This window comes from Lathyrus oleraceus, chromosome 5, assembly GCF_024323335.1.
Source record: "Lathyrus oleraceus cultivar Zhongwan6 chromosome 5, CAAS_Psat_ZW6_1.0, whole genome shotgun sequence".
Classification (NCBI taxonomy): domain Eukaryota; kingdom Viridiplantae; phylum Streptophyta; class Magnoliopsida; order Fabales; family Fabaceae; genus Lathyrus; species Lathyrus oleraceus.
In genome coordinates, this window is record NC_066583.1 from 204,397,355 (window position 1) to 204,469,443 (window position 72,089).

Here is a 72,089-nt window from a genome sequence, read left to right on the forward strand (position 1 = left end):
GCCCTGATCCTCATACCAGATGAGGTACGTAGGCAGGAGATGAGCAGATCTCTCTGGGCGCCCGTCTTGTTTTGTGTTGTATGTGTCAGGAGATGGATGTAAGACCAGCGATTGGCATTCCGTATCCTCTTGTTGTGTGCTTGGAGTCCGGTATAAGTCCATCAAGTGGCATCTGGTTTCCAGTGTGGGTGTGTTTTGGTTTGGAAGCCGATGTAAGTCCAGCGATTGGCATTCGGGTTCCATGTTTGCCCGTGTTTGTGTGGTTTTGTGTGCGTGTTAGCCGAGCTACGGATGCTCTGATTCTTCTTCGTCCAAGAAGATACGTATGCATAGGATGCGACATCCTAGCGAGCATGTGTCTTTCCCCAGTTCGAACTACTTTGACTCTGATGTCTATGCCTGATAGACTAAGTAGGCCCAGGATGAGATATCCTGCCGAGTCAGTCTTGTTTGTTTTCTTGCGTCTCTTTCAGCCAGTGTGTGTGTGTGTGTGTGTGTTTGAGCAGTGTTTTTAGCAACCATTTTCCTTCCTATTGTGCGTGGATCCCGTCGAGTACGACGGATGCGTAGGGGTGCTCATACCTTCCCTTCGCATAACCGACTCCCGATCCCATTCTCTTTGGTCGCGAGGCCATGTTCTTTCCAGGTTTACTTCGAGCGTTTCCTTTCCCTCTTTTGGGATAAATAACGCACGGTGGCGGCTCTGTTGTTCTTGTTTCCCGCCGGTTTTTCGCGTAATGCGACACACTTCAACAAGTTACAGTCTTTCTCACCTAATCTCTTCCCGTGCAATTTCTACCTAAGCACTCTTAGATATGAGAACCCACTCACTTCCCTACAATCACACCTGTGATCTTAAACAACAATCCCTTGAGAAAAGAAAACACTTTTCAATAACACACTCTTTATTTTACTTCACAGTGTCAATCAAGAAGACACACTCTTGATCTTGCTTCACAACTTTGATCAAGAAGACACACTCTTGATCTTGCTTCACAACTTTGATCAAGTAGACACACACTCTTGCTTAACAGCTTTAGAGTGACAAATTACAACCACAAATCAGTCCAATTCAATCATCAAAAGATGACTTGAATGGCTTACAAGTCTCACGACTAAACAGACACAAACCCTAGCTCTCTCTCTATATTTCGCTCAGTATTGGTTGTGTTGTAAAACAGGTTTTCTAAGTCCCTTTTTATAGAAGCTTTCAGCTGGGCTTGGACATCTTGAAAACCCTAAATCTATTTTCCAATTAAATCTTTTTATAACAGTTGGTTAAATCTCCTTGGAAAATAAGTAAATCAGGTTGTAATCCATGATTGAATGCTCCAGCTAATCAGATCTTCAATCATACATAGATTGCCATTAATTGTGCAATCACAAAACACCACACATTCACACTGAATGTTCTGTGTACAGGATGTCATGACATCGGGTCTGACATCCTGGAAAAATCCTGCATAATTCAATAATTCCTTTTATAACTTCCAGTAGGTACAACCATATCAGATGCCATGACCTTGTGTATGACATCTTGAAACAATCCTGCATGAACATGTCTTTCATTTAAGCTCTAGCAGACACATCATATCAGATGCCATGACCTTGTGTATGACATTCTGAAACAATCCTGCATGAACATGTTCTTGAACTCCAACGGGTACATAGGATATCTCATGTTAAGACATCACACATAACATCTTGTGAACACTCTTTGTTTTACCAAAATTACTGCCAATATTAAGAATTAACAGAAATGAGGAGTCCCACGAGTGTGAAGTATGTACAACAAGTTATCAGACACCTTGTCGCCCTATCTCGTCTCATCTCCTGCGCATGCGACAAAGGACTCAAGAAGAAAATTGACGGCACCAAAGGCCTGTGTGAGGAACTACCCCATGAGATACTATGCTCATGCCACACCATGTCACAGTCCAATACCAAGAAAACCGCATGTTCCATGGTCTATGGGGAAGACTAAATACTACCATTTGAGATCGAGACACCGTCATGGAGACGAACCCATTTCAATGAAGATGCAAATGAGAAAGATCTAAAATATGGTGCAAATTTTATCCACGAATTATGAGAAGCCACCCATGTCTGATAATTTGATTCCAGACACATGGCCATAAGGATATATAACAACAAGTGAAAATCGAGGGAGATGCAGGTGGGCGACATGGTACTAAAGGAAGTAGTCATACCTGCACAACAAGGGAAGTTGTAACCTAACTGGGAAGGACCATATCACATATATCAAACACTCCCTCATGGGGCATACATGTTGCAGGAGCTTAAAGGACCACTTCTACCCAGGAGTTGGAACGATTTTCATCTTCGATATTATTATAGTTATAATTATTTGAAACTATATAATAAAAATTATGCTCATGTAAATCTCATCAATTATTCAAGTATTTTTATTTCCATCTAGGACATCCCCTCTTCAAAATTCTTTTCACGCTAGACTTCCACCAGTACGGTCCTTGCCACCCCTTGAGGAGATTACATTTGTTAGACTTCCACCGAAAGATTCTTGCCGCCCCTCGAGGAAATTACATTTGCGATACTTCTATAGGAAGATCCTTTCTGCCTCTCGAAGAAATTGCATTTGTTGGACTTCCACGTGAAGTTCCTTGTTGCCCCTTGAGGTGATTCCATAGTTTTACTTCTACTAGGAAGATCCTTGTCGCACCTCGAGATGATTACATAGTTGGACTTCCACCGGGAAGGTCCTTTTTGCCCCTCAAGGAGATTACATTTGTTGTACTTCCTCAAGAAGATCCTCGCCTCACCTCGAGGCGATTACATAGCTGGACTTCCACCATGAAGATCCTTGCCACCCCCGAAGTGATTACATAGCTAGATTTTCACATGAAGCTCCATTTCAATCCCTCAAGGAGATTACATAGTTGGACTTCCACAAGAAGCTCCTTGTCGCCCCTCGAGGAGTTTACATAACTATACTTCCATAGGAAGACCCTCCCCCTTCGGTTATACGAATAAGATGACCAAAACATCCATTAATTCAAATCTAAGAGGCATGACCCCTATCAAGCCCCAGACACTTGATTTCTAGTCTTGCTTGAGGGCTTGGTAGAAGTCCTTTCTAAAAGTTTAAACGTCTCGCCCGAGGGACTTAGTGTCTTACAAACTAGGATATGTATTACGATGTAGGAGAAACTTAGATCCTCAAGATAATTAGACTCTCAACTGAGGGACTTAGTGTCTCCACGAGCGGTATTATTTCCAATAATTCACTCCTAAGAGGAACGATCTATATCAAGCCCTATAGACTTAATTTCGAGTCTTTCTTGATGTAGCAATAGAAGTCTCGACTGAAAGCTTAAATGCCTCACATAAGGGACTTAGAGTCACACCAATTAGGCTATGTATTACGATGACTGAGGAACTTAGATTCCTCGGGCTTATTAGACACTTACCTGAGGGGCTAAGTGTCTCCACGAGCAGAATTATTTCCAATGACTCAAGCCTAAGAGGAGCGACTTATAGCAAGCCCCATAGACTTGATTTCCAGTCTTGCTTGAGGGATTGATAAAAGTCCCGCCAGACTATGTTTTATGATGTTTGAGGAACTTATATTCCCCATGCTAATTAGACTGTCTCTTGAGGGATTTCATCTTTTCTCAATCATCATGCTCCTTATGGCATTTTCATTGTGGTCTTCGCTAGTAATTGTTATTAACATAATTCTTATACAAACTTTGTAAAGGAGTTGTGTTGTATTATTATTTATTATTATTATTTATTTCTACTTCACTAATCTAAAATGTGAAATTTCTCATATATCTATGTTATTAGTCATCATAATACAAGCCTTAATTTCTTCATTTATTTTATTTCATTTTTACTTTTTTAAGTTAACTTGTTTGAAGGGGGCTAATAAGTGAGGGTTAATAGCTCTACTATAGCCTTCTCATTAAGCATAGTTTTTATTATCGTTCTAGCTTTCTTTGTTCTTCCCTTACATTATGCAAAACAAAATAAGCTTAAATTATTTTTGACAATGCCTTTTTAATATTGATAGCATATATAATTTTAAAAATTTCCACGTGTTTTTACAGAGAGTCAGAGATTTTGTGCTTAAAAATTTATCATGTTCTCTTTTTTTTGAGTTTTTTCTTAATCTTATTTGTTGTTGCTTATCGACCATGTCGTTTTTTATGCAGAAGCGCTTTAGATGGGGAAGGAAAGAGAGATAGAGAGAGAGATAGAGATAGAGACAGAGAGAGAGAGAGAGAGATAAAGATAGAGAGATTGAGAGAGAATTAAAAGTAGTTGTTATAGTTGTTATTGAATTACACTATATACACGTATATATACAAGTAAGTAACTTCCAATCTAAGTAACTAACTTGGCCTCATGCTTGGGCTTGGATTATATTACAACACCCCCCTTATAATCCAAGTATCTAAACACAAACTAATAATGATCATTTTCAACTATTCTTAATTTATTTCTCAAAGTCAGGAATTTGTCGATCTTCAATCCTTTGGTGAAAAAGTCGGCCAACTGTGCTTCACTCGAGAAATGTCTAACTTTAAGTTCACCTTGATTTACCTTCCCCCTTAGGAAGTGAAATGTAGCCTCAATGTGCTTACTCCTTCCACGAACAACTGGATTCTTTACAAGATTGGTTGACTTGTTGTCGATCTGTAGCACTAGAGGCTTCTTCACTTTGACCTCCATCTCATCCAGCACAGATCTGATCCAGATTGATTGACAAACATCATAAGATCTTATTATATATTTAGTCTCACATGATGATAATGCCACCACATATTGGTTTCTCAAGCACCGTGAGATTGGGGTACCAAATACTTGAAATAAATAACTTGTTGTGCTTCTTTGACTTCCTTATCTACACACCAATCAACATCTGAATAACAATTAATCATAGATTCTTTGCTTTCATAATATCGAGGAAACAAAATAACATAATTTATTGATCCTTTTAGGTATTTCAGGATTCTTCTTGCAACCTTCATGTGTGACACATTTGATTCATTCATGCATCTGCTTACCAATTTGACTGATAAACCTATATCAGGTCTGCTAATGCACACAGACCTCAGAGATCCTACAATTTTTTTGAACAAATTAGCATTGACCTTGTCCTCCTCTCCATGTTTCTCTAGTTTCAGATTTGGTTCGACAGGTAACATGCAGGATTCGAGTCTCCCATCCTGAACATCTTGACTATTTCTTTGAAATACTTCCTTTGATGAAGCACCATACATTGCTTAGTAATTTAAAATTTTATTCCTAAGAAATAAGACAATTTTCCCAGATCCGACATTTTAAATTCTTTCTTCATCAGCTATTTGAACTTCGACAAGTTCTTCATGTTGTTTCCTATTACTATCAAGTTATTGACATATAAGAAGATGATGGTTATATCTTGTGCCATGACCTGTACATAGACATCATACTCATACATTCATTTGATAAATCCTAATTCGACTAAGTATGAGTCGATATTCTTGTTCCATGCCCTGAGTGCCCGTTTGAGACCATAAAGGGCTTTGTGCAACATGTACACTTTCCTCGCTTCCTCATGTATCAAAAACCCAAGAGGTTGTATGATATACACAACTTCATCTAGGGGACCATTAAAAAATGATGATTTCTCATCTAAGTGAAATATCGACTGGCCTTGCTTGCATGCCAAGGCAACCTCCAAGACGAAAGTCTTCAATCTTGCTACTGATGCATATACTTAAAAGTAGTCGAGTCCTGCCCTCTAAAGAAAACCTCAAGCTATTAGTATTACATCATGTCTTGCAATCGACCCATCAATATTGTGCTTCAGCTTAAACACTCACTTCACCTCGATGGCTTTTGTGTGTGTTGGCAGTTCGACTAGCTCCAATGTATTATTTCTTTCGATTGCTTGTAAGTCTTCGACCATAGCTGCCTTCCATTGTTTATCCTTTAAGTCCTCACTATAGATGATTGGTTCAACACCTACAAGTAAATAAAAATGAACCAAATCTTTATTTGGTGTGCCTTCATCATCACCAACCATTTCACAGTCTTGAAGCCTCACTGGGAGAACTCTGGTCTTCTGAGTTCTTTGGCTTATTCTAGCCACACCCTCTCTATTGTATGCTTCGACTTCGACTGTGATTGAATGTCAAAAACTGGAATTTCTTTTTCCTCACTACTTTCTTCATCAATACCATAGCTCATTAATGGCTTGTTAGTTGCATCATCCGAATTCCAATCACAGGAAGAGTTCTCATCAATCACAATGTCTCGACTCGTCACGATTTTATCATTCATTAGATTGAATAGCCTGTATGCCCCAATATTATGATATCCTTCCAGAATCATAGATTCACTCTTATCATCAATCTTCCTTCTCCTAGCATCAGGAACATGCTTATAGCAAATAAATCTAAACAACTTCAGATGACTCATCGATGGTGGATTAGAATGCACGAAAGGTCTTGGATCCCTGGAGTTTTGAATCTCAAAATAGTGAGAATTCAACTCATTTTCCAAAGGAAATTCTCAGGTTTATCCTCTCAAATGGAAGGGTTAGGGGTTTAGGATCAAAGCTGGCGCGAATGTGTGTTGAATTCTGAGCATATGGAGCTCTATTTAGAGCTGGATCATGTGATATTTGCACCTTCCAAATGACTTTCCAAAATTGGCAATGAGTGATGCATGGGTGCATGGGCGTGTACAATCCCATGAAATCATTCCATTTGATCCATAATTGAGTATGAGTAAGTCTAAAACCAACTTGGAATGCAAGGCAAATGTATATGGCTGTTTGAACTTTGATTCTGGCCAATTGATGATGCAATGTTCAAGCCATGCGCAGCCTTAGCAATTCTTGTCCAAAATGGATGAATTTTAACTTTTTGGAAAGGTTAGATCAAGGGGAACAACTTTCATGTTCAACACTTTTCCATTTGAATCTTGCATCATGATGAATTTTGAGGTGGAATTTTGGAAATTTCAACATATTGAAAAGTTTTCTAAGTGTCAAGCCATATATCTCAATATTCCACCTTGCTTAGCTTTTTATGTGAGCTTCAAATGAGAAAAGTGTATTCATCAAAGTTGTAGATATTTCAAAGACCTTCAAAATGGTCAAAAGTTTCATGTCATTTGGATTTGAAATGATGAGTTATGAATTTTTGAAGTTTGGAAAAACCACTTGTTCAATGGTATAGGTCAAAAGTGACCTATAATGTAACGTCATATCAGATGCTCATAAAAGTTGAATCAGCTATCACTCCAAACATAAACGTTGAAGTAGACATCTTTAATTTGATTGTGCAACTTGGAAATCTTTCATCTCATAAAAAATTGAGCAAGTTATGGCCTTGGGAAGTTGCCTTTGAAATTAGGGTTTAGACAAAATGACATATAATGTTTCAATATAGAAAATGATTTTCCAAGCAAAACTAGATCTAGGTCTCAACATGAAAGTTGTTTGGAATGTCATTTATAGTAATGTTGATCTTGGAATAATTTTTATATGGTAAAAATTGTAGGAGATAGGGTCTAGGGAGACCCAGTTTTGATCAGATGAATTCATTTGGCCAACCACGATCAACCAACTTGCTAACCTTCAATTACTTTGACTTTCTTGGCTCATGGTAGCTCATATATGCATAATATGATGAATTTTGAAGTTTCCCTTGAGAAATTTGATCAATTGGTGAGATGTCTTGTTGGAGAAGTTACTCAAGATACCCAGTCAAACTAGGGTTTCCAAGGAAAATCACCCTCAAACTCTTGAAGAAAACTTGATTAAAATAACATGTAGGAATCAATGGAACTCATATATGATGCTCATAACCATTCTTGGATCAATTCATGATTGTGCTCTTGGTCATGAGGGTCTCAAACCCTAGATATGATCTTGGTAAATCAATGGAGATCATGCCCTACCTACAAAAGAGTTAGGCAAATGCAAAGATATGTTTTTGGTATTTTGGTTAGTAAAATGATAAAATAAAAGTATGATACAATCACATAGTGCTTGGTGATCTCTCCCAAAATAAACCCAATGAAAGAGGGGCAAGGAGGATGCCAAGGTATGATCCCAATGCTAATACTTATGATGGAATTGCGTGAGGGATCTTAGGTTTAAAATTGGGGTCTTACACTTCCTCTAAAAAATTTGTGGTTGTTGGTGATTGTTGATATTGTTGTTGTAGGTGTTTGTTCATTGTGGTGACGGTTGTTGACGTTGTTGTTGAATTGGTGTTGATTGATTGTTAGAAAATACCGAGATTACAGATGATACTTGATGATGGTGTTGACGGGTTAGTTGACTTCTTACATGAGGCCTCCTCTGCCTCCCAATAGATACTGCATTGGTCTCGTTCTATTTCTTCTTGGAAAACCCGCTGCCGTACCTCTTGCTGGATGAAACTTCCTCCCTAGATAATCGTCCCTCTCGGAAACCTTCTTCTAGTCTCATCCCCATGTTTACCATCTTGGTAAAACCACTGGGGCCATTGGCAATCATCCGATCATAGTAAAATAAGCTTAGGGTCTTGAGGAAAATCTTGGTCATCTCCTTTTCTTCCAAAGGAGGGGTAATCTGAGCGGCAAGCTCTCTCTATCGTTGAGCATATTCTTTGAACGTCTCTTTATCCTTCTGAGACAATGACCTCAACTGATCCCTACCCGACGCCATATCCACATTATATTTGTACTTCTTCACAAATGCTTCTCCCAAATCATTAAATGTGCGACATCCAAACCCATGTACCACCTCAGATCGACACCAATCAAGCTGTCTTGGAAATAGTGAATTAATAACTGATCTGTATCAGTTTGCATAGACATCTTTCTAGCATACATGATGAGATGACTGAGTGGACAAGTATTCCCCTTATACTTTTCAAAGACATGAACTTTAAATTTTATCGGGATTTTCTCATTAGGAACCAAGCAAAGTTCTGCAGCACTCTTACCGAACAGATCCTTTCCCCTCAAGGTATTCAACTCCTTTCGCAACTCAAGGAATTGGTCTTTCATTTCATCCATCTTCTCATAAACATCCGGACCCTCAGACAACTCGGAATGATAGATGGTGTCCTCAATGCGGGGTAAAGTGTGAACAACCGGTGGTGGCACAAACATGACCGAGCTAGATGCCGGCATGGAAGCGAAAGTAGGCACAAAACCTTTGGGCACAAAGTTGGGCGGCATTCCCCATGGGAATCCGGAAGGCATGACAGGCGCAAAGTGAGCAGCAGTGGTAGGAATGGTAGAGGTAGCAACTTCTGAAATGACAGTCCTCTAAGGAGGAGGAGGAGTTGCAGGCGTTGGAGAAGATTGGCTCTGAGCGGCTAACACTGACTCCATCAAGGCAGTCATACGGCAAATCTCGTCCTTCAAGTCTCTGTTTTCAAGCTCTAGTTGTTCCATGATTCTTGAGTGATTGGCGAAGGTATTGTATCGATGAGTCAGCTTGGCTGAAGCACGGAAGAAATACCAATAAGACATCTGGCGAAAGAGAAACCTGCTATGAAAATGATCCATGAAATGAAATGCTTGATTGTTTTTTTTATTTTCAAGGAACTTACTATTTGGTTTGTAAATATATAAATAATAACAATTACACAATTGGATTGACCATAAAATCTCTCTTATTTATATAATTGGAAGGATTACACTGAGTACAATTTTAGAAACCAAAAGTACAAAAATACAAGAGGAAAGGAGACTAGTCATCCTAAGGATCCCTAACAACAACATTAGAAGATCTGTCTGCAGGCGCGTACTTCCTTCGGATGCGTCGAATCTCTGACTCAAAGGAAGTCTTCATCTGAGTCTTCTCAAGGACAAGCTGATCAACAATCTTCTTCCAAGCGACAGAAGGTTGAGGCATACTAGAGGAAGATGAAACCTCTAGTTCTCTCTGTCTCTTTGTTACTCGGTCTTCAAGAAGCTCGATAAGTGCATCTTTGTCCTTAGACTCAAGCTGCGACTCCCCATGCTTTCTGCTCAAAGCATGGAATCGCTCTTCCCACATATCCTTCTCTTGCTTCATCTTGGAGAGTCCGTCTTCCAACTCCTTTACATCTTGGTTAGGGAGAGTTAACGGATCAACCACAACCATAGACATAGGTCTCTCACAAGCATAAGGCATCTTCAATTCCAAAGCTCTCTTCTTCACCCAAAGAGTGTAAGTTTCCATAACTACACAATTGCACGGACCAAGCTCGAATCTTCCTTTCCTATGCACACAATGCCAAGCATGTATCATCTTCTGCTTCAAATGTTGGGGATCTTTACCCTCTTGATAGAAATGACCTTCTAACAAAATGTTATTAGGTTTTTCTCTCAAGGAGAACCCAAGTTGACGACGAGCCAAAGCAGGATTGTAGTTGATTCCTCCTTGTATACCAATGAGAGGCACATTAGAGAATTCACCACAATAATCTCGAAGCTACTTAATGAAGAATCATACTAAACTGTATCATCATTAGTGAGAGACATAAGTCTCTGAGACCACCTTAGACATTATTTGGTCTCCACAAAAGCGGGCGTCTGAGGCAAGTGTGAAATAAACCACTTGTACAGAAATGGAATGCAACATACAATAGTACCACCACCTTTAGAATTCCTTAGATGCAAAGAGAAATATGTATCACCCAACAAAGTGGGAACATGATTACCAATCAAGAAAATTCTAATGGCGCTAACATCAACAAAATCGTCAATGTTAGGGAACAAAGTTAATACATAGGTGAGCAACACAAAGATGGTTTCAAAAGCATCCATACTACTGGCTTGAGCAAAGGTAGTAGCTTCCTTGATGAGGAACCCAAAAGTCAATCCAAACAATCCTCCTTTCTTCACCCAATGAGCCTCTATCTCAGACTTCTTCAAGTGAAGAGCTTCAACTATAATATGAGATATGGGAATCTCTTCCAATCCACTAAAAGGCACTTTGCTATAAACAGGTATTCCCATGATATGGGCATACTCCTCTAACATAGGCACAAGCTGATAATTAGGAAAAGTGAAGCAACGGTAGAGAGGGTCATAGAACTGAACCAACACACTCAATAGTCCTTCAACCATATTAGTAGATAAGATGGACAAAAGCTTCCCATGACATTGCTTGAAGTCCAAGGGATCTATTATAAAGTATGATAGCTTCCTTAACTCTTTCAAATCCAGACATCTGAAACTGTACTTGTTAGTGTTCCTTTGTCCACAATCCATGGTCTGAAAATATTTGCAAATAAGACCTCAGTTCCTTGAAATTTTCATGTGATGAATGTTATGATGCGCATGAATGCATGAATGCAACAACCACAAATAAGGGATCACATATAAGGCAAACAAACAAAGGTCAAGGGATGAACCAAGTCATTGTCAAGACCAATCATCCATTTTGGTGGATTATGGTTTTCACCTTATCAACACCCAAGTTCCATTGATATTGACAAGACTTAATTGGATCAACCAAGAATCGAGGGTTTGTTATGAGTCACGAGCATGGAGTTTGGGTAAGAACCATCCCAGAGGAGTGAACTAAGGATAAAAACTTGTAGATCATGTCCTAAAAAGTTCCTAGAGTCTTGATTCCATATATCAGATATTACAGGTTAGGATGACTGACTCATCAACCCATAATATTCTCAAGAGAAACTTGTCTGAGTGTAGTATTGCTTAACAACTATTATCAAGTCAACACTTGAACAGTCTCCGCACTACGTCCTAAATAGGACAAGAGGGGTTAAATGTTCTACAGTCCTCAGCTTCTCAGACCCCGAATCAGAGATAGTAATGCGTAACCACAAATGACTTGTGTGACATTCCTAACTTCAAAAGGGTCTCCACTGAGTAGATAGGTCTCAAGCCAACTTGTTAAGGGCTACTCCACACAAGTCGAACATGACTATACCATTATCCTATCTTAATTGCACTCAAGTTTGGATTAGAACTTATCTCATACTCAGAGATCACCAAGCACAACAAGCAGATTATATCACACAAACAAATATACATACATCAAATATACAATTATATACACACAACAAAGTATGCTAAACCCACTAGAGACTACTCCCCAGCAGAGTCGCCACTTAATTTCTGTAGCGGTAAATTCATGACCATCAAGCTATGGATAAGCTATACGTCGATTAAACCAGAATCGCCACCGTACTTTTATTGTTTCAAACGGAAAAGGGAAAAGTACGAACAAAACCCAAAAATAAGAATTTTTCAAATCAAAACTAATAAAATGCCAGAGATTACAGGTAAGGGGGTTGGTTACACATAGGGAATGTGTTAGCACCCAAAGTTTCCTAGGTACTCCTAGGGAGCCCTTTCTTGTGTGCATATGTGTTTTGGTATAAAATTATGTTTGCAATAAGTGGAGTGGATGGATGAGAAAAGAATTCGTTAATTGTAATTTTGTGTTTGACAAGACCTTCAGACTGTGCCTACGTACCAACATAAAAATGAGGGATAAAAACCTCGTAGTTCGTGGTATCAATTTCAAAGTGAGTTTGTTGCTTTAAACAAAATTTTAAGTTTAACAAAGGCACGAGATGCCTAAAAAAGGTTTGGATGAGTGTTAATTCTTTTTTGCTTTTGAAATTTTAAGTCAAGTATAGTTAAGTTCTTTTACAAGTTTGATTAAGAAAAGAGTTTAAAAAATGCAATGGCATAAAGCCAAAGTTTCTAATTTGCAATATAGTCTAAGTTTTAGAAATCACAAACAAAGAAGATTTTAAAAGGAGGGAGAGATTTGAAATTAAAGAAGTGGGGAGGAGATGAAGAGACTAATCCTAAGCATAAAAGTTGGCATTGGCCAAGTTCTTTGCATAGGGAGTGTTGCCTAATTCTAAGTCCAATGTTTCAGATCAAATCCAACAGTCCACACAAAATGTCTTTTAACGTTTTTGTTCTTATTATGTACATTAAGGTCAAAAGACTACAAAAACAAAACAAGTATATACAAACACAATATATTCACAAAGTATGGCTCAAGTGAGCAAAGTGAAAAAGGCATTAAAGTAAACAAATTGAATGGTATGAATAATGGAAAATGAATAAAGACTTAAAATTAAATTGCATAAAAGTAAATGGCCTGAAATTAAATGTTAGTTATTAGTTGATTAGAAGTTAGTATTGCTTTTGCTTTGGTTTTGTTTAAGTCATTCTTTGGAAAACACTCAACCCACTTATCACAAGCATGGATCCTTGAACCAAGACATCTTCCAAGGAAAGGAAAAAAGGCCAAGTTTCCATACAATGCCATGAAAGAGGGGAGACTTACAATCTCACTTACTAGAATGCTATGCCTTTTTGTGTCACAAATTTAGCACTATGTTAAAAAATCGTAATTTGAATTATGTAGAAGTCACAACTATTTGAGGTCGGGCAATAGAAATTTTAGTGTTAATGCATGTTAGAGACATGGTGTTAACACAAGTCAAACTCAACAAGTCAAATTTAGAAGCTCAACACAACTTATTTTGCAATAAAACAATTAAAATCAATTAAATAATGCATTAAATTAAATTATGGTTTGTCAAATTCCTAAAACCTCATCAAAACAAGGTCAAAGGACCTTGGAGAAAAATTTTCACAATTTTTGGAAACTTAAAACTATTTTTAAACCATTATAAATATTCACAAAATCAATTAAATCATGAAAAATATTAATAATGATCCAAAAATTAATTTTAATTCAGAAAATGAAAGAGGAATTTATTTAATTTTTTTTGGTGAAACTCATATTTTTTGGATCAATATTAAAATTAATATGAATTAATGAAAATAGAACAAATAAAATGAAAATCAAATAATCATAAAAAACGTGGACCACTTGATCTCCCTCATTAATTGAGGTGGCAGATCAAGTGGTCACAAGCGTGCAATCCACAATGGTATTTAGTCAGCGCGCCACAACTATGGTAATTCAAACCAGCGCGTGAGATTATTTCATTTCAAAAGGATCACATGGTTATGAGCCTGCCAACTCACCCCCGGAGCTACAGGTCCGGTCTCCTTCTCCGATGAGCTTCACCGGAGTGGTTCAGTCACAACCATCACCAATATTAAAAAGAAGGACATGATTCTAAAGTAAAAATGGCATTGAGTTCGAATCTGGCCTCAATTCATCCTAACTCCAAGTATATTGTGAGATACGAAGAGTTAAAATTCGAGGTGCACGATCTGAGTTGCTTCGATTTGATATTAAAGCAACTCAATCTTGTTTCCTACATTGGTAGGACTTCAGACAACCAAAGATCCAAGAGAATTATGGAGAATTGAGTGAGAATCGAAGAGATGAAATTTTCTGGAAAATACCTTCAAGTAGGTCTGGATTCAACTGTTCTTTCTCTTGCTTGTGCTTGATCATGTTCTGAATGCTTGAAGGAGTAGATTAGAATGATCAAAAGGCTTTGGATCCCTGGATATTTGAATCTCAAAACAGAGATTCAAACTCAATTTCCAATGGAAGTTCTCAGGTTTATCCTCTCAAATGGAAGGGTTTGAAGGTGTGGATTCAAAGCTGGCGTGCATGGTCCTCATTTCTAATGCATAGAGCCTCTATTTATAGCCAATTCAATTGATATTTGCACACTTGAATATGGAATCCAAAAATAGCAATGTGTAATGCATGGATGCATGGGCATGTACAGGCCCATGAAATCATGTCATTTGGTCCATGATTGAATACACACAAGTGTCAGATCATGTTGGAATGCTAGGCAAAGGTGTATGGAAGTTTCAAGTTCAATCTTGCCAAATGATGATCCAATGTTCAAGGCATGTGCATCCCATTCAAATCTTGTCCAAAATGGATGAAATTAGAGTTTTTGGAAAGGTTAGATCAAGCGGAAAAACTTTCATGTTGGACACTTTTTCATTTGAAGCATGTATCATGATGAATTTTAAGGTGGAAGTTGGGAAAATCAAACATGTCAAAACACTTTCTAAGTGTCAAGCCATATTTTCACTTATTCCACCTTGGCTAACTTTTTATGTGAGCTTTAAATGAGAAAGGTTCCTTCATCAAAGTTATATCTCTCTCAAAGTAATTCAAAATAGTAACAAATTTGACCTCATTTGGATTTAATATGAAGTAGTTATGCATTTTTGAAGTTGAGGAAAATCACTTGTTCAATGGCATTGGTCTAAAATGACCTATAATCTATCCTCATATCACATGCTCATAAAAGTTGAATTAGCTCTTCCTCCAAACATAACGATTTAAGTAGGAATACTGAATTTGATTGTGAAACTTGTAAATATTTCATCTCATAAAAATTGAGAAAGTTATGGCCTTGGGAAGTTGACCTCCAAATTAGGGTTTAGACAAAATGACCTATAATCTTTCATCATAAAAAATGACTTTACAAGCAAAACTAGCTCTAGACCTCAACATTAAAGTTGTTTAGAATGTCATTTAGAGTAACGTTTCTCTTGTAATAATTTTCATATGACAAAAGTTGTAGGAGATAGGGTCTAGGGGACCCAAGATTTGATCAGATGAACTCCTTTGGTCAACCACCATGAACCAACTTGCTAGCTTGCAATTATCTTGAATTTTGGGACTCATGGAGGATCATATATTTATAAGATATCGAAATTTGAAGTATACCTTTAAGTATTTGATCAAATGTTGAAGAAGCTTGTTGAAGAAGTTACACAAGATACCCAGATGGACTAGTGTTTCCAAGGCAAACCAACTCCAAACTCTTGATGATTTCCTGATCAAAATAACATGTGAAGATCATGAGGATTCATATATGATGTTTAGATCCATAGTAAACCAATCTTGACTGAGCTCCTTGCACTGAGGGTCTTAAACCCTATATGTGAGCTTGATAGATCAAAAGTGAGCACATGCCCTACCTACAAAAGAGTTAGTTTATACAAAGACATATTTTTGGTTTTTTGGTTAATAAATAATGATAAAGTAAAAAGTATGATACAATCACATGATGCTTGGTGATCTCTCCCAATGCAAACCCAATGGATGAGGGGTAAGGAGGATGCCAAGGTGTGATCCCAATGCTAATGCATATGATGAGATAGCATGAGGGATCTTAGGGTCAAAATTGGGGTCTTACAGCCACCAGTCTTGCCTTATGTTTTTGTTCGCATATTAGTTTTCTTTAAATTTTAAGGCTCACTTGTAACCTATGGTCTTTCTATGTGGTGGTAATGATGTATGAACCAAAGTTCCATTCTTGATAAGTGAATCATATTCAACTTTCATGGCTTTAAACCACTCATGTTGAGCAAGAGCTTATTTTTACAGTGGTAGGCTTAGAGTGAACTAGAAAGGATTTTAGTTTATACTTCTATGTCTTGGTCTTGGTGAGCATAAGATGTTTATTAATCAAAGGTGGGCCTTTAGTAGTTTGGGTATGAAATGATGGTGAAATTTACTTAATGGAGTTGGTCATGTTGGTTAGAGTACAAGGAAGTTACTCAATGTATTATGGTGCCTTGGAATGTAAGTTATCTATAGGCTCATATGACTTAGAGTTTGATGTAGGTATGATAGTGTCACCCTAATTTTTAACCCTAAGATCCCACATACAATTTTCATCCTTGCATATAAACAAGATCACATCTTGGTCATCTCCCTCCCATCTTTGGGGCTTGCGTCTTTCATGGATCATCAAGCACCTATTTATTATTGTTTTACCTTTTGTGTTTATATGTTCATTTATTATCTAACCATTAACCAAAATAGCAAAAATATGTTTTGTTTTCTTTAAGTTTATTGTGTATGCTAGGGCTTTTCAGTCAAGAGCATCAAGCATGGCTCCTCAGCTAGGGTTTGTTTTGATTCCTTAGTAAAGTGTGGTCAACCATTGGTTCTAAAGGGGTTTATCTCTAAAAAAATGATCTCTAAGGTTCTCAAGCACCTTTCAATCTCATTTGGATCAAGAGCATCTCAAAGTCGTGTGGCTTACTTCTCAAGAAAAGTCAAAGGTTCATGTGTTTATTTCCATGCCTTCTTCAACAAGTTACCTCAAACTTTGAGAAATTTAATCAAGATACATTCAAGTACACCTTATTTTGAGTTTATATGATCATCCATGTACCTTGAAATGCAATAAAGTTCCAAGTACCAAGTTTATTCCAAGAGGTTTAACCAAAAAGTTAACATTTGAAGTCTAAGTTCCAAGGATCATAACTCCTTCAATTCTCAACATTTTTGAATGTTTATTTTTGAATATGACTCTTCTCAATATCCTATCTAACTTCTTTTTACATGAAAAGAGCCAATTGCGCTTGGAGGATCATCCAAAGTTTGAGACATTATAGGTCCTTTGTGGCCTTAGTGAAATTTGACTTATTTTCAAGTGAATTTTTCTCAAATTTCAAGGTTTCTAACTTCTCCAATTTTTAAAATTTGAGGCTTATTATTTTTGAACAATATCATTTATGATGCACTCTACAAGTTTCTTCAAAAACCAAAGTCAAAAAATGCTTGGAAGGCCATGGAATTCATTGAGACATTACATGTAATTTTCAACCATTTGGGACTTAGAATTTTCTAAGTTACATGATCAGCTTTTTTGTGCCAACTTCAACATGTCATAACTTTGTGCTCAAGCATCCAAATGAAACCTTTATTGGAATATTGTAATCTTTGTTATGATGTCAAGATATTACAAAAAGAATGGGATTAAAAAGCCTCCTAAGCAAGATTCCACGTTAAGTTGAACATGGTGACTTGAAACTGAAGAAATCACCAAGGTTCGAATTTGAACTTCACTAATTCTCAATTACAAGCCAAATTAGCACGTGTTTTGGACATAAACATCTTTAATCAAGTCTCCAGAAGTTAATTGACCCTTGAAATGAATGATTTGGTTGAGTTTTGATGGATTACAGGTCACAATTTCCACACATTCTGATCAAATTTGTTTTGCACGAATTAAGCTTGATTCCACACGTATTTGGATCCAAACATATTCCTTATAAATATGGGAAGCTATTGCATTCATTTCTAAGCTTTTGAGATCCAAGAAGTCTCTGCTTCACTCTGAATTTTTTTTAGAAAATTAAACTATCGTGTTTTGAATTCCATTTTGTTTCAATCCAATTTATTGATTCCATTAGCATTTTCGGTCTTCTCTGAATATTTTACAAAAATTCCCAAGCTCCTAGACCTTCTAAAGTGCTCTAACCAGATCGAGCTTCATCATCTTCTGATCACCATTTGGACAAGGTAGTTCTGAGCATCATTTGAACTCAAACAAGTTACCACAATGTAGTCTTTCACTCTTTGATGTTTTCCCCTAACTTATCTGGTGTTGATTAATCGTGTTCATCATTTAATTTTATTTTTCGTGGCTTTCTTTCTTCTGAAACTTCTCTGAAATTCCCCATGCTCACTTAAGATAAATGAATTTAGAGCATAAGGTTGAATTCGCGATGAGGAGGCGATCACGTTGGTGGTGGTCTCGTGTTTTGAATTTACCAAACGATGAAACTCCGATGAGGGACCACCAGGGAAGACTACCGGAGTTTATCTCAGGTCATCTAAGTTTGGAGACACGCTGGACATTTGAAATATTTTTATTGGTCCAATTTGAATTAGATCTCGTGTTTTATTTTGGCTAATTTCCATTGTGCATCCCTGCCTTGTGATAGTTGGATCTACCACATCAATTAATGAAGTCATATCCAACGCTCCGTGTTTTTTATGATTTTATTTCTTTTTCTTTTTTCATTTTTAATTACATTTTCTTTTAAAATTCATAAAAAAATCATTTTACATCCAAAAAATACCAAAATAATTTTAAAATTCTCTTTTATTTGCCTTCATCTGATTTTTATTTTTCAACATTTTATTTCCTTGATTTTCTATTTTCCTTGAATTTTCTATTTTCTCGTTTGTTTTAATTTTTTTTAAAATACTTTTTTGCACTTTAAAATTCTGAGAAATTTATTATATGCTTCTTATTTTATTTCCAACCTTCCATAATTTTCTTGGCCATTTATTTGGTGTTTTGAAGGACTTTATGGATGTTCTCTTTTATTTTCCTTTTAAAATTTATTTAAAAAAATGTTTTTTATGCATTTTATTTTATTTTATTGCATTTTATATTAGTTTGACCTTTGTTGACTTCTGTAGGCCTTAGGTCCTGGTTGTTTTGATCATAAGTCTCATCAAACTCAATGGATCTTGGGTGTTGATTTGGTGAAAACCCTAATCCATCAAAATGGATGATTGACTTTGATGATGACTTGATCAAACCTTTGATCCAATTTGGGTTTGATCTCTCTTGTCCTCTTCTTCTTCATCTCTTTCTTTTCCTCTTGATCAATTGGATATTTTGTGTTCATATTGTTCATAATGTGTGGATTGGTGCTTGATGAACTTTCATCATTTCAAATCTACCTCTTAATTGATCATGGATCATTTAAGGTACTTTGCGTTGATGCATAAGTTTGTCCTAAGTGTGAAGTAAAGACTCTTCATCCAATTTATTTTCATGAAGACAAAGTGCAATTAAAATGATCATATCAAAAGTATGCAAAAAATTTCAAGTGCTTTTAATCAAATCGAGTACTCAATATTGAATATGTGTGAAAACTAGCATCAAAGCATTCAAGACTTATTTTGAAGACTAGCATTGGTCTTAAGTTTTTAAGGTACAAGCATGTAATATATATTGATAACTTAGTGCTCAAAATTACTCCAAATATTCATTGCATGCATGATCCATTATGTCTCACATGTCTTTGTGGCTATACTATTTTTCTAAACATTTTTTCAAAAATCAATTCAAGAAATCGATTACCCCTTTTCCAGTAATCAATTTCCACTTCGTGTCCTGCCATTCTGTGTTTTCCGAAACTTAATTTTTAGGCCAAGAAATTGATTACCCCCTTTTGGGAAATCGATTTCCCTCACGAAATTTTGAATATTTCAGTAGCAACACTTCAGTGAAATCGATTACCCTATTTTAAGAAATCGATTTCTGCTAAAGCAGTACCTGTTTCAAATCTGTTTTGTGAACTGAACATTTTCCAAATATCATCCTTTAACTATTGCATCTCTTCATTCAATCACATTCATTCATAGAGGTGTCAAGGTGATATATATATATTCCTATTTTTAGAAATCAAAAGTCACCTCTTCCGCTGCAATTTGAAGTCTTATACACAATCATTTTCAAACAAGTGTTTTGATCATTGAACTTTCATTAAGAATTTTTATAAATTGGTCACATATATCAGTCCAAAAATTCATCTCATATTCATTAAACACTTGAGAACTAATACATCCTTATAAATTGCTTGTTTGAAAGAGAAGATCAGTCATAGTGATTGATATATTGTGATATACTTTCTTTACTTAATATTTTCCAGAATTGGTTGTAAACACCTTGTTGTCCAAGATTGTTCGAAGAAAGAGATTTGAGTTTGAGAGGATTGTTCTCATATCAACTTGGTGAATCACAAGAGGTTGTTCTTGGTTATTGGATATGTCTTGTACAAGTCATAACGAATACTAAAATCTCTTTCATGTTGAAAGGGGACTAGATGTACCTTTGGATTGTGAAGGGAACTAAGATACATCCTTGTGTTCTTTATTTTTCTTCATTTTATTACTTTCTAAAGTCATCACCAAACCAGAAAAATAAGAACAAAACTTGTCTCTAAAACCGGAATTTTTAATTAGTCCTAATTCACCCCCCCATCTTAGGCGCACTCCGAACTTACAATTGGTATCATAGTAGGTTATAACTAACCTACTCCTAAAAGATCCATGACTTCTGCAAACTCAAATCCTGTTTTTAGAGACGATGGCAGCAATAACAAGCCCCCACTATTTTGTGGAGAATATTTCAATTTTTAGAAAACACGAATGAAGGTAAAGTCTCAAGGAAACGATGTTTGGAAAGTTGTCCTAGAAGGTCCTTTCGTTCCTTCTTCGGTTGTTAATGGCATTGGCATTCATAAGCCCGAAGCATCATGGAATGAAGATGATGAGAAAAGGGTTCTTTATGACAAGAAATAAATAAATCTTATTCAAGGTGATCTTGGAATGGACGAGTTCTTCCATATTTCAAAATGTACAACGACAAAAGAAATTTGGGATACTTTGGTCGAGACACATGAAGGAACCACAGAAGTTAAAAGCGTTATGTCAAGAATATGAATTATTCTAAATGTAGCTCGGAGAATCAACTCTCAACTTGCAGAAAAGATTTGTGCATTTGATGAATCAATTGAAAACGCTCGGTAATACTTTAACTAATGATGAACTTAATCTTAAAGTACTCAGATCTTTAACTAGGGAATGGCAACCGAAAGTGACGGTGATATCCGAAAAGATAAATCTATCAACGATGACATTCACAACATTGTTTAGTAAACTCCAAGAATATGATACAAAATTTGGTAGACTTGAAAAGCATGAGAATATATACAAGAAATCAAAAATCATTGCCTTAAAAGTTGATTTCAAAGAAGTTGAAAAAGAAGACAATCCGGAGGAGGAAGAGAACTTCATGCTTCTTGTAAAAAGGTTAGGTAAATATTTTGGTACTAACGAAAGTTCTAACTTTGCAAGAAATAAGAAATGTTTTAACAAGAAGGAAGCATCTATGTCTACTTAAAACATCACTTGCTATCAATGTGGAAAGCAAGGACATATAAAGACGGATTGTCCAAAACTCTCATAGAAAAGTAGTTTCAACAAAAGAAAGGATTCAAAATCTAAAAGAGCCTACATTGCATTGGAAGATAATGAAGTGAGTTCATCTTCCGATTCCAAAAGCGAAGGATGTGTTAATCTTGCATTGATGGCTTCACACTATTCTGATGATGAAGAAGAAAAGGTTAGTAATGGAACATCCTCTCATAATGATTCTCAAGGTGCTATTGATGAACTTCTAAATGAATGTAAGATTTTTTATAAAATGGTGTAAACTCAAAATAAAAAAATCTTATCTCTTGAAGAAAATATTGACACTGTGAAAAAGAATTTTGAAATAGAAAAACAACTTTCTTGAAAAGGAAAAACAAAATCTTACATGCAAAAATTGTGATTCACTTACTTTCCAAATTGTTAAATTAAAAAGAGTTCTTGAAAGATATGAAAAAGGATAAGTTGGATTGAAAAATGTTCTTTGCCAACAAAGATATTTAAATCATAAAAGTGTTCTTGGTTATTCTAAGTTCAATAAACCAAGTAATAATAAAACTATCTTTGTTAAGGAAATTGACCAATCCAATAAGTAAAAAGAGAATAAAGCACAAAAAGTTCATCAACATCCTAAGAAGAGATTTCCTAAAAAGAAATCATATGTTCCTAGGTATAAAAGTACTTTTGTGCCTACGGTAAGACCCCAATTTTGACCCTAAGATCCCTCATGTTATTCTCATCATATGCATTAACATTGGGATCACACCTTGGCATCCTCCTTACCCCTCATTCATTGGGTTTGCATTGGGAGAGATCACCAATCATGTTTGATTGTATCATACTTCATTTTTCTTTATTTACTAACCAAAATACCAAAAATATGTCAATGAGGAGTTTATTGTTTTTGTAGGTAGTATACATGCTCACATATGCTCTATCAAGCTCATATCTAGGGCTTGAGACCCTCATGCAAGGATCTCAATCAAGAAATGTTTCACTATGGCTCTAAGTGTCATATATGAATCCCCATGATCTTCACATGTTGTTTTGATCAAGAAATCATCAAGAGTTTGAAGCTTGTTTGCCTTGGAAGCCCTAATTCATCTAGGTATCTTATGTGACTTCTTCAACAAGTTTCTTCACCAATTGATCAAATATTTCAAGGGATACTTTACATTACATCATCTTATGCATATATGATCCTCCATGAGTCCCAAAAGTCAAGATAATATCAAGCTAGCAAGTTGGTTCATGGTGGTTGACCAGAGGAATTCAACTGGTCAAAACTAGGGTTCCCTAGACCCTATCTCCTACAATTGTTATCATATGAAAATTATTCCAAGATAAAAGTTACTCTAAATGACATTCCAAACAACTTTAATGTTAAGGTCAAGAGATAGTTTTTCTTGGAAAGTCATTTTTTATGGTGAAAGATTATAGGTCATTTTGTCTAAACCATAATTTGGAGGTCAACTTCCCAAGACCATAACTTGCTCAATTTTTATGATATGAAAGCCATTCAACTTTCATGATCAAATTATAGATGTCTACTTCAACTTTAATGTTTGGAGGAAGTGCAAATTCAACTTTCAAGTACAAGTGATAAGAGGAAACATTATAGGTCATTTTGGGCCAATACCATTGAACAAGTGATTTTCCTCAACTTCTAAAATGCATAACTCCTTTATTACAAATCCAAATAAGGTCAAATGTGTGACCAGATTGAAGGTATTTGAAATAGCTACAACTTTGATGAAGGAACTGTTCTCATTTGAAACACATAGAAAAAGTTATTCAAGGTGGAAGAAGTGAACATATGGCTTGGTACTTAGAATTTTTTTTGATATGTTTGATTTTCCAACCTTCCACCTCAAAATTAATCATGATCCGCGATTCAAATGAAAAAGTGTTCAACATGAAAGTTGTTCCTCTTGATCTAACCGTTCCAAAAAGTACAAAATCATCTCATTTGGACAAAGTATGAATGACTTGCGCATGGCTTAAAGTTGAAGGACCATTTGGATAATTTGAAGTTCCACTTTTCATACACGAGTGCATGGCTTGTCAACATGATTTCAGCATTGCTTACATACAATTTTGGACCTAAGTGCATTATTTGATGGGCCTATCACACGGCCATGCAAGCATGCAAGTGAGATTTTCAACTTTGGCCAAAAATGGAAGTGTGCAATTATCAATCTCCTTGGCTATAAATACAAGCTCTCTTGCTCAGAATTAAGGACCCTGGCGCGCAAGCTTTGATTCAGCAACCCTAAACCTTCACCATTAAAGGATAAGCTTGAAGATTTTATTTGAAAATCGAGTTTGAATCTCCTACTATTTTTGAGATTGAAACTCCAAGAGTCCATTCATTTCCTTGATTCATTTCCATTCTATCAAGCATCTGAAGCAAGGCCAAGCATAATTGAGAGCAAGATCGTGCCAATCTGAAGCTGCATGGAATGTGATTTTCAGAATTTTTGATCTCTTCGATTCTCACTCAATTCTCCACTATTCTTGTCGATTTTTGGTTGTCTGAAGTCCTACCAATGTAGGCAAGAAGATTTAGTCGCTTTGAGGTCAAATCGAAGCAACTCAGATCATGATCCTCAAAATTGAACTCCATGTATCTTTCTATATACTTGGAGTTAGACAAAATTGAGGCCAAATTCGAGCTCCTGAGCATTTTTTTCTTTAAATTCTTGTTCTCCTTTTTCATTTTGGTGATGGTTGAAGGTGGACCAGTCCGGTGAGGTCCACTGGAAAAGAAGATCGGAGCTCTGGCTCTGGAAATGTGTTGGCGTGTCTCTGAACCACATGATCCATTCATTTTGTTTTAATCTTAGGTGTTGGTTTTGATTACTACATGTGCAGCGCTGTTGACTCAAGACCACATGGAACGCACGCTAGAGACCATCTGATCTGCCACTTCAATTAATGAGGGAGATCAGATGGTCCACGTATTTTTGTAATTTTTTATTTTCTTTTTAATGGCTTTATTTTTATTAATTCATATTAATTTTAATATTGATCCAAAAAATATGGGATTTTCACTAAAAAATTTCAAATATTTTTCTCTTTCATTTTTTGAATTAAAATTATTTTTTGGATCAATATTAATATTTTTTATGATTTAATTGTTTTCGTGCATATTGTAGCAGTAAATTCATGATCATCAAACAATGGATAAGCTAGTCGTCAACAAAACCAGAGTCTCCATCGCGCTTTTATTATTTGCAAGGGAAAAGGGAAAAGTACAAACAAAACCCAAAAAGATAAGAAGTTTTCAAATCAAAACTAATAAAATGTCAGAGATTACAGGTAAGGGGGTTAGTTACATGGAGGGAAGGTGTTAGCACCCAAAGTGTCCTAGGTACTCCTAGGGAGCCCTTTTTTGTGTGCATATGTGTTTTGGTATAAAATGATGTTTTCAATAAATAGGCTGTGGGGATGAGAAAAGAATTCATTAATTATGTTTTTGTGTTTGACAAGACCTTCGGACTTGTGCCTACGTACCAACATAAAATGAGGGATCAAAACCTCGTAGTTCGTGGTAACAATTTCAAAGTGAGTGCATTACTTTTAACAAAAGTTTAAGTTTAACAAAGGCACAAAAAGCCTAAAAAGGTTTGAATGAATGTTAGTTCTTTTTGTCTTTTGAAGATCTTAAGTCAAGTATAATTCAGTTTATTTACAAGTTTATTTAAGAAAAGAAGTTTGAAAATGCAATGGCATAAGGCCAAAGTTACTAATTTGCAATATGGTCTAGGTTTAGAAAACAAACACAAATAAAGAAGGTTTTAAAAAAAAGGGAGAGAGATTTTGAAATTAAAGAAGTGGGGAGGAGATGAAGAGACTAATCCTAAGCACAAAATTAAAAGTTGAGAGTTGAAAAGATCTGACCGATGGGCTGCAATCCAATAGAAAAGAATGTCATGTAGAAACCCATATTCCCCTTGGACTTTAGAATCAAGCAACAAACAATACACGGATAGCAAGTTGAAGAGAAAGGCCTCCAATAAAGATAGCCACATCCAAGCTTAGCAACTCCATGACTTTCTTCAAAATTCCCCATGTATCAGATGACTTCAAAGCTGGCATTAGACACAGGTTAAAAATAACAACTTCACTATGATCATGTAGTAGATAAACTCAAATGGGTTTTCAATATTGTATCAGATGAATGTTCACTTCACGAGAACTTGTTTTCATAAAATTTGGCATTGGCCAAGTCCTTTGCATACGGAGTGTTGCCTAAATTCTAAGTCCAATAGTCTCAGATCAAACCAACAGTCCACACAAGATGTTTTTTTAGGGTTTTTGTTCTTATTATGTCCATTAAGGTCAAAAGACAAAACAAACAAACAAATATATTCAAACACAAAATATCACAAAATATGGTCCAAATGGACAAAGTGAAAATGACATTAAAGTAAACAACTTGAATGGTATGAATAATGGCAAATGAATAAAGCTTAAAAATTAAAGTGCATTAAAAGTAAATGACTTGAAATTAAATGTTAGTTGTTAGTGAATTAGAAGTTAGTATTGCTTTTGCTTTTCTTTTGTTTAAGTCATTCTTTGGAGAACACTCAACCCACTTATCACAAGCATGGATCCTTGAACCAAGACATCTTCCAAAGGAAGGAAAAAAGGCCAAGTTTCCACATAATACCATGAAAAATGGGAGACTTACAATCTCACTAACTAGAATGCTATGCCTTTTTGTGTCAAAACATTTAGCGCTATGTTAAGCAATCGTAATTGGACTTATGTAGAAGTCACAACTATTTGAGGTCGGGCAACATAATTTAGGTGTTAATGCATGTTAGAGACATAGTATAATGGATTATGCTCATGAAACATACCACACACAAAAAGAATATACAAAGTGGGGGCCTAATCTCATCCATACTTATGTTGATTTTGCAATCAACTAGCCTTAGGATATAGAGATATTATGGGTCCATGACATGAATGGATAAAGAAGAGGAATGAGATGAAGAGGGATGGGGGAATGGATCAAACACAAATTGGTCAAAGGAGAACTTTTACCATGTTAAGATCATTCATTCATTTTGGGAGATGGAATGTGCATTCCATCAATCCCCTAAACCTAATGATCTTAACCTAGCAAAGTCAAATCAACCTTGACCAAGGCCCAACAACACAAGTCAAACTCACAAAGTCAAATAAAATGGCTCCACACAAATAATTTTGCATTTAAACAATTAAAAATAATAAAAATATGCATTAAATTAAATTATGGTTGGTTAATATCATAGGTCAAACAAGGTCAAAGGACCTTGGAGAAAAAATTCATAATTTTTGGAAACTTAAAAGTATTTTTAAATAATTAAAAATATTCACAAAATCAATTGAATCATGAAAAATATTAATAATGATCCGAAAAATAATTTTAATTCAGAAAATGAAAGAGGATTTTATTTAATTTTTTTTGGAGAAACTCTCATAATTTTTGGATCAATATTAAACTTAATATGAATTAATGAAAATAAAAGAAATAAAATGAAAATCAATTAAATCAGAAAAACGTGGACCACTTGATCTCCCTCGTTAATTGAGGTGGCAAATCAAGTGGTCTGAAACGCGCGTTCCACCAAACACACGAGTCAGCGCGCTATACCAATGGTAATCACAAAGAGCGCTCAGGATTAAAACATTTTGAAATGATCAAACGGCTCAGAACGTGTCCAGCACATCGCCGGAGCAAACCACCGGTCATCTTCTCCGATGACCCTGGTCGGACTGGTTCTCTTATCACCATCACATAAATGAAAAAAGAGGACATGATCTTAAAGAAAAAATGGCGTAGATCACAAATGTGACCTCAATTCAACCTAAATCCAAGTATATTGAGAGATACATGGAGTTGAATTTTGAGGTAAATGAACTAAGTTACTTCGATTTGACCTCAAAGCAACTCAATCTTCTTGCCTACATTGGTAGGAATTCAAACAACCAAGGATCCAAGAGAATTTATGAGAATTGAGAGAGAATCGAAGAGAAGAAAAATCTGGAAAAATACCTTCAATATTATGCGGAACTTGATCTCTCTTGCTTCAATTCGTGTTTGATCTTGCTTATAGAGCTTGTAGAAGTAGATTAGGAATGGTACAAGGCTTTGGATCCTGGAGTTTTTGAATCTCCAAACAGTGAGATTCAAACTCAAATTTTAAGTGAAATTTCTCAGGTTTTCCTTTCTATTGTGAGGGTTTCAAATTTGGGAGGCAAAGCCTGCACGCAAGGGTCCTCAAAACTGATGCAATTGACCTCTATTTATAGCAAATGCAAGTGATATTTGCACCTTTGAAAATTCTTCCAAATTTGGCAATGTGGAATGCACGCTTGAATGGGCATGTACATGCCCATGAAGCAACTCAATTAGGTCCAAATGCAAGTGAGACTGAGTCTGAATGAGAATTGTGATGCAAGGCAAAAGTGTATTAAGGTTTGAAGAATGATTCTTGCCAACTGATACAGCCATGTTCAGGCCACGCGCAGACCCCTGAAACCTTGTCCAAAAAAGAAGAATTTAGACTCTTTGGAAAGGTTAGATCAAGAGTAACAACTCTTATGTTGAACACTTTTCCATTTGGAGCTTGTATCATGAAGAATTTTGAGGTGGAAGTTTGGAAATTTCAACATGTTAAAATATTTTCTAAGTGTTAAGCCATATGTTCAATTATTCCACCTTGGCTAACTTTTTATGTGAGCTTCAAATGAGAACTGTGTCTTCATCAAAGTTGTAGCTCTTTCAAAAACCTTCAAAATTGTCACATATTTGACCTCATTTGGATTTGGGATGAATGAGTTATGCATTTTTTAAGTTGAGGAAAATCACTTGTTCAATGGTATTGGTCCAAAATGACCTATAATGTATCCTCAGATCACATGCTCATAAAAGTTGATTTAGCTCTTCCTCCAGACATAAAAGTTGAAGTAGACACCTTGAATTGGATTGTGCAACTTGTAAATCTTTCATCTTATAAAAATTGAGCAAGTTATGGCATTGGGAAGTTGACTTTGAAATTAAGGTTTAGACAAAATGACTTATAATCTTTCAACATAAAAAATGACTTTTCAAGAAAAACTAGATCTATACCTCAACATGAAAGTTGTTTCGAATGTCATTTAGAGTAGCTTTTCTCTTGGAATCATTTTCATATGATGAATATTATAGGAGATAGGGTCTATGGGAACCCAGTTTTGATCAGATGAATTCCTCTGGTCAACCACCATCAACCACCTTGCTAACTTGCAATTTTATTCACTTTTTGGACTCATGGGAGATCATATATGCATAAGATGATGAATTTTTAAGTGTCCCTTGGAGTATTTGATCAATTGGTGAAGAAGCTTGTTGAAGAAGTTACTCAAGATACCCAGATAAACTAGGGTTTCCAAGGCAAACCAATTCCAAACTCTTAAAGAATGCTTGATAAAAATAATATGTAAATATGATGGGGACTCATATATGATGCCTAGAGCCATTGTGGATCATTCCTTGGTTGAGCTCTTAGCAATGAGGGTCTTAAACCCTAGATGTGAACTTGATGGATCAAAGGTGATCATGTGCCCTCCCTACAAAAGAGTTAGACAAATACAAAGACATAGTTTTGGTATTTTGGTTAGTGAGTGATAAAATACAAAGTATGATATAATCACATGGTTCTTGGTGATCTCTCCCAAAACAAACCCAATGAATAAAAGGGGTAAGGAGGATGCCAAGGTATAATCCCAATGCTAATGTAGATGATGAGGATAGCATGAGGGATCTTAGGGTCAAAATTAGGGTCTTACAGCTGCCCCTATTTAAGGACATTATAAATGAGGAGGTGAAGGTTAAAATCTTCGTATCGACTCAGTAGAATGGGCTTAAATAACAACAATAGAAACAAAGTTTGGTCCCTAAGAGAGCTCATGATGCATATGATATGAATGCTAAAATAAACTCTTTGTGGGGAAATATTGCCACAAAGAAATCAGGGAGACCGAAAGTCCGCAGGAGGGTAATGCACTCCATAAGGAAAACTCATCGGGGAGACAGAGATTCTGGGGGATAAAGGATTATACGTAGGCCAGACTACTACTTAAAAGCTGTTGGGGGAATAGAGGAATTCCATGAAAATGGAAAGACTCAGCCGGGGAAACGAAGGAACATCTGCAGAGGAATAGGTAAATTAGAATAAAACTGAGATACTCGAATCATGCAAGTATGATGAACTATGCTCATGAAACATGCCATACGCAAAAAGAATATGCAAAATGGTGGACCTAATTTCATCCATACTTATGTTGATTTTGCAATCAACTAATCTCATCCCCTTCTTTATGACATTGATGGATAAAGAAGGGGAATGAGATGAAGAGGGAGGGGGGATAGATTCAACACAAATTGGTCAAAGGAGGACTTTTTTCCAAATTAAGATCATTCGTTCATTTTGGGAGATGGGATGTACATTCCATCAATCCCCTAAATCCAATTATCTTAACCAAGCAAAGTCAAATCAACCTTGACCAAGGCCCAACAACACAAGTCAAACTCACAAAGTCAATTAAAATGGCTCTACACAATTTATTTGGCATTTAAACAATTAAAATCCGTTAAATAATGCATTAAATTAAATTATGGTTGGTCCATTTCCTAAAACCTCATCCAAACACCAAAAATATAGCCATGAGATTTATCTTAGGTCAAATAAGGTCAAAAGACCTTGGAGAAAATTTTTCATAATTTTTGGAAACTTAAAAGTATTTTTAAACAATTAAAAATATTCACAAAATCAATTAAATCATGAAAAATATTAATAAATCCAAAAAATAATTTTAATTTAGAAAATGAAAGAGGATTTTATATAAAAAAAATTGGTGAAACTCTCATATTTTTTGGATAAATATTAAATTTAATATGAATTAATGAAAATGAAACAAATAAAATGAAAATCAATTAATCTGAAAAAATGTGGACCACTTGATCTCCCTCATTAATTGAAGTGGCAGATCAAGTGGATCAAAAAACGCGTTCCATCGTGCACTCGAGTCAGCGCGCCACACAGCTGGTATTCAAAAGGAACACTCATGATTAAAACAAAATAACTTGATTCTGTGGCTCAAAACCTATCCAGCTCATCGCCGAAGCAAACCATCGGTCGTCTTCTCAGGCGACCTTGGTCGAACTGGTTCTCTCATCACCATCACAAAACTGAAAAAAAGGACATGATCTTAAAGTAAAAATGGCACTGATCACGAATATGGCCTCAATTCATCCTAGCTCCAAGTATATTGAGAGATACGTGGAGTTGAAATTTGAGGTACATGAACTGAGTTTCTTCGATTTGACCTCAAAGCAACTCAATCTTCTTGCCTACATTGGTAGGACTTCAGACAACCAAGGATCCAAGAGAATTGATGAGAATTGAGAGAGAATCTAAGAGAAAAAAATATGGAAAATACCTTCAATGCTGTGCAAAACTCGATCTCTCTTGCTTCAATTCTTGCTTGATCTCACTCAGAAAGCTTGCAAGAGTGGCTTAGGATTGAAACAAAGCTTTGAATCCCTGGTGTTTTTAATCTCCAAACAGTGAGATTCAAACTCAATTTTTAAAAGAAAATTCTCAGGTTTTCCTTTCAATTATGAGGGTTTGAAGTGTAGAGGCAAAGCCGGCGCGCAAGGGTCTATAATTCTGATGCAATGGACTCTTATTTATAGCTGAAGCAAGTGATATTTGCACCTTTCAAAGTTGTTTCCAAATTTGGCAAATGAGTGATGCATGTTTGCATGGGCGTGTACAGGCCCATGAAGCTACTCAATTAAGTCCATAATCAAATGTAATTGAGTCTGAAAGTGAATTGCAATGCTAGGTAAAAGTGTGCAGTTGCTTGAAGTTGATTCTTGCCAAATGATGATGCCATGTTCAAGCCATGCACGAACCACTCAAAACTTGTTCAAAATGGATGAATTTGGACTTTTTTGAAATTTTAGATCAAGAGGAACAATTCTTATGTTGAACACTTTTCCATTTGAAGCTTGTATCATGATGAATTTTGAGGTGGAAGTTTGGAAATTTTAACATATAAAAAAAAATTCTAAGTGTCAAGCCATATGTTCACTTATTCCACCTTGGCTAACTTTTTATGTGAGCTTCAAATGAGAAAAAGTGTCTTCATCAAAGTTGTATATCTTTCAAAATCCTCCAACATGGTTAGAAATTTGACCTCATTTGAATTTGGGAGGAATGAGTTATGCATTTTTGAAGTTGAGGAAAATCATTTGTTCAATGGTATTGGTCCAAAATGACCTATAATGTATCCTTATATCACATGCTCATAAAAGTTGAATTAGCTCTTCCTCCAAACATAAAAGTTTAATTAGACACCTTTAATTTGATCTTGAAACTTGTAAATCTTTCGTCTCACAAAAATTGAGCAAGTTATGGCCTTGGGAAGTTGACCTCCAAATTAGGGTTTAGACAAAATGACCTATAATCTTTCAACATAAAAAATGACTATCCAAGAAAAACCAGCTCTAGACCTCAACATGAAAGTTGTTTGGAATGTCATTTAGAGTAATTTTGATCTTGTAATCATTTTCATATGATGCAAATTGTAAGATATAGGGTCTAGGGGACCCCAGTTTTGATCAGATGAATTCCTCTGGTCAACCACCATCAACCATCTTGCAAACTTGCAATTGTCTTGACTTTTTGGATTCATGGGAGATCATATATGCATAAGATAATGATATTTGAAGTGTCCCTTGAAATATTTGATCAATTGTTGAAGAAGTCACACAAGATACCAAGATGAACTAGGGTTTCCAAGGCAAACCATTTCCAAACTCTTAAAGAATTTTTTATCAAAAAAACATGCAGAGATCATGGGGACTCATATATTATGCCTAGAACCATTGTGGATCATTTCTTGGTTGAGCTCTTAGCAATGAGGGTTTTAAACCCTATATATGTGCTTGATAGATCAAAGGTGATCAAGTGCCCTACCTACAAAAGAGTTAGACAAATGCAAAGACATATTTTGGTATTTTTGGTTAGTAAAGATGATAAAATACAAAGTATGATACAATCACATAGTGCTTGGTGATCTTTCCCAAAACAAACCCAATGAATGAGGGGTAAGGAGGATGCCAAGGTATGATCCCAATGATAATGCATATGATGAGATAGCATGAGGGATCTTAGGGTCAAAATTTGGGGTCTTACACATATAGAAACCCAAATTCCCTTGGACTTTAGAATCAAGCAAAATTAATACACAAATAGTAAGATGAAGAGTAAGGCATCAAATAAAGATAGCCACATCCAAGCTTAGCAACTTCATGATCTTCTTCATAATTTCCCATGCATCAGATGAATTCAGAGATAGGCACTAGGCACATGTTCAAAGTAACAGTTTCAATCATACCATGCGGCAGATGAACTTAGAGGGGATCATAATACTTGCTTCAGATGAAAATCAAATCACAAGCACTTGGTTCCATGAAAGTTTGCATTGTCCAAGTCCTTTTGCATAGGGTATATTGCCTAATTCTAAGTCTAAAGTCTCAGAGGAAACCAACAGTCCACACAAAATGTCTTTTAGGGTTTTTGTTGTTATTATGTACATTAAGGTCAAAAGACCACAAACACAAACAAGTATATACAAACACAATATAATCACAAGATATGGCTCAAATGAGCGAAGTGAAAATAGAATTAAAGTAAACAAGTTAAATGGTATGAATAATGACAAATGAAGAAAGGCTCAAAATTAAAGTGCATAAAAGTAAATGGCTTGAAATTAAATTTTAGTTGTTAGTTGATTAGAGGTTAGTATTGCTTTTGCTTTTGTTTTGTTTAAGTCATTCTTTGGAGAACACTCCACCCACTTGTCACAAGCATGAATCCTTGAACCAAGACATCTTCCAAAGGAAGGAAAAAAGGCCAAGTTTCCACACAATACCAAAAAAGAGGGGAAACTTACAATCTCACTTACTAGAATGCTATGCCTTTTGTGTCAACAATTTAGCGCTATGTTAAGCAATCGTAATTGGACTTATGTAGAAGTGACAACTATTTGAGGTTGGGAAATAGAAATTTTAGCGTTAATGCATGTTAGATACATGGTATTATGAACCATGCTCCTAAAACATACCACACTCAAAAAGAAAATGCAAAAGGATGGACCTAATCTCATCCACACTCATGTTGATTTTACAATCAACTAGCCTTAGGATATGGAGACATCATAGGTCCATGAAATGAATGAGAAGAGAATGGGATCAAGATGAAGAGGGAGGGGAAATGGAATCAACACAAATTGGTCAAAGGAGAACTTTTATCAAATTAAAATCATTCATTCATTTTGGGAGATGAAATGTACATTTCATCAATCCCCTAAATCCAATGATTTTAACTCAACAAAGTCAAATCAACCTTGACCAAGGCCCAACAACACAAGTCAAACTCAACAAGTCAAAATTTGAAGCTCAACACAATTTATTTTGCAATTAAATAATTAAAATCAATTAAGTAATGCATTAAATTAAATTATGGTTTCTCAAATTTGTTGGTTCTAAGTGTTGGCAGCAATTTTGATAAAAGAAAGAGTGTTCACAAGATGTTATGTGTGATGTCTTAACATAAGATATCATGTGTACCTGCTGGAGTTCAAGAACATGATCATGCAGGATTGTTCCAGAATGTCATACACAAGGTCATGGCTTCTGATAATGTGTTCCTGCTGGAGTTGAAATGGAAAACATAATTATGCAGGATTGTATCAGGATGTCATACACGATGTCATGACATCTGATGTTTTGTACCTGCTGGAAATTATAAAAGGAATTATGGAATTATGCAGGATTGTTCCAGGATGTCAGACCCGATGTCATGACATCCTGTACACAGAACATTCAGTGTGAATGTCTGGTGTTTTGTGATTGCACAATTAATGGCAATCTATGTATGATTGAAGATCTGATTTGCAGGCGCATTCAATCATTGATTACAACCTGATTTACTTATTTTCCAAGGAGATCTAACCAGCTGTCATGAGAAGATTTAATTGGAAAATAGATTTAGGGTTTTCAAGATGTCCAAGCCCAACTGAGAGCTTCTATAAAAAGGGACTTGGAAAACCTGTTTTAACAACACAACCAATATTGAGCGAAATATAGAGAGAGAGCTAGGGTTTGTGTCTTGTTTAGTCGTAAGACTTGTAAGCCATTCAAGTCATCCTTTGATGATTGAATTGGTCTGATTTGTGGTTGTAATTTGTCACTCTAAAGCTGTTAAGCAAGAGTGTGTGTCTACTTGATCAAAGTTGTGAAGCAAGATTAAGTGTGTGTCTTCTTGATTAAAAGTTGTTAAGCAAGATCAAGAATGTGTCTTCTTGATTGAAACTGTGAAGTAAAATCAAGAGTGTGTTATTGAAAAGTGTTTTCTTTTCTCAAGGAATTGTTGTTTAAGATCACAGGTGTGATTGTAAGGAAGTGAGTGGGTTCTCATATCTAAGAGTGCTTAGGTAGAAATTGCACGGGTAGAGATTAGGTGAGAAAGACTGTAACTTGTTGAAGTGTACGGAGAGTCTTTGAATTGATTCTATTTTAGTGAATTTCCTTCCTGGCTTGGTAGCCCCCAGATGTAGGTGAGTTTGACCGAACTGGGTTAACAATTGCTTGTGTCTCTTGCATTACTATTCTCTATCTTTATCCTATTTGCATTACCCAGATATTAGTGTCGTGACATTACCTTCGACATCTCATATCTAATACCAGAATTTCAATTGGTATCAGAGCAGGCATCCTGCTCTGGTTCTGGGTGAGATCTAGGGGCAATACTTTCTGGTACAATGGAGAGAGATGGAGGATCTGTTCACAGGCCACCAATTTTGGATGGATCTAAGTATGACTATTGGAAACCTCGAATGGTAGCTTTCCTAAAAACTCTTGATAACAAGGGTTGGAAGGCTGGGTACATCCTGTTATTACTAAAGAAGGAGAGGCCACAACTGATAAGAAACCTGAAGAACAATGGACCAAGGAGGAGGGTGATCTAGCCCTTGGAAATTCTAAAGCATTGAATGCAATATTCAATGGAGTAGACAAGAATATTTTCAAGTTGGCTAACAAATGTGAAGTGGTTAAAGATGCTTGGGACATTCTTAAGACCACTCATGAAGGCACCTCTAGAGTAAAGATGTCTAGACTACAGCTGCTCACCACCAAGTTTGAAAACTTAAGGATGAAAGAAGATGAAAATATTCATGAATTTCACATGAGTATCCTTGAAATTGCCAATGCCTCTGGAGCTTTGGGAGAGAAGATGTCATATGAAAAGTTAGTAAGGAAAATACTCAGATCACTCCCTAAGAGATTTGCTATGAAAGTAACAGCCATAGAAGAATCTCAAGACATTTCAAATATGAGAGTTGATGAGCTAATTGGATCCCTCCAAACATTTGAGATGGGAATATGTGATGGATCTGAAAAGAAATCCAAGAGCATAGCCTTCATGTCAAACACTGAAGAAGAAGATGAGGAAGGTGGTCAAGATATTGATGAAGATCTGGAAAAAGAGGTAGCAATGCTGGGAAGACAGTTCAACAGACTTATGAAAAAGATTGATGTGAGATCTAATGTCAAGAACATCGCATCTGACATCAGTAAACCCAACAGTTTTGGTAGAAGAACAAGGTTTGAAGAAAAGCCCAAAGAAGTTTAGTGCTATGAGTGTAATGGGTATGGTCATATTAAAACTGAATGTGGGACCTACCTCAAGAAACAAAAGAGGAGTCTTGATGCTTCTTGGTCTGATGGAAGTGAAACAGAAGAAGCTGCAAATCATGTGACTGCATTGACATGAAGATGGGGTTCTGATGAAGAGTCAGGAGATGATGAAGTAACCTTTGAAGAGCTGGCGACTACCTACAAAGAGTTGTGCCACAAAAGTGCAGGAGTGTGCAGACAAGTTGAAACTCAGAGGAAAGTGATTGCTCAGCTGGAAAATGAAAAGGAAGAATATGGGGAAACCATCTCCAAGTTGAAGACTGAAGCAGTACTCTTAAATTCCAAACTAGATGAGAAGACCAAGTATGTAAGAATGCTTAACAATGGATCTGACATCTTAGACAAGATTCTCCAGACTAGTCAAATAACAGGGGACAAATCTGGCATTGGATTCAATGAATCTAAGGCTGAGTGCAGTTACACTGGTTGTAAACCAAAATTCAAACCTAAGTACAGCCATGCTAAAAACAAACCTGAGATGTGACATCATATGTCTCAACATCAGAAGGGAAGACAGCAGAAAGGGAAGCATAAAAAATGGAGATGCCATTACAGTGGAAATTTTGGCCACCTGAAGCCCTTCTGCTATAAGCTATATGGTTATCCTACCCCTGAGCAGACTCAATATCAATCAAGATACAAAACTCATAGGCCTGTCAACAAAAAGCAATGGGTTCCTAGGACAAAGGTTACAAGTCTAATAGCTCACACTTCCTTCAGATTTTCAGCCAAAGAAGATTGGTATTTTGACAGTGGTTGCTCCAGACATATGACTGGAAACAAAAATCTGCTAACTAACCTTCACCCTCATGCCATGAGTTATGTTACCTTTGGTGATGGAGAAAAGGGTGAAATCAAGGGAATGGGTAAGCTGGATTGCCCTGGAGTTCCTGACCTTGACAATGTCCTACTTGTTAAGGGATTAACTGCTAATCTAATAAGCATCAGTCAACTGTGTGATCAAGGTCTGAATGTAAACTTCACTAGAACTGAATGTCTGATTACTAACAAGGAAAATGAAGTAATCATGAAATGAGTTAGGTCCAAAGACAACTGCTACATGTGGAGCTCTCAAGAAACTGGTTACTCTTCAATGTGTACCTTAGCCAAAGAGGAAGAAGTGAAGATATGGCATCAAAGATTGGGCCACCTGCATCTTAAAGGTACGAAAAGGATCATATCTGTTGAAGCTGTTAGAGGAATTCCCAACTTAAAGATTGATGAAGGAAAAATCTGTGGAGAATGTCAGATTGGTAAACAGACAAGGATGTCACACCAGAAGCTCAGACATGACACCACAACCAAAGCTTTGGAACTCCTCCATATGGATTTGATGGGACCCATGCAAGTAGAAAGTCTTGGTGGGAAGAAGTATGCATATGTGGTGGTGGATGATTTCTCTAGATACACTTGGATCAATTTCATAAGAGAAAAATCTGATGTGTTTGAAGTCTTCAAGGAGCTTTGTCTAAAACTACAAAGAGAAAAGGAAAGCCTTGTCATCAAAATTAGAAGTGATCATGGGAAGGAATTTGAGAACAACAAATTTGCTGAATTCTGCTCTTCAGAAGGAATTCATCATGAGTTCTCATCTCCCATTACTCCTCAGCAAAATGGTGTGGTGGAAAGAAAAAATAGAACTCTTCAAGAATCAGCTAGAGCTATGATACATGCTAAGAAGTTGCCCTACCATTTTTGGGATGAAGCCATGAACACAGCCTGTTATGTTCACAACAGAGTGACATTAAAGAAAGGGACTCCCACAACCCTATATGAAGTCTGGAAAGGAAGAAAACCTACAGTCAAATACTTCCATGTATTTGGTAGTAAATGCTATATCTTGGCTGATCGTGAGCAAAGAAGGAAGATGGATCCCAAAAGTGATGAGGGAATATTTTTGGGCTACTCTACAAACAGCAGAGCTTACAGGGTCTTTAATTCCAGAACTAATGTATTGATGGAATCCATTAATGTTGTGGTTGATGATCAACAGACTGATGTCACAAACGATGTCGAGACATCTCTAAATGATTCCCCAGCTGACTTCTCAAACAAAAATAAGGAAAGTGAACCTCCTCAAACTGAACCTGAAGATGACAAACTCAACAAGGGACCCTCTATCAGAATTCAGAAGGATCATCCCAAAGATCTTATCATAGGAGATCCAACTAAAGGAGTCACTACTAGATCAAGGGAAGTGATCTCACATGACTGCTTTGTGTCAAAGATTGAACCCAGGAATGTCAAGGAAGCCTTGACTGGTGATTTCTGGATCAATGCCATGCAGGAGGAATTAGGTCAATTCAAGAGGAATGAAGTATGGGAACTGGTTCCTAGGCCTGATGGAGTAAATGTCATATGTACTAAGTGGGTATATAAGAATAAATCTGATGAACAAGGGGTTGTTACTAAGAACAAAGAAAGATTAGTAGCTCAAGGATATACTCAAGTTGAAGGGGTAGACTTTGATGAAACTTTTGCTCCTGTAGCTCGCCTTGAGTCCATTAGATTATTGCTTGGAGTGACATGTATTCTGAAATTCAAATTGTTCCAAATGGATGTAAAAAGTGCCTTCTTGAATGGTTACTTAAATGAAGAAGTGTATGTTGAACAGCCTAAAGGATTCACAGATCCAAATCTTCCACAACATGTGTACAGATTGAAGAAAGCCCTCTATGGGTTGAAGCAAGCTCCCAGGGCTTGGTATGAGAGACTCACAATGTTCCTCACTAACAATGGATACAGGAAAGGAGGTATTGACAAAACTCTATTTGTGAAGAATGAAGGAAGGAAGCTCATGGTGGCACAAATAAATGTAGATGACATTGTATTTGGTGGGATGTCAGATCAGATGGTTGAACATTTTGTTAGACAAATGCAATCTGAGTTTGAGATGAGCCTTGTTGGAGAACTGACCTACTTTCTTGGGCTACAAGTCAAACAGATGGAAGACTCTATCTTTCTATCTCAAAGCAAGTATGCCAAGAACATTGTGAAGAAGTTTGGCATGGAGAATGCAAGCCATAAAAGGACACCTGCTCCTACACATGTGAAAATCTCCAAAGATGAAAATGGTGTCAGTGTAGATCAAAGTATATACAAAAGCATGATAGGCAGTCTTCTATATCTCACAGCAAGCAGACCTGACATTGCATTTGTTGTTGGTGTTTGTGCTAGATATCAAGCTGAACCAAAATTCAGTCACATAAACCAGGTGAAGAGAATACTGAAATATGTCAATGGCACCAGTGACTATGGGATGTTATATACTCATGGATCTGGATCTATGATGACTGGGTACTGTGATGTTGACTGGGCTAGGAGTGCTGATGATAGGAAGAGCACATCAGGAGGATGTTTCTTCTTAGGGAACAATCTGATATCATGGTTTAGCAAGAAACAGAACTGTGTATCTCTATCCACTGCTGAAGATGAATACATAGCAGCTGGGAGTAGTTGTTCTCAACTGGTTTGGATGAAACAAATATTGTTTGAATACAATGTCACACAAGAAGTCATGACATTATACTGTGATAACCTGAGTGCTATAAATATCTCCAAAAATCCTATTCAGAACAGTAGGACAAAGCACATTGATATTCGGCATCACTTCATTAGAGAACTTGTGGAAGAGAAGATCATAGCGCTGGAGCATGTTACTACTGAGAGGCAATTAGCTGACATATTCACAAAAGCTTTGGATGCCAATCAATTTGAATGTTTAAGAGGGAAGTTGGGGATCTGTATTCATGAGAACCTATAGCAAGCAAAGGAGTTTGTGGTTAATATCCCAGAGGATATTTCTGAGTTTTGCAAGGTGTGCTGTGTTTGAAGACTATTCTGGTGTGGATGTTATGGAAGTTGTTCCCCCTGCTGTTTGGATGCTGAAGTTTTTATTGTTTTATTTGAAAAATGTCTAATTTGTGGCAGTCCTTATTGATGCATGTTTTTAATATTTTGGGCTCTTAATGAGTTTCATGGGTTTGTTCATTATCTCAGCTATCACAGCTGTGTATGATGATGGTTTGTACCTCCTAACAATTATGTTTTAACATTTTAATGTTATGACATCTGTGGTGACATTCTCTGCTAGGCTAATTGACATTTATTTTGTCTAATTGGTCACCTTTGGTCAAAATTTTGACTAAAAAGGGGGAGAAGTGATGTGTTGGAGATGTGGAGCTGTGAAGAGATGTATGTACTGGTATAGCTGAACAGAAGGACAACTATTATTGAAGAGATGTGCTTGTTGTAAAACAGAATGTTGTTCTGTTTACAGATGTCAAAGGGGATGTCTGATGTGGTGGTGCACAGGTGTTGATGTTGAAGCAGATGTTAGAATGACATTCTGATTGTTACAGGTGTTGTGGTTACAGGTGTTGTTATTATCAAAGAAGATATTTGTATGTGGTGCACAGATTTAGGGGGAGAAGAAGTACCCTTGTGCATTTGTGTGTCTTACTAGTTGCATCCAGAACTAGTAATTATGTTTGTGTTGCACAGATTTAGGGGGAGGAGAAGTACCCTTATGCATGTGTGTATTACTCGTAGCTATAGCTAGTAATTGTGTTTGCTTCTGCTGCTATTTAAATTGTTGTTTAATTGCTGATAGTTTTCTTATGGACAAAAAGGACAGATATATGTTTTAGCCAAAATTTGCCAAAGGGGGAGTTTGTTGGTTCTAAGTGTTGGCAGCAATTTTGGTAAAACAAAGAGTGTTCACAAGATGTTATGTGTGATGTCTTAACATAAGATATCCTGTGTACCTGCTGGAGTTCAAGAACATGATCATGCAGGATTGTTCCAGAATGTCATACATAAGGTCATGGCTTCTGATAATTTGTTCTTGCTAGAGTTGAAATGGAAAACATAATTATGCAGGATTGTATCAGGATGTCATACACGATGTCATGACATCTGATGTTTTGTACTTGCTGGAAATTATAAAAGGAATTATGGAATTATGCAGGATTGTTCTAGGATGTCAGACCCGATGTCATGACATCCTGTACACAGAACATTCAGTGTGAATGTCTGGTGTTTTGTGATTGCACAATTAATGGCAATCTATGTATGATTGAAGATCTGATTTACAGGCGCATTCAATCATTGATTACAACCTGATTTACTTATTTTCCAAGGAGATCTAACCAGCTGTCATGAGAAGATTTAATTGGAAAATAGATTTAGGGTTTTCAAGATGTCCAAGCCCAACTGAGAGCTTCTATAAAAAGGGACTTGGAAAACCTGTTTTAACAACACAACCAATATTGATTAAAAGTTGATCAAAGTTGTGAAGCAAGATCAAGTGTGTGTCTTCTTGATTAAAAGTTGTTAAGCAAGATCAAGAGTGTGTCTTCTTGATTGAAACTGTGAAGTAAAATCAAGAGTGTGTTATTGAAAAGTGTTTTCTTTTCTCAAGGAATTGTTGTTTAAGATCATAGGTGTGATTGTAAGGAAGTGAGTGGGTTCTCATATCTAAGAGTGCTTAGGTAGAAATTGCACGGGTAGAGATTAGGTGAGAAAGACTGTAACTTGTTGAAGTGTGCAGAGAGTCTTTGAACTGATTCTATTTTAGTGAATTTCCTTCCTGGCTTGGTAGCCCCCAGATATAGGTGAGTTGGACCGAACTGGGTTAACAATTGCTTGTGTCTCTTGCATTACTATTCTCTATCTTTATCCTGTTTGCATTACCCAGATATTTGTGTCGTGACATTACCTTCGACATCTCATATCTGATACCAAAATTTCAAAATTCCTAAAACCTCATCAAAACACCAAACAAATGGCCATGAGATTTATCATAGGTCAAACAAGGTCAAGGAACCTTGGAGAAAAATTTTCAAAATATTTGGATACTTAAAAGTATTTTTAAACAATTAAAAATATTCACAAAATCAATTAAATTATGAAAAATATTAATAATGATCCAAAAAGTAATTTTAATTCAGAAAATGAAAGAGGAATATATTTAATTGATCACCGGACTGGTTCACTCACAACCATCACCAAAACTAAAAATAAGGTCATGAATTTAAAGTAAAAATGCCTCTGAGCTCGAATCTGGCCTCAATTTATCCTAACTCCAAGTATATTCAGAGATACAAGGAGTTGAAATTTGAGGTGCACGATCTGAGTTGCTTCGATTTGACCTCAAAGCAACTCAATCTTGTTGTCTACATTGGTAGGACTTCATACAACCAAGGATCCAAGAGAATTATGGAGAATTGAGTGAGAATTGAAGAGATGAAAATTTCTGGAAAATACCTTTAATGCAGGTATGTGCTTGATTGATCTTGCTCTTGATTGCTCTTGATCTTGTTCAGGACACTTGAAGGAGTAGAATTGAATGGATGAAAAGCTCAAGACTCTTGGAGTTTCGAATCTCAAAATAGTGAGATCCAAACTCAATTTCCAATGGAAATTATCAAGGTTATCCTTTGAAATGAGAGGGTTTGAATGTGTGGATTCAAAGATGGCGCGCAGGGTCCTCAATTCTGATGCATAGAGCCCATATTTATAGCCAAATGGATTGATATTTGCACACATGAAATGTAATTCCAAATATAGCAATGTACAATGCATGGGTGCATGGGCGTGTACAGGCCCATGAAATCACTTCTTCTGATCCATAATTGAGTACAAGCATTGTTGAGATCATTTTGGAATGCAAGGCAAAGGTGTATGGAAGTTTCAAGTTCAATCTTGCCAAATGACGATCCAATGTTCAAGCCATGTGCATCCTATTCAAATCTTGTCCAAAATGGATGAAATTGGAGTTTTTGGAAAGGTTAGATCAAGCGGAAAAACTTTCATGTTGGACACTTTTTCATTTGAAGTCTGTATCATGATGAATTTTGAGGTGGAAGTTGGGGAAATCAAACATGTCAAAAAAATATCTAAGTATCAAGCCATATGTTCACTTATTCCACCTTGGCTAACTTTTTGTGTGAGCTTCAAATGAGAAAAGTTCCTTCAACAAAGTTGTATCTCTCTCAAAGTACTTTAAAATGGTCACATATTTGACCTCATTTGGATTTAATATGAAGGAGTTATTCATTTTTTAAGTTGAGGAAAATCACTTGTTCAATGGCATTGGTCCAAAACGACCTATAATGTATCCTCATATCCCATGCACATAAAAGTTGAATTTTCTCTTCCTCCAGACATCAAAGTTGAAGTAGACATCTTAAATTTGATTTTGAAACTTGGAAATCTTTCATCTCGTAAAAATTGAGCCAGTTATGATCTTGGGAAGTTGACCTCCAAATTAGGGTTTAGACAAAATGACCTATAATCTTTCACCATAAAAAATGACTTTACAAGAAAAAATAGCTCTTGACCTAAACATGAAAGTTGTTTGTAATGTCATTTAGAGTAACTTTACTCTTGGAATAATTTTCATATGACAAACATTGTTGGAGATAGGGTCTAGGGAACCCAGTTTTGATCAGATGAATTCCTTTGGTCAACCAACATGAACCAACTCGCTAACTTGAAATTCTCTTGACTTTTGGGACCCATGGAAGATCATATATGCATAAGATAATGAAATTTGAAGTATCCCTTGAAAAAATTTGATAAATTTTTGAAGAAGCTTGTTGAAGAAGTTACACAAGATACCCATATGGATTAGGGTGTCCAAGGTAAACCAATTTCAAACTCTTGATGAATTCTTGACCAAAATAACATGTGAAGCTCATAGGGATCCATATATGATGCTTAGAGCCAGAGTAGACCACTTCTTGATTGAGCTCCTTGCAATGAGGGTCTTAAACCCTAGATATGAGCTTGATAGATCAGAGGTGAGCATGTGCCCTACCTACAAAAGAGTTAGTGCATATAAAGACATATTTTTGGTGTTTTGGTTAGTAGAGATGATAAAATACAAATTATGATACAATCACATGGTGCTTGGTGATCTCTCCCAATGCAAACCCAATGAATGAGGGGTAAGGAGGATGCCAAGATGTGATCCCAATGCCAATGCATATGATGAGATAGCATGAGGGATCTTAGGGTCAAAATTGGGGTCTTAAAAGCTCCCTCAGGAGTCATGATATAGAATTTGAGGAAGATGAGCCCCAAAAGAAAAGCAAATATGTGGCTCTGAAGTCTAGATTTAAGAGACGTAAACTAGAGAGGAAGAAAGCTCTCCAAGCTAAAGAAGAAGAAAAAAATGACTCTGAAAAGGATGATTCTGATGATGAAGAAGAGTCATCCCTTCTAACCAGAAGAGTCAGACAACTCTAGAGAAAAATGAATAACAACTTCAGAAGACCAAGACACAAGGGAGATCACTCATAATCAACTTCCAGAGGTAAACCAAACAAAGAGGTAATATGCTATGAATGTAAAGAGCCAGGTCACTATAGAAACGAATGCCCAAAGCTCAGGAAAGACAGTTCCAGAAAATAAGGATTCAAGAAAAATTCCTTTACAACTAAGAAGGGACTCATGGCCACCTGGGATGACTCTGAATCTGATGCCTTAGAATCAGACTCTGAAGAAGAACAGGCAAATGTGGCATTCATGGCTACCACATCTAGAAGCTCATCAGAAAGGGAATCTGATACTAAAGAGGTATTTTCTGATCTTTCTCGTTCTAATCTTGAATCTTGCTTATCTGATTCTCTAACCTCATATCAGAATCTACGACAAAAATTCAAGGCTTTAAAGAAAGTCCTTGAAGGAACCATTGAAGAATGTGACAAGCTTAAGATAAAAGTTTCTGAATTAAAAGACAACATTCTGGTTTTGGAAAGAGAAAAAGAATCTTCAAATAAACAATGTTTAAAACTTGAAGAAGCCTTATATCAAGCCCCACAAACTTCTAACACAATCGTATATAAATATGAAAAAGCATTTCAAAAGTTTCTAAAAAATGGGCTAGAAAGAAGCAGAATGGCTTCTACGATTTATGGAGTCAGTCAAAATAAGAAAAGAGGAATAGGATATGACTCTGATGAAGACGAGCAAATACCTTCTGCAGATGATAAACCTAAATCTCCCTTTTCTTATCACTACACACACGCACAAACACAAAATTTTACTAATGCCAGAAAACCCAAATTTCCAGAAACTCTGGGAGATCTAATCATAGAGGACCCAAAATATTATGGGCACCAAAGGATAAAATAGTCTATGTTGCAGATATCCTATGCATCAGAGTTAAGACACCAGTCATGGTACCTGGACTATGGATGCTCGCGACACATGACGGGAAGAAAGCATATGTTCCAAAGTCTGGAACTTAAAGATGTTGGCTTTGTAGGTTTTGAAGGAAATTAGAAAGGAAGAATCAGAGGCTCCAAAACAATTGGTAATGGATCTCTTCCCTTTATCTCTGATGATCTTTACGTAAAGGATTAATGTAGAACCTGTTATCCAGAAGTCAATTAAGTGATAACGGTTATGATATAATCTTTAATAAAACAACATGCAAAGCAATTAATCAGAATAATGGAACAGTTCTTTTCACTGGCAAGAGGAAAAATAACATTTACAAAATTAATCTTTCAAATCTAAAAGATCAAAATGTAAAATGTTTAATATCTGTAAATGAAGAGCAATGGGTATGGCATAGACGCTTGGGTCACATTAGTATGAGAATGATTTCTCATCTAAATAAACTCGAGTTAGTCAGAGGTCTACCTAAACTGAAGTTTTCTTCATATGCTCTTTGTGAGGCATGCCAGAAAGGAAAATTTTCAAAAACTTCTTTTAAAAAGAAAAATGTTATTTCTACCTCTAAGCCTCTGGAACTCCTTCACATTGACTTGTTTAGACCTATGAAGACAGCTTCAGTCAATGGAAAGAAGTATGGACTGGTCATTGTTGATGATTATAGTCACTGGACATAGTTAAAATTTCTAAAGCACGAGAATGAGCCACACTTTGTATTCACTAGTTTCTGTTCAAAAGTGCAAAATGAATTTGACTATAAAATCATCAGAGAGTGATCATGGTGGCGAATTCGAAAATAAGTTTTTGAAGAAATTTTTGATTCAAATCGAATATCCCATGATTTCTCGCGTCCTAGAACTCCACAACAAAATGGGGTTTTAGAAAGGAAGAATAGGACTCTCCAAGAAATGGCCAGAACCATGATCAATGAAACAAATGTGGGTAAGCACTTTTGTGTTGAAGTAGTAAATATAGCGTGTTATATTCAGAATATAATCTCTGTAAGACCTATTCTGGAGAAAACTCCTTATAACTGTGTAAGGGAAGAAAACTCAACATTTCTTATTTTCATCCATTTGGATGCTCTTGTTTTATCCTTAACACTAAAGAACATCTTAACAAGTTTGATTCAAAAGCATAAAAAGGTATATGTTAGGATACTTAGAGCGCTCTAAGGGCTATAGAGTATACAATACAGAAACTAAAATTGTGGAAGAATCAATACATGTCAGATTTGATGATAAACTTGACTCTGAAAAGTCAAAGCTAGTTGAAAAACTTACAGATCTGGAGATAACTCTTGCAGGTTCTGACAAAAATACTAAAGAATCTGAGAAAGCTGAAAAGAAAAACCCAAAAATAACTGAAATCCCAACTGTACAAAAAATATCAAGAAATCGTTCAACTGTCTCTGAAGAATTGATTCTGGGTAACAAGGATGAACCTATAAGAACAAGGTCTACATTCAAAATATCTGAGGAAACCCCTCTGGGATTAGTGTATTTGATAGAGCCTACATCTTGTGATGAGGCACTTCAAGACAATGAATGGATTCTGGAAATGGAAGAAGAGCTTGATCAATTTGCAAAGAATGACGTCTGGGATCTGGTACCAAAGCCAAAAGGGACCCATGTTATTGGAACCAAATGGGTGTTCATAAACAAACTAAATGAAAAAGGAGAAGTGGTCAGAAATAAAGCACGACTGGTAGCAGAAGGTTACAGTCAACAAGAAGGAATTGACTACAACAAACCATTTGCTCCAGACGCCAGGTTAGAATCTATTTGTTTACTTGTATCATTCGATGTAAATCATTCCATCAAATTATATCAGATGGATGTCAAGAGCGCATTTCTGAATGGTTATATCTCGGAAGAAGTGTATGTACACCAACCTCCAAGTTTTGAAAACTCTCATGATATGTCAGATATACGTTGATATAACATGATTTTATTAGGGGAAAAGTTGACTCTACACTCTTTTGTAAAAACATCATAAATGATCTCATGATATGTCAGATATACGTTGATGATATAATTTCTAGTCCAGCTAACCCTTCTGTTTGTCAAGAATTCTCTGAGTTAATGCAGGAAGAATTTGAAATGAGTTTGATGCAAGAACTAAAATTCTTTATGGGAATTCAAATCAACCAAGCTTTAGAAGCCATACACGTATATCAAAGCACATACATAAAATACATTCTGAAGAAATTTGAAATGTCAGAAAGCAAACCAGCAAAGACTCCCATGCATCCTACCTCCATTCTGGAAAAAGAAGAAGTAGATCAAAAGGTTTGCCAGAAGCTCTATCGTGGTATGATAGGCTCTGTTCTCTATCTGATGGCTACACGGCCATATATTCTCTTCAGCGTTTGTCTATGTGCCAGATTCCAATCAGATCCAAGGGAATCTCATCTAAAAGTAGTTAAGAGAATTCTAAGGTATCTGAAAGGAACACCTAACCTTGGCATGATGTATGAGAAAACATCAGAGTATAGGCTCTATGAATATTATGATGAAGATTATGCCGGAGACAGATTGGAACGAAAAAGCACATCTGGAAACTGTCAATTTATGGGAAACAATCTTATATATTGGGCTAGTAAAAGACAGTCAACCATTGCACTCTCTACTACAGAAGCAGAATATATCTCAGCTTCATTATGCACTACTCAGATGCTCTGGATGAAGAATCAACTAGAAGATCTTCAGATATATGAGAGTAATGTTCCTATATTTTATGATAATATTGCTGCCATATGCTTAAGTAAGAACCCTATTCTGCATTCCATATCAAAGCACATAGAAATAAAACATCATTTTATCAGAGACTATGTTCAGAAAGGGGTAATTTCTTTAAAATTCATAGATACAGACCACCAATGGGCTGATATCGTCATAAAACCCCTTGCTGAAGATAGATTCTCATTCATTTTGAAACATCTGAACATGGAAAATTGCCCAGAATGAGTTAAATGTGTGCTTCTCTGAAATGGCAAAGTAGGCTCAAACCTAACATTTGGCGTCTAAATATGACTCTGATATTTCTACCAGTTAGAAGTTATCTGAATAAGAAATCCTCAAGACCCAATCTCTTGGTATTCCTAAAGATTAGACATATCAACATGTGGCCTCTCTTGCGTCTGACCTTGGATCTTCTACACAACTGTCTAGCACAGAACTTAAGAGACATACTATTGAGATCTCCTCGAGCAGTGTGCAGATTTGTGGGATTAGACATCCATCATTAGCTGTAATAAATCTACCCCTTAGCGTGTCAACTCAATTTTTGTGCCATTATTTAATTACTGTTTAATTTTCCCTTCAAACGGTGTCATTTTGCATGCTAGCCTTGGGTACTTATAATTGCCACAAGCCTCACTTTCACACTTTTCACTCACATCCTACACAAACCCTCTCTCTCAACTTACTCTCAGTCTTCAAGCATTTTTTCAAGTGTTCATCAATCCTTATTCATCTTCTACATGGATTCTCAACAACAGTCAATATACAACTTCTCCCAACAGATGGAATCAAATGAACAACATTCAACCTTTTCCAAGCAAAGGACTACAATAACTACTGTTATTTCCACTCCCATCTACAAAGAATCCCACATCTTGGACCGTCCCCCTCACATTCATCTTGCAACTCCATTCGATAAACTTGAAGTTCTCTGCGAATCGTTGGTAGATTTTGACAATATGAAGAGAAATGGGATTGACCTCGCGGAGGAGATGAAAAAGCAAGGTTGGGAAAACTATTTTCAAAGACTCTATGGTCCAATCTAAACCTATCTAGTCAAAGAATTCTGGAGATTTGCAGATTCATATGACCACTGCATAGTCTCACATGTTCTAGGTACGAAAATGGTGATCACTGGGAACTCCATAGCCAAACTTATGAATATGGAGAAGACAGGGGGAAGAAGAATTTATAACATAAACCCTAGGGCAAAATACATGTCCCAGGAGATTATCCTAACAATCTTCAAACAGAACGTTGAGGGAAACTCGCCCAAGAATAAGGAATTTCATCAGAACCTAAGGGTCTGGCTGAATATGATTCTGGGGACTATTCATCATCGCCCAATATCTAACTCGTCAGACTACATCAACACTGGCCAAAAATGTATCCTCTACTGCCTACACAAAGGGATCAAGCTGAATCTGTCAGCTCTATTGTTCAAAAATCTGAGGGACTCTGGAAGGGACACTAGAAACAACATGAAGCCCAGAACAAATATTCCCCTGGGAAGGCTGATCTCCGATGTTATTATAGAGAGCGGCTTAGTGGATCATCTGATTCGCCATAATCTAATGGAGGATGTGACAGTCGACACCGGAAGGCCTCTGAATTCAAGGAATCTGAAAAGCATGGGAATCATAGAGAAAGTTCTGGTCAAGCCTTCTCTGGACACCTCCTGGGAAGCTCTGAAGGATCAGAGGAAGATACCCAACAACCTCTACCTTTTTTCCAAGATAAACCCCTCAGAAGTCATCACATACTATCTGCAGAATCTAGCAAATCAAGGGGTAGACATCTCTGATTTCCCGGTGGATTGGCTACCTGAACAACCATAAAACTTCATGAAGAAGCAAAGAGAGCCCTCTAAGAAGAAGAAGAAAGCTAAGAGATAAAAGTTAGGAGAACCTTCTGTGCCCAGACCACCAGTGCCTCTGGTCCCCTCCTCCTCTCCAATTAAGTCTCAATCCTCTGACTTTCATACTTTACACTTAAGTCAACTATCTTCTTCCTTACCTCAACCTTCCCCAATCTATACACACTCTGAACCTACAACCTCCACCACAAAGCCCTCTGAAACACCCACGTCTAACCAACCATCACCTCCCCTTCAAAAATCCAATCTCACCACCACAACTCTGCCCATATCTAAAGCCCAACTATTCAACGAACCCATATCACCACCCTCTTCCACTCCCTCATCCCCGCCTTACTATACCATCTCCTCTGATTCTGACCCATCTGACCCTCAATCCCTTACTCTCGCTCAACTCCAGACTCGCGCCCTCTCCTCCCAAAACCCACCTGAACTAGAAACCAATATTCCTTCACCATCTGAACAACCACCAACACCACCCTCTGAACCACACACAAAAACCACCGCTGAAAACCCCATTACTCAACAAATTGAACCTCCCACTAAAACCATCCCCACACCATCAACACCTATATCTCCCATATCTGAACCCGAACCCATCTTTCCCACATTGGAAGAGGCGGTAGCCTTATTTGCTGAGTCTTTAGTGGAGAAGATCAAATCGCTATCTGAAAACTCTAGAATCAATGATGATCCCTCTGCAGTGAGGATTCACTAGAATAGAGTTATTAGATGGATGACATCTGAGGCTTTCAAGCTGAAAGGCCTCTCTGAACAAGTCTGAAACGACTTCATCATAGAAGATGGAGAGAGGTTATAGGATCATCTGGCCAGAGAGGCGGAAGAGAGAGCTCGTAGAAAAGATGAAGAAAATGCTCGTCTAGAAGAAGAAGAACGAGCAAGAGAAGCTTCCGAAAAGGCCGCCGTTGAGACTGATGCTGCTGCTAAAGCTGAAGCCAAAGCCAAGGTTGATGCTGAAGAAGCAGCACGCATAGCTGCGGAAGAAGCTGCCAAGGCTAGGGATGATGCCCTTACTCAGGGGGAGTGTAGGTGTTTAATTGGCTGCATTGTATGGTAAAACACTAGCTGGATTCTAATGTCTTGACTGATGTCATGACATGCTGCGGAGGTGTTTGTGTAACTGCATTGTAGGTTAGAATATCTAGCTGTACTCTGATGTCTTGACTGATGTCATGACATACTTGAGTAGTTTACTGCAGGATTATCTAATACAGGATGTATTGAATGTCAAATTGGATGTTGTGACATTCATCCCTGTCAGCAGATACTGAGGAATAGAACAGTTGGTGTTCTGTTAGAACTCGGTATTTATTTTCAGTCTGGTTATCAAGGAAATACCAGACCTGGCATAAGGCCTACTGTCTGAATGTCAAACTGGATGTTATGACATTCATCATTGACAGCATATACTGAACAATAGACATAGTGGTGTTCTGCTACACTTCAGTATGTTTCTCAGTCTGTTCTTCAAGAGGATAACAGAACTGACTTAAGGCTGAATGTGTAAATGTCAAATTGGATGCTTTGACAATTATTAATGTAAGTTGTTACTGTAGAATGGACAGATTGGTCCTGTACGGTTCAGCAAATTTGTACAGTCTGTTTTTAGGAAAAACAGACTTAGCATATTGTCCTTGATGTCAAGCTGAATGTTGGGACATTCATTCTTGACAGCATATGCTAAATTGTAGGTTGTTTAGTTTTTCTGTTTCAGCATTTTTCTCAGGCTATTCTTCAGGGATTCAACAGCTGAGAGAAAATCCAGGAAACCAACAACCAAGCTACATTTAATGAACCTAACAAATAGCCTATTTGTTAGTAACCTAGATGTGGAATTTAGGGAACTCGCGTGACCTTAAATTCAGGAGAATACAAGTACAAGGCCTAAGTGCTGCAATATAAAAGGAAGTCATTCCTTCATTTAGAACTGGGGATTTTGAGGCGTGAAGATTTAGTGTGTCCATCATACTTCACTGCTGTATTTTTGTGAGTCTTGTATTAGACATATCTTGTAAGCCAAGATATTATCACGTAGATGATTGCATTGGTATAGGGTGTTCATTGAGTTGTAAGTGTTGTGTCACTCTAAGCTTTTAAGTGTGAGTGTTGTGTATCTTGATTAAAGTTGTTAAGCACAATCAAGAGTTGTTTGAAGTGTGACTTCAAAATTATCTTTAATATTGATTAAAGGTAGTAATCACTGAGGTGATTGAGGGGGAGTGAGTAGGAACTCTGATCTTCGTGTAAGATCGAAATTGCATTGGGCAGGTATTAAGTGATAGGGTTAAACAGTTGGTTTAAGGTCTGAATTAATACTACTAATAGTGGATTTCCTCCCTGGCTTGGTAGCCCCCAGACGTAGGTCATGTTGGACTGAACTGGGTAAACAATTGCTCGTGTTATTTACTGCACTTACATTTTTCTGCATAATCCTTGTCTGCGCAGAATTGGATGTCATAACAACCCGTGTGACATCGAAAGTCTGTTGACTAGAATTTCAATTGGCATCAGAGCAGGCACCCTGCCTGTTAAGTTCTGGGTGAAATCTAGGGAAGTTACTTTCTAGTACCATGGACAAGGATGTAGGACACTCAAATAGACCACCCATGCTAGATGGTTCTAACTATGATGATTGGAAGCCTAGTATGATAGCCTTCTTAAGGTCTCTAGATAGCAAAGTCTGGAGAGCTATCAACAAAGGATGGGAACATCCAACGAAGACAGGTGAGGATGGAGTCAGTGTGCAGATCCCTGAAGAAGAATGGGACAAGGAGCAAGAGGCATTAGCCCTTGGAAATTCTAAGGCCTTGAATGCATTGTTCAATGGAATAAGTAAGAACATCTTCAAACTAGTGCACCACTGTGAGCTGGCCAAGGATGTGTGGGATACCCTCAAGGTAACTCATGAAGGCACCTCCAAAGTGAAGATGTCCAAACTTCAGATGCTGACCACCAAGTTTGAAAATCTGAGGATGAAAGAGGATGAGACTATTCATGACTTTCACATGAATATTCTTGAGATTGCAAACACCTCTGGTGGCTTAGGGAAGAAAATGGCTGAAGAGAAACTTGTAAGAAAGATTCTCAGGTCATTACCTAAGAGATTTTCCATGAAGGTCACTGCAATAGAAGAGGCTCAAGATATCTGCAACATGAAGGTGGATGAGCTCATTGGTTCTCTCCAAACCTTTGAAATGGGGATGTGCGAGAATGTTGAAAAGAAGAGCAAAAGCATAGCTTTTGTATCAAATTCTGAAGAGGAGTCAGAAGTAGGATATACTGGAGGTAATGAAAGCATATCAGAAGCCATAGCCATGCTTGGGAGACAGTTCAACAAGTTCGTGAAGAAGATTGATCAAAGAGGTAGACCAAATGTCAAGAACATCCCGTCTGACATAAGGAAAAAATCAACTTCTGAAGAAAAGTTCAACCAAGGCAAGGGAATCCAGTGTCATGGATGTGAGGGTTATGGACACATTCGAGCTGAATGCCCTACCTACCTCAAGATGCAAAAGAAGGGGCTAGATGTCACATGGTCTGAGGGATTTTCTGAGAGTGAATCTGAAGGAGAATCTGTTAAACATGTCACCGCACTAACTAGTGTTTGTGTCACTGATGATGATTCAAGTGCAGATGATCTGACCCTTGATGAACTTGCTACATCATATAAGGAGCTATGTGTCACCAGTGCAGAAGTCCGTGTACAAGGTGAAAAGCAGAAGAAGCGCATCAAGGAGCTGGAAGCTGATAATAAAAAGCAGCTGAAAGTCATAGATGGTCTGAATGGTGAGATATCTGTGTTGACATCTAAGCTAGAGCAGATGACTAAATCCATCAGAATGTTGAATAAAGGAACTGACACCTCGGAAGAGATCCTAAAGGTGGGACATAAGTCTGGAACCATGACTGGTTTAGGCTTTGTGAAAAAATCCTCAGCTGAACTCAAACGCTCAAAGGCTAAAGTTCAGAAATTCAAGCAAAGGTCACACCCAATGTCTCAACATCAGGGAACCAGGATGAGTAATCATCAGAAGAGGAAATTCCAGCAATGGAGATGTCACCATTGTGGTAGGCTTGGCCATATAAAAGCCTCCTGCTACAGGCTTCATGGTTATCCTAACCAAGCCCCTCATGACAGACCTAAGCATAAGACATATAGGCACAATGTCCCCATCAAGAAGCGACAATGGTATGCTAGGTTAGCTCACACAGCTCTGAGGGCTTCTACCAGAGAAGACTGGTACTTTGACAGTGGCTGCTCAAGACATATGACTGGTATGGAGAATCTATTGGTGGATATACAACCTCACACTACCAGCTATGTGACCTTTGGTGATGGTGCTAAAGGAAAAATAAAAGGTGTGGGTAAGCTGGACTGCTCTGGAGTTCCAGAACTGAATAATGTGCTGTTAGTAAGAGGACTAACTGCAAACCTCATCAGCATAAGCCAGCTGTGTGATCAATGTTCAGTTTACTAAGGAGCTATGTATTGTGACAAATGGAGACAATCAGGAAGTTATGAGCGGATCCAAATCCAAAGATAACTGTTATCTGTGGGAACCTAAAGTCTCAAACTTCTCCACAATCTGCTCCTCAGCCAAGGAAGAACAGGAGGTGAAGCTGTGGCATAGACGCCTTGGACATCTCCACTTACGGGGAATGAAGAAGATCATATCCAAGGAAGCAGTCAGAGGAATTCCAAAGCTGCTTATTGATGAAGGAAGAGTCTGTGGAGAATTCCAGGTGGGCAAGCAAACCAAGATGTCACATCCGAAGCTGGGACATCCTACAACTTCCAGAGTTCTGGAGCTGTTGCACATGGACTTAATGGGGCTTATGCAGGTTGAAAGTCTGGGTGGAAAGAGATATGCATACGTGGTGGTTGATGACCATTCCAGATACATGTGGATAAGCTTCATCAGAGAGAAGTCAGATACATTTGATGCATTCAAAGACCTGTGCATCAGACTTCAACGGGAAAAGGACAGTTGTGTTGTCCGAATTAGGAGTGATCATGGTACGGAGTTCAAAAATTCCAAGTTTGATGAGTTCTGCTCGTCTGAAGGAATAAGTCATGAGTTCTCCTCTCCTATAACTCCTCAGCAGATTGGGATAGTTGAAAGGAAAAATAGAACTATTCAAGAATCTTCCAGAGCTATGATCCATGCAAAGAAGCTCTCTATGCACTTTTGGGCTGAAGCTATGAATACCGCTTGCTACGTTCACAATAGAGTCACCTTGAGAAAAGGAACCTCCTCCACTCTGTATGAAATATGGAAAGGTAGAAAACCCACTGTGAAGTACTTTCATATCTTTGGAAGTAAATGCTACATTCTCACAGATCATGAACAGAGAAGGAAAATGGACCCCAAAAGTGAGGAGGGTATATTCCTGGGATACTCAACTAACAGCAGAGCGTACAGAGTGTTCAACCACAGGACCAATGTCCTGATGGAATCCATAAATGTTATTGTGGATGATAAAGAGGAAGGAACCAATGTCATTGAGGATGTTGGAACATTTCTTGATACTTCAACAGACACTCCAGTCAAGTCTGAAGAAGTACAGGAATCTCCTCCTGAATGTGAGGTAGATGCACCCACCAAAATGCCATCTATCAGAATTCAGAAAGACCACCCTAAGGATCTTATCATAGGGGATCCCAATAGTGGTGTGACTACCAGGTCTAGGGGAATTAGCTCAAATTCCTGTTTTGTATCCAAGGTTGAACCAAAGAATGTGAAAGAAGCCCTGACTGACGAATATTGGATCAATGCCATGCAAGATGAACTTGAGCAGTTTAAAAGGAATGAAGTATGGGAGCTAGTTCCACGACCTGAAGGGACCAACGTCATTGGTACCAAGTGGATCTACAAAAACAAGTCTGATGAGAAAGGAGTAATTACTAGGAATAAAGCAAGACTAGTAGCTCAAGGATATACTCAAGTTGAAGGGGTTGATTTTGATGAGACGTTTGCACCCGTTGCTAGGCTTGAGTCCATCAGATTGCTGTTAGGTGTAGCATGTATTCTGAAGTTTAAATTGTTCCAAATGGATGTGAAGAGTGCATTCTTGAACGGCTACTTAAATGAAGAAGTCTATGTGGAACAACCTAAAGGGTTCTGTGATCCTAACCAACCTAAGCATGTGTACAAGTTGAGGAAAGCCTTGTATGGGTTGAAGCAAGCACCTAGAGCGTGGTATGAAAGGTTGACTGAATTTCTGACCTCAAATGGATACAGAAAAGGTGGGATAGATAAGACCTTGTTTGTGAAGGATGAAGACGGCAAAATCATGATTGCTCAAATCTATGTGGATGATATAGTTTTTGGTGGAATGTCAGAGCAAATGGTAAAACATTTTGTTCACCAAATGCAATCTGAGTTTGAAATGAGTCTGGTTGGGGAACTGACTTATTTTCTTGGAATGCAAGTCAACCAAATGGAGGACTCTATGTTTCTCTCCCAAAGCAAGTATGCCAAAAACATAGTTAAGAAGTTTGGTATGGATAATGCTAGGCACAAGAGAACTCCTGCTCCTACTCATCTAAAGTTAACCAAAGATGATGGAGGGCCCAGTGTTGATCAATGTTTGTATAGAAGCATGATAGGCAGTCTTCTATACCTAACTGCAAGTAGACCTGACATTTCCTATGCAGTTGGAGTGTGTGCTAGATACCAAGCAGAGCCCAAAGTGAGCCACTTGAATCAAGTCAAGAGGATTCTCAAGTACATCAATGGGACTTATGATTATGGGATGTTGTACTCACATGGTTCTGAGCCTGTCCTATCTGGGTACTATGATGCTGACTGGGCTGGGAGTGCTGATGACAGAAAAAGCACATCAGGAGGATGTTTCTTCTTGGGAGACAATCTCATATCATGGTTCAGCAAGAAGCAGAATTGTGTATCTCTGTCCACTGCAGAGGCTGAATACATAGCTGCTGGAAGCAGTTGTTCCCAACTGGTTTGGATGAAACAGATGCTCACTGAGTACAATGTCTCTCAAAATGTCATGACATTGTTCTGTGATAATCTCAGTGCCATCAATATTTCCAAGAATCACATCCAACACAGCAGGACCAAACATATTGACATTAGACATCACTTCATCAGAGATCTGGTGGAAGACAAAGTGATTACCTTGGAACATGTAGCCACTGAACTCCAACTGGCTGACATATTTACAAAGGCTCTGGATGCTACTCAGTTTGAAAATTTAAGGGGCAAACTGGGAATATGTCTCTCTGAGAACTTATAGCAACCAATGATGTTTGGGATGTATTGTTTAATATCTCTGCCTATTAAACAATTGGAAGTGTGCTCTGATTGGTCAAAAGATCATAGCTATGCCACTTGCAACAAGTGTGGCAACAAGAGGTTAAGGAGATATCCTAACTTGAGGCAACCTATGCACCTGCAGGAGTTCAAGGACAATGTTCATGCAGGAGTGGTTCTGGATGTCAGACACAAAGTCATGGCATCTGATATGGTGGTACCTACTGTAAAGCAAAAGTGTGTGACTACTTGATCAAAGCTGTGAAGCAAGATCAAGTGGGTGTTAACTTGGTTGAAACTGTGAAGTAAAACCAAGTCTGTAATTCTGTCATTTATGTGAAATTCTGTTTATGTTATGTTGGTCTGTAGTTTAAAGTGTTGCTTTGGCAACATTTTTGACAAAAAGGGGGAGTAACAGGTGATACCCCAGGATAACAGATTGTTTTGCAGATATTCAGGACAGATATTCAAGATCCTCTTATCCAGAGGTTGTGCTGCAGCAGATGTCCCACTTCTACGTGTGCTACGATTAGAAGTTTTATTTAACTTCTGTATGTGTGCTGATATGTGAAGTTTTTATTTAACTTCCATATGTGTGAGTGTGCTGCCACTCTGAGTGTATTAGCTAGGTTAATCTCCTACTAGATATGTGATTTCCGTTGCTATGGACTCTGTTGTGAGATCAAAGTGTTTTAGCCAAAAATTTGCCAAAGGGGGAGTTTGTAGGTGTTTAATTGGTTGCATTGTATGGTAAAACACTAGCTAGATTCTAATGTCTTGATTGATGTCATGACATGCTGTGGAGGTGTTTGTGTAACTGCATTGTAGGTTAGAATATCTAGCTATACTCTGATGTCTTGACTGATGTCTTGACTGATGTCATGACATACTTGAGTAGTTTACTGCAGAATTAGCTAATACAGGATGTATTGAATGTCAAATTGGATGTTGTGACATTCATCCCTGTCAGCAGATACTGAGGAATAGAACAGTTGGTGTTCTGTTAGAACTCAGTATTTATTTTCAGTCTGGTTATCAAGGAAATACCAGACCTGGCATAAGGCCTACTGTCTGAATGTCAAACTGGATGTTATGACATTCATCATTGACAGCATATACTGAACAATAGACAGAGTGGTGTTCTGCTACACTTCAGTATGTTTCTCAGTCTGTTCTTCAAGAGGATAATAGAACTGACTTAAGGCTGAATGTGTAAATGTCAAATTGGATGCTTTGACAATTATTAATGTAAGCTGTTACTGTAGAATGGACAGATTGGTCCTGTACAGTTCAACAAATTTGTACAGTCTGTTTTCAGGAAAAACAGACTTAGCATATGGTCCTTGATGTCAAGCTGAATGTTGGGACATTCGTTCCTGACAGCATATGCTAAATTGTAGGTTGTTTAGTTTTTCTGTTTCAGCATTTTTCTCAGGCTATTCTTCAGGGATTCAACAGCTGAGAGAAAATCCAGGAAACCAACAACCAAGCTACATTTAATGAACCTAACAAATAGCCTATTTGTTAGTAACCTAGATGTGGAATTTAGGGGAACTCGCGTGACCTTAAATTCAGGAGAATACAAGTACAAGGACCAAGTGCTGCAATATAAAAGGAAGACATTCCTTCATTCAGAACTGGGGATTTTGAGGCGTGAAGATTTAGTGTGTCCATCATACTTCACTGCTGTATTTTTGTGAGTCTTGTATTAGACATATCTTGTAAGCCAAGCTATTATCACGTAGATGATTGCATTGGTATAGGGTGTTCATTGAGTTGTAAGTGTTGTGTCACTCTAAGCTTTTAAGCGTGAGTGCTGTGTATCTTGATTAAAGTTGTTAAGCACAATCAAGAGTTGTTTGAAGTGTGACTTCAAAATTATCTTTAATATTGATTAAAGGTAGTAATCACTGAGGTGATTGAGGGGGAGTGAGTAGGAACTCTGATCTTCGTGTAAGATTGAAATTGCATTGGGTAGGTATTAAGTGATAGGGTTAAACAGTTGGTTTAAGGTCTGAATTAATACTACTAATAGTGGATTTCCTCCCTGGCTTGGTAGCCCCCAGACGTAGGTCATGTTGGACTGAACTGGGTAAACAATTACTCGTGTTATTTACTGCACTTACATTTTTCTGCATAATCCTTGTCTGCGCAGAATTGGATGTCATAACAACCCGTGTGACATCGAAAGTCTGTTAACTAGAATTTCAGGGAGCAATCTCACTCTGATTTCTCTCCTCTAGTGTTGAAGACTCTGGAAGATCTACAGAAAGAGCAGCAGATTGTGAGAGCAAGATTGGATCAACAGGACTCCGTCAACTCTAACATTCAGAACCTGCTGACTCAACTGCTTCAGAGGATGTCGCCTCCTTCGAACCCTTAGGAACTTAGGATTGTTTTGTTGTTTTCTTTACGTGCTTATCTTCCATGTTTTCTCTAAGTGTTTTTCTTCTCTGTTCTTTATATTTTGGCATCTTATTTGTACTTCTCTTTCTCACCAAATGAATTATGTTTTGCCTCATCCATTTTACTAAGTATTTTTGAGTCGTACAAAAAGGGGGACAATAAAAACAGCTCTGATGAAACATTATCTAAGCCTATTGCTGCACTGCGCACATTTAAAACGGCCATTATGAAATCTTAAGCTCTACAGGAAGTATCTAAGTTAAAATCAAGCTTCTATGTAAGGAGATCTGGTAAGAACATCTAAAACTTCTTATGATCTATCTCAGGGGGAGTCGTCACACATCTAACTCTGAGATAACTCCTTTAAATTTTTATGAAGTATCATTGTTTCATCATCAGTCTGAGATTTTTGTCATCATCAAAAAGAGGGAGATTTTTAGAACAAGACTTTGTGTCTACAATTCATCTCTAAGGTTTTTATGATAACAAAGGATGAAACAAATTGGTACCCTCACAAATTTATCTAAGTATGTAGGACTCTAACATAAAAAGGATCAGATAGATAAACATCTGACAATCACGCAAGTCCAGAATAGCAACTTAGAATAAATTGAAGTAGAGGATCTGACTCTGAAGAAAAGAAAGATCACAGAGTCTGACGTAAGAAGACTCGGACACTCTGAATCTGAATAGTTCAACACAACTGATATGAGAATCTATACTCTGAAGAAGGCTCTACAGAAAAACATATCAAGAACTTCTGATGTAAATTTGCTCTCAGCAACTATCTGAAGTATACACGCTGACCAAGAACATCTAAACTCCGTGTACTCTATGTAAGACCCCAATTTTGACCCTAACATCCCTCATGTCATCTCATCATATGCATTAGCATTAGGATCACACCTTGGCATCCTCCTTGCCCTCCATTCATTGGGTTGGCATTGGGAGAGATCACCAAGCACATTTGATTGTATCAGACTTCATTTTTCTTTATTTACTAACCAAAATACCAAAAATATGCCAATGTATAATTTGTTGCTTTTGTAGGTAGTATGTGTGCTCACATATGCTCTATCAAGCTCATATCTAAGGATTAAGACCCTCAATGCAAGGAGCTCAATAAATAAATGGTTCCCATTGGATCTAAGTATCATATATAGATCCCCATGATCTTCACATGTTATTTTTATCAAGAAATCATCAAGAGTTTGGAGTTTGTTTGTCTTGGAAACCCTAATTCATATGGGTATCTTATGTGACTTATTCAACAAGTTTATTCAACAATTGATTAAATATTTCAAGGGATATTTCACATTAAATCCTCTTATGCATACATGATACTCCATGAGTCCCAAAAGTCAAGAGAATGTCAAGCTAGTAAGATGGTTCATGGTAGTTGACCAGAGAAAGTCAACTGGTCAAAACTAGGGTTCCCTAGACCCTATCTCCTACACTTTTTGTCATATAAAAATGATTCCAAGATAAAAGTTACTCTAAATGACATTAAAAACAAATTTCATGTTAAGGTCAAGAGCTATTTTTTCTTGGAAAGTCATTTTTTATGGTGAACGATTATAGGTCATTTTGTTTGAACCCTAGTTTGGAGGTTAACTTCCCAAGACCATAACTTGATCAATTTTTATGATATGAAATCCATTCAAATTGAATAATCAAATTAAATATGTCTACTTCAACTTTTATGTTTGGAGGAAGTTCAAGTTCAACTTTCAAATTCATGTGCCAAGAGGAAACATTATAGGTCATTTTGGACCATTACCATTGAACAAGTGATTTTCCTCAACTTCTAAAATACATAACTCCTTCATGCCAAATCCAAATGAGGTAAAATTTGAGACCATGTTGAAGAGTTTTTAAATATATACAACTTTGATGAAGGAATTTTTATCAATTGAAGCCCATAGAAAAAGTATTCAAGGTGGAAGAAGTGAACATTTGACTTGGGACTTAGAAAATTTTCAAATATGTTTGATTTCCCAAACTTCTACCTCAAAATTAGTCATGATCCAAGCTTTAAATGAAAACGTGTTCAACGTGAAAGTTGTTCCCCTTGATCTTACCTTTCCAAAAAGTCCAAGATCATCTCATTTGGATCAAAATTGAGGGACTTGTGCATGGGTGTAAATTAAAGCACCATTTGGATAATTTCAACTTCCATTTTTCATACACATTTGCATGGACTTATAACATGATTTCAGCATGATGAACATTGAACTATGGATCATATTACATCATATCATGGGCCTAGTGCACTCCCATGCATCCATGCAAGAGAGAAATTCAAATTTTACCAAAATTGGAAGTATGCAAGTATCAATCCCATAGCCTATAAATAGAAGTGAATTGTGATCAGAACTTCATCAACACCTTGCTCAAGCTTTGCTAGACCAATTCAAACCCCCACTGCCATATAATTTCTGAAGATTTCTTTTGAAATCGAGCATGAACTTCATCTTCTATTTGGAAGTTCAAACTCCAGAAATTCACTTCCCTTTTCATCTCCATTGACTTATGCAAGCAAGAGGAAGAGAAAACAATCAAATCCAGATCAAGATCAAGTGAAATTAGATCAACTCGAAGGTGATTTTTCAGAAACTTCATCTCTTCGATTCTCTCTCAATTCTTCATCATTCTTTGTGATTTTTGGTTTTCTGAAGTCCTATCAATATGGGCAAGAAGATTGAGTTGCTTTGAGGTCAAATCGAAGCAACTCAGTTCATGATCCTTAAAATTCAAATCCCTGTATATTTTTATATACTTGGAATTGGACAAAATTGGGGACAAATTTGAGCTCCTGGGCATTTTTTCTTTAAATCCATGTCTTGCTATTTCATTTTGGTGGTGGTTGATAGTGGACCAGTCCGGTGAGATCCACCGGAGAAGAAGACCGGAGCTAGGGCTCCGGTGGTATGGTGGCATGCTCATATCCATCAGATATTCTCTCCATCTTCTAATCACATGTGTTGCTTTTGATTACCACGCGTGTGTTTCAGTTGACCAAGGCACATGTGAAATGCGTGTTTATCACCATCTGATATGGCACCTTAATAAATGAGGGAGATCAGATGGTTCTCATTTTTTTGAATTTCTGATTATTTCATTTAATTGCTTATTTTTAATTAATTCATATTAATTTCATTATTAATCCAAAAAATATGGGACTTTCACCCAAAAAAAATATTTTCCTCTTTCATTTTCTGAATTAAGATTATTTTTTGGATTAATATTGATATTTTTCATGATTTAATTATTTTTGTGCATATTTTTATTTGTTTAAAAATACTTCTGACTTTTCAAAAATTATGAATTTTTTTGTCCAAGGTCCTCTGACCTTCATTGACCTAGGATAAATCTCTTGGCCATTTATTTGGTGTTTTGAAGAGGTTTTAAGTTTTTGATCAAACATAATTTAGTTTAAATGCATTTTAATTTGATTTTTTTATTGATTAATTATGTAGAAACTGTGTTGAGCCATTTTTATTGACTTGTGAAGTTTGACTATGTGTTTGGGCCTTGTAAGACCCCAATTTTGACCCTAAGATCCCTCATGGCATCATAACATTGCATTTGCATTGCCTCAAGGATCTTTAGCATCTTGGTTCCCTTTGCCTTTGGGTGGGACTCCTTGTGATTGGTTTGAGATCACCAAGCATGCTTGAATTATATATCATTGTTTCTCTTACTTTTGTTTACTAACCAAAAGCACAAAAATGTGTCACTAACATCTTTTGTTTGAAGCTTGAGTATCATCCAAGACACTTTGTGGGTTCTATTTAGATGATCAGTCAACACAAGGGAATGGCTTGAGATACTTCCAACAGGTTCAAATGGGGTCTATTCGTCAGTCAAAACGTTAATCTTGAAGGAGCAAAAGTTTGTTCATGAACTGTCATGCTCGCTAGGCGAAACCCACGTGTTTAAAAAAAACGAAAAAAAAAAGGAAACGAAAAACGAAAAATGAAAAAAAAACGAAAAACGAAAATAAATAAATAAATAAATAAAACAGAAAATTTTTGGACTTGGGCCTCTCTCATTTGAGCCCACAGGTCCACAAAAATCAGGTTATAAATTCAGAGTTTCAATGAAACAAAAGGCCATTCTATTCCTATTACCCTGGCAGGAAAAAGATAGTGAGAGAAGAGCTAACAGAGTTCAAAGCAACCTCTAGAGACTGAAGGGAACTCATCGGTAAAGAACCAATTCCCTCTCATATAAACCCTCAGATTGCTTTGCAAACCCAACTGGGCAATTCAATTTCATTTGATCTCTCCAGTCAGGTTTGCCTTATTCCCATTACTTTATGCTTTTAATTTGAATGCTCTGAATGTATGAGGTATTATGGGTGAATTTGATACCCTTTTGATGCATGTGTTTGACAAGAGGTATAGGCCTCCTACCCTTGGTTGCTTTTTGTGAGCTTTTTGTGAATTCTAATGGCATGATTCATGTGGTTACATTTTGATTTGGGGGCAACTCTTGATTACCCTATCTTGTTTCTCTAACCTGCTTGTTGAGTTTTGTTTTGTGAGGGCTCATATGATTCTTGCAGAGATGGCTTGCCTGGTGTTCCACTTTATTTGTGGGATACCACCTGGAGGTTTATTCCGATTACCTGTACTGGCTCGCTTTCTTTGATGGTGTTTAGCTTGGAAGAGTCTTTGGGTTTCTTATTTATCTAATTGTTGTTACTTCGGATCTTTATCCGTACGGTAGATCTCTCGATCCCTTTACTTTTCCCGCATGTTACCGATTTCTTAGGTTTCATATAGCCTCTCGTGGCATGTCATTTAAGGTAGCGCGGTTCCTTCATCTAGGACTGCCTTTTTGCATGAGCATCCCTAAACACCCCAAACTCATTGATTTTTCTTCTCCTAAGAACACGTTATCTCCTTCTACTACAGGCGAGTAAGTCTCCAAAGGTCTAGCATCTGGTAGATTGCGTAGTAACGTCGTTCACCCCAAAACACAACCCTTACCCCATAGGTGGTCGAACTACGTTTTGCTCTGATTTTCATTCCAGATGAGATACGTAGGCATAAGACGTAATGTCTTAGCGAGCACACTCCTCTTTAACCCATAGGTAGCCGAGCTACGAAGACTCTGATTCTCAGATTCAGATGAGACGTATGCAGTGGATGCGACATCCGTGCGAGTCATTTTCTTTTGACCCTTCTTTTAGTAAGTAGTACATTAGATAAACATACACGCTTTTCTCATCCCTTCAATCATGTTTGCACAAATAAATTTTCAAAAAAAAAACAACAACCTTTGCAAAAAATGTGAAAAGGGCTCCCTAGGAGTACCTAGGATGCTTTGGGTGCCTAACACCTTCCCATTGCATAACCAACCCCCTTACCTAGATCTCTGACATTTTTACTAGTTTTTGATTCGATAAAACTTTTAGGTTTTTGTTCGCTTTCTAACCATTCCTTTGGATAAATAGAAGTGCGGTGGCGACTCGACTTGTATGATTTACCTTGGATTTAGTCAATATCTCTAATGGTAACGAATACCCCGCTACAGAAAAGTGGGACTCCACTGGGGACGTGTATTTGCCTAGTGGGTTTTGCCGACTTTTCATGCTTGTTGTAATGTATTTGTTGTGTGACATATTTTTGTGCAATTTGGGATTACTGTATTGTATGTAATGATTGAATTGTTTGAATATTAATTCCTTGTATGCTTGGTGATCTTTGTGAGATGAGTTCTATACCCGGACTTGAGTGCACTTAGGATAGGAGAATGGCGTAGTCTTGTCGACTTGTGTGGAGTTATTCCTTAGCAAGTTGACTTGCAAGCCCATTCACTTAGTGGAGGTCATGTTGGGATCAATAATGTCACACAAGTAAGTTGTGGTTAGACATTACTCTTTCCAATATAGACCTTAGAAGCCAAGGACCTTAGTTTACCAAGCCCATCTTGGCCTATTCTTAGGATGTAGTGCGAAAGTCGTTCAAGTGTAAGATTTGATACGATTGTTACGCGATACTACACTCATAAGAGTCTCTCTTGAGAATATTTTCGGAATACGAGTAGTCGTTTCTCCAATAATATCCGAAAGATGGGATGATGACTATGGGAACCTCTTGTAGAACATGTTTGGCAGATTTAAACCCTAGTACACTCCCTTTTGGGTGGTTCTTAACCTAACTCCATGCTCGTGACTTACAACAAACCCTTGATTCATGGTTGATCCGTTCAGGTATCCTTAATATCAATGGAACTTGGATGTTGATAAGGTGTAAACCATAATTCACCAAAATGGATGATTGATATTAAGGATAACATGATCCATCCCATGACCTTTGTTTGGTGTACTTTGCTTGATCCTTGAGTGTGATTGTTGCATTCATGCATTCATGAACCCATTTGCATCCATATCGTCAATAAATAAGAAAATTTTCAAGGAACTTAAGGGGTTTATTTGCAAAATTTTCAGACATGGAAAGACAAAGAAGGAATACAAAGAAGTACAGCTTCAGGCAACCAGACTTGAAAGAGTTAAGGAATCTGACATCCTATGTATTAGATCCTTTGGGTTTCAAGGCTCGTTTCGGGAAGCTTCTTCCTCTTCTGACCACTCAAGTGGATGAAGGATTGATGAGTGTATTGGTGCAGTTTTATGATCCCTTGTACCGTTGCTTCACGTTTCCGGATTTTCAGCTTTTGCCTACACTTGAGGAGTATGCTTATCTTGTGGGTATACCTGTTCTGGATCAGTTGCCATTCATTGGCTTGGAAAGGGTTCCTACTTCTCAAGAGATAGCAAACATGTTACACATAGATGAATCTCTGGTTGATGCTCATATGACTATCAAAGGTGGAATTCAAGGTCTCCCTTCTGAGTTCCTCATTTCTCAAGCTACTATATATGGGAAGGCCATGAGTGAGGATGCCTTTGAAGCCATATTTGTACTTCTCACCTATGGATTGGTATTGTACCCCAACATCGACAAGTTTGTGGATGTGAACGCTATTAGGATTTTCTCTACTCTTAATCTCGTTCCGACTCTGTTGGGCGATACCTACTTCTCTTTGCATATGAGGAATGCAAAGGGTGGTGGCGCCATTGTGTGTTGTTTGCCTTTGTTGTATAAGTGGTTTATTTCTCACTTACCTCAGACGGTCGCTTTCAAGGAGAACAAGGAATGTCTACGGTGGTCCACGAGACTTATGTCTCTCACTAATGAAGATATCTCTTGGTATAACCATGTGTATGATGGTGTGCAGATTATTGACTCTTGTGGCGAATTCTCCAATTTACCTCTTCTTGGTACATGTGGTGGGATTAACTACAATCCTGTTTTGGCACGTCGGCAGCTTGGGTTCCCCTTAAAGGATAAACCCAATAACATTCTGTTAGAGGGTGTATTCTTTCAGGATGGTAAAGATCCCCAAGGCTTGAAAGCTAGGATGGTCCGCGCTTGGCGCAAGATTCATAGGAAAGGAAGGAAAGAGTTGGGTCCTAAGAATTGCATCGCTTTGGAGCCTTACACTGTTTGGGTTAGGAAGAGGGCGTCTGAGTATCTCATGCCTTACGAGTATCCGAGACCTACACCTATGATTATGGCTAGGCCTTCAACCCTCCCTAATCAAGGAGTAGAGGAGTTGAGAGACGAAGACCGTTCACGTGTCTGAATCCGTGAACGTGAAGAGTTGCTTTAGCAGATTAAGGAGAAGGATGCGTTGATTGAGTTTCTTGAGCATCAAGTTATTGATGACCCTGATGATGTATGGACTTCTCTACTTCCTCAGTCTTCTAAGTTCTGGAAGGGGAGGTATGATCGACTCGCCAAAGAGAAGGCCAATATGCAGGCACCCTACGAGAGGGAGGTGAAGAGGTTTCGTGCATCTTATCTTCCTGTATCTCGAGCTTTAGATGATTGTTTCTAGGGATCCATAAGACGATTATTTTCCTTTTCTCTTGTATATGATGGACGATGCTGCACTTCTTTTCCCTGATATTATTTGATGAGATATTTCCATATGTGATAAAATGCTTAATATTTCCAGAATTTTCAAATAAAACTCTAAAGTTCCTTTGAAATAAAAAATAAATCATATGCACAAACATTGCATGCATCATATGCATAAGCAGGTTTTGTTTCCGGTCCTTTGCCCTGTGGTCTAACTCTGTGTCCTTCATTTATTTTGAAGACAAGCTGACTCACCGGTACTACACTAGAGCCAATATTTCAAGACTGATGGATCACTCAGACCATGGATTCACGAGGCAGGCGCCGTGACATCCACCCTACACCAGAAATTGAAATTCGTGAAAAACAAGAAGCTGGTGGTGGTAGGGGGAGAAAGGGCTCTCCTGGTTAGCCATTTGTCTTCCTTCTCTTATATAGATGCTGAGGTTGAAATTGGAACTCCTTTCCAAGCTTTATCTACAGCTGAACCTATTGAGAAGAGAACTCCTTCATTTGCTTCCTACAAAGATGCAAAGTTGGCCATTGAGCGTGGTGCAACCACTGGTTTAGGAAAAATGATTGAGTTAGAAGACAATGAGTCCCGGGCTGGCATAGGTTTTTCTTCTGGTACTTTCAACAAGCAAGGGTTATTCAAGAGTGGAGGTTTCATCCACACTGGTCTAGATGAGGAGGCTGCTGCCGTTTTAGAAGAAGATACAAAGGATTCTGGCAATTTCATCATCCCTGGAGGGGTCTGCAACAATTGGGTCGCTGTGGATATTCCAACAGTTGTCCATAAGTCAACGTAAGGATCACTTTGTTTAAAAACCCTTCTCCCTTGCCAAAAGGAGGAGTGATGACATTGTTGGCACATAAGTACAATGATATTTTCATTCAATAAATTCATGTTAAATGTTTATTTTTCCATTTATTTTCCCTTTTCGCTTTTGCATGAAATTGGTGATCACATAAAACCTCAAAATGGAATAAAATCAATCTTTTCATCTGCATAATGATTTGCCTTGTTTGAATTCTAAAGCTTTTCATATCCAAAATCATTATGCAGGTTGATTTCTAGACCCATTGAACATAATGACCCAACGCCATCTCCCAATTTTGAATTCCCTGTATTTGAGGCAGAGGAAGATGATGTTGAAGAGATTCCTGATGAGATTACCCGTCTACTTGAGCAGGAAGAGAAGATCATTCAGCCGCATCTTGAGAATCTGGAAACAGTCAACTTGGGGTCTGAAGATTGTGTGCGAGAGGTAAATATTGGGGCACTTCTGGAAGAATCTGTTAAGAAGGGGTTGATTAAGTTGCTACGAGAATATGTTGACGTCTTTGCCTGGTCATATGAAGACATGTCTGGTCTAGATACTGATATTGGGCAACATTTCCTACCTCAAAAGCCTGAGTGCATGCCTGTAAAGCATAAGCTCAGAAGAACTCATCCTGATATGGCAGTGAAGATCAAAGAGGAAGTTCAGAAGCAAATTGATGCGGGGTTCCTGGTGACTTCTATATATCCTCAATGGGTGGCCAATATTGTGCCCGTGCCTAAGAAAGATGGAAAAGTCCGGATGTGTGTGGACTATAGAGACTTGAATAAAGCTAGTCCGAAAGATGATTTCCCCTTACCACATATTGATATGTTGGTACATAATACAGCTAAATTCAATGTCTTCTCATTTATGGATGGATTTTCCGGATATAATCAGATTAAAATGGCACCCGAGGATATGGAGAAGACAACATTCATCACACCTTGGGGAACATTCTGTTATCGAGTGATGCCCTTCTGTTTGAAGAACTCCGGAGCCACGCATCAACGAGCTATGACTACCTTGTTTCATGATATGATGCATAAGGAGATTGAGGTGTACGTTGACGATATGATCGTTAAGTCAAGATCGGAGGTTGTACTCCCTGTAGAGGTGGAGATCCCATCAATGAGAGTCTTGATGGAAGCCAAGTTGACTGATGCTGAATGGGTTCAGAGTCGTTATGACCAGCTGAATTTGATTGAAGAAAAGAGATTGACGGCTATGTGCCACGGTCAGTTATATCAGCAAAGGATGAAGAAAGCTTTTGATAAGAAGGTCAAGCCTCGTGTGTTCCGAGAAGGTGACCTTGTGCTCAAGAAAGTCTTGTCTTTCGCGCCCGATTCCAGGGGCAAGTGGACTCCAAACTATGAGGGTCCATATGTTGTTAAGAGAGCCTTTTTAGGCGGTGCTTTGATACTTACAACTATGGATGGGGAGGATTTCACTCGTCCTGTGAATTCAGATGCAGTCAAGAAATACTTCGCCTAAAAAAAATAAAAACTGAATAGCTCGCTAAGTTGAAAACCCGAAAGGGCGGCTTAGGCAAAAATGAGCGTCTCGGTGGATTGAAAACCCGAAAGGGCGGTCCAGGCAAAAGTTAGAGACATGAAAAATGAATATCGGTATCCCGCTAGATTGAGTACCTCATCCTGGGGCAATCTAGGCAAAAATTAGGGATTTGGCAAGTAACTGCATCTTGATAAGACCTTGTTCCACAACTATCGTCCGTCAAAGATTCTTGCTCATTATCAGCCAAAGCTTCAAATACATCGGATTCAGAATTGGTGGAGAAATGGTCATTATGTTCAATGTAGCCCTTTTCCAATATATATCACCAATTTCAAATTTGTAAAGATCTATGGAGTCTTGTCATTTGCAAACTACCATTCTATCAAATAAATTTGAGCCTTTTATCCAATTATTGGCACTCTTATCTGTTTCTATTCAACAAATGTTTTGCATGTTTTGATTAAGAAAATATCATTGTTTTAAACAATCAAATTTTTTTATAATTTGTTTTTAAACAAAGTGAACATTCACAAGGACGAAAGGATACTTAGGAGATCCCCAGTGCTCTCCCAAGGGTGGTACGATCCCCAACAGGGTAAGATTTTTGTCCATATTCCTGGCATGACTGTATCTCCTCCCTCCGGAACCCCTTGTGGTTTATCCTACCAAGTGGATTGCTTGTTGAGAGTCACCTTTCTTCCCTTCAGTAGAGTAGCAATCTTTCTTCCTCAGCAGCTTGGATCTCTTTGGGCAAGAGCGGTATTTGGTGTTTGATCCCGATAAATCCTTTATCTCCTCGGATAGATTCCCCAGTAGAGTTGTTGGTGTGGTGGACCTTGTCTGTGATAACTCTCGTCCCCAACTGGAATGATTGATGATTCATCCCTTGCAGAGTTCTTTGCTTCCTGGTATCTCTGATCCCTAGCAGATTGGATACTCCCCGGTGAACTTGGCTTTCTCTCTTGAGATGTAGTACCGGGTGGTTGATTTCTGGACCTGGTTGTGTTAGATATGTCTGTCTGTCAGCATACATCATACATAAACCACGCATATTCATGCATAATTATAACATTCAGATATTCATGTTGCATTCTTTGCCATATATCGTTGTTTGCTGTCTCCTGCTATTTAGTGATATACTTCCCCGAGCATATGTGTGTGTCTGATCTCTCCATATAGAGTCAGCTCCATAAGCAGAAAGCGTCTATCCTTTCTTCCATATTCCCCACCGGGTTATATCCTCGTGGATGTTGATTGTTTTTGTTCCTTCCCAACACATATACTGGGATGGTTTTCCCCATTGAGTTATATCCTCACCGGGACAAGTCTTGATTTGGTGTGCCTATCTAGTTTGATCCTAGATCGGTCTCTTGAGACTCTTTTCCTGTTTCCCCGTGGTAAATGAATAATTGCTTAATAATTAGTAATTATTATCCCCGGCGGAGTCTGTGTTTCTCTACCCTCATACCGGTAGTTGTAAACCCTATTTCTTCCCTTTTTGTAGAGTAACTATTTTTGCTCATCTTTAATTGGTGACAGTTATCTTCATCCAATATTCGGTGATGATATCTCCTCATCTGCTTGGATAATTGCCCTGATTATGCAATTTATTCCCAGCGGGTCATCTCTCGTCTACCTTGTTGTTGTTGGTAACGATTGTTTCTCCCCTGAATTGGTCATCATTATATACCTAGTTTCGGTATCCCGATGCCTTTTCTTTTTGTTCGATTTATCCTTTATTAACCCAGTAACCGGTTGTGGATAATCGTCCATGTGAGTATATTATCTACGTTCTGACGGTAATAGATAGTATATCTCATGCACTCTCGGGTCTGAAGCCTT

General features: G+C 37.4%; 1 protein-coding gene across 1 annotated transcript; it reads left to right on the forward strand.

Annotated features, from left to right (window-relative positions):
* Window positions 1-21,815: 21,815 nt before the first annotated feature.
* Window positions 21,816-51,427, forward strand: LOC127079733 (eukaryotic translation initiation factor 4 gamma-like). The gene is made up of 5 exons (XM_051020108.1): window positions 21,816-21,915; window positions 46,957-47,258; window positions 50,671-50,973; window positions 51,091-51,316; window positions 51,423-51,427. Exons 1-5 carry the CDS (start codon window positions 21,816-21,818, stop codon window positions 51,425-51,427), a joined length of 936 nt encoding a protein of 311 aa, XP_050876065.1.
* Window positions 51,428-72,089: the final 20,662 nt, after the last annotated feature.

Bases quoted from the DNA above. Each gene is read 5' to 3' on its own strand.
- LOC127079733 (XM_051020108.1), top strand. From the start codon at position 21,816: ATGGCTTCACACTATTCTGATGATGAAGAAGAAAAGGTTAGTAATGGA. The intron at 21,916-46,956 runs GTAAGATTTTTT...TAACTCTTGCAG, and splicing joins TGATGAACTTCTAAATGAAT to GTTCTGACAAAAATACTAAA. The intron at 47,259-50,670 runs GTACCAAAGCCA...GCTCAACTCCAG, and splicing joins AGAATGACGTCTGGGATCTG to ACTCGCGCCCTCTCCTCCCA.